This window comes from Engraulis encrasicolus, chromosome 16, assembly GCF_034702125.1.
Source record: "Engraulis encrasicolus isolate BLACKSEA-1 chromosome 16, IST_EnEncr_1.0, whole genome shotgun sequence".
Lineage (NCBI taxonomy): Eukaryota > Metazoa > Chordata > Actinopteri > Clupeiformes > Engraulidae > Engraulis > Engraulis encrasicolus.
The window spans coordinates 23,858,962-23,931,050 of record NC_085872.1 but is presented as its reverse complement, the minus strand read 5'-3'; the positions used below and the strand labels follow the sequence as shown (position 1 = coordinate 23,931,050).

General features: G+C 42.3%; 4 protein-coding genes and 1 long non-coding RNA gene across 7 annotated transcripts in view; 3 read left to right on the top strand and 2 right to left on the bottom strand.

Moving 5' to 3' along the window:
• The first annotated feature begins 703 nt into the window (after window positions 1-703).
• On the top strand, window positions 704-8,914 carry gad3 (glutamate decarboxylase 3). The gene is made up of 15 exons (XM_063219939.1): window positions 704-725; window positions 816-911; window positions 1,074-1,316; window positions 3,001-3,091; window positions 3,424-3,536; window positions 3,799-3,914; window positions 4,206-4,285; window positions 4,691-4,745; window positions 5,413-5,529; window positions 5,648-5,712; window positions 5,828-5,906; window positions 6,775-6,924; window positions 7,804-7,911; window positions 8,070-8,159; window positions 8,670-8,914. Exons 1-15 carry the CDS (start codon window positions 704-706, stop codon window positions 8,841-8,843), a joined length of 1,599 nt encoding a protein of 532 aa, XP_063076009.1. The 3' UTR covers window positions 8,844-8,914.
• Window positions 8,915-14,460: 5,546 nt separating this feature from the next.
• On the bottom strand, window positions 14,461-18,902 carry rnf152 (ring finger protein 152). Its single transcript, XM_063220312.1, has 2 exons — window positions 18,781-18,902; window positions 14,461-16,116 (listed from the first exon to the last, which is right to left on the bottom strand). Exon 2 carries the CDS (start codon window positions 15,880-15,882, stop codon window positions 15,271-15,273), a length of 612 nt encoding a protein of 203 aa, XP_063076382.1. The 5' UTR covers window positions 15,883-16,116; window positions 18,781-18,902; the 3' UTR covers window positions 14,461-15,270.
• A 1,458-nt stretch (window positions 18,903-20,360) lies between these two features.
• On the bottom strand, window positions 20,361-25,243 carry LOC134466413 (uncharacterized). Of its 2 annotated transcripts, none has more exons than XR_010038295.1 (7): window positions 25,153-25,243; window positions 23,805-23,901; window positions 23,608-23,665; window positions 23,326-23,412; window positions 23,023-23,069; window positions 22,678-22,736; window positions 20,361-21,225 (listed from the first exon to the last, which is right to left on the bottom strand). It is a non-coding gene; the product is annotated as an uncharacterized LOC134466413 (long non-coding RNA). The 2 variants fall into 2 exon arrangements; XR_010038294.1 differs by lacking the exon at window positions 25,153-25,243 and adding an exon at window positions 25,014-25,100.
• A 3,686-nt stretch (window positions 25,244-28,929) lies between these two features.
• rnf31 (ring finger protein 31) lies at window positions 28,930-54,256 on the top strand. Its single transcript, XM_063219051.1, has 23 exons — window positions 28,930-29,120; window positions 29,578-29,777; window positions 29,971-30,117; window positions 30,238-30,393; window positions 31,128-31,184; window positions 31,653-31,758; window positions 32,917-33,076; window positions 33,387-33,532; window positions 34,340-34,482; window positions 34,855-35,088; window positions 36,011-36,349; window positions 40,746-40,931; window positions 42,718-42,924; window positions 44,175-44,348; window positions 46,792-46,890; window positions 47,030-47,119; window positions 47,398-47,512; window positions 49,146-49,258; window positions 51,393-51,503; window positions 52,320-52,368; window positions 52,887-52,977; window positions 53,246-53,411; window positions 53,509-54,256. The coding sequence occupies exons 2-23, from the start codon at window positions 29,580-29,582 to the stop codon at window positions 53,557-53,559; spliced, it is 3,138 nt and encodes a 1,045-aa protein (XP_063075121.1). The 5' UTR covers window positions 28,930-29,120; window positions 29,578-29,579; the 3' UTR covers window positions 53,560-54,256.
• Window positions 54,257-62,743: 8,487 nt separating this feature from the next.
• xkr4 (XK related 4) overlaps window positions 62,744-72,089 on the top strand; it is a 52,167-nt gene continuing 42,821 nt past the window's right edge. For both annotated transcript variants that reach the window (XM_063220310.1, XM_063220311.1), the window contains exon 1: window positions 62,744-63,423. In XM_063220310.1, coding sequence (XP_063076380.1) covers window positions 62,744-63,423 — 680 coding nt within the window. The remainder of the gene's footprint in view (window positions 63,424-72,089) is intronic.

Here is a 72,089-nt window from a genome sequence, read left to right as displayed (position 1 = left end):
TTATTGCCACTGACAAATAGCAGCTAAATTAAATATAGCAACAAAAGGGCATTAACAACACTGTAATTTGATGTTAAGCGCTATATAAAAAGACTAAGCAATAAGAATATAAATGTAAAATGCCAAAAGTTTCTTAACTCCCATAATCCTGAAACAACAACCCAAATATTGCCCATCGAGAGCTCAGCTACAGTAGGCTGCTATGTTATAGCCTGAATAATTTGGCGATTTTGTTCACTCATGTCCTGTCTACTGGAGGCTAACAGATGACAGATCCAATTGAAGATATAAAGCTGCCATGGCCATTGGTTTTTGTTGTTTAAAGTCAAAATTAAGAACTGAATAATGGCACACCCCTCACCACCCCCTTTGAAGATCAAGATAATTAAGCTGAGCACTATTGTGTAAAATTACTATTAGGCCTACTGTAAATAGCAAGACATTGGTTCTGAAGGGCAACTCCCAGTTGTCAAACGTACAAATGATGCTTTAGGCTTATGTGTTGGTATGCACTCTATTATGTTAGATCAAAGAGAACTATTTACCAGGTTATGCAACCAGAGCAACCACAAAAAAAACACGTGTTCAGGACAGGTACAAATCCACGCTTGCTTGCTTGCCACCCGCCTCACTTCAAGATCTCTCTTCTATCATTCACATCACTAGCAAGAAATACTCTGACGCTACTGCAGACCAGATAAGAATGGAATCTGTTCAACCAACTGGTATGTGTTATTATGCCTTTCTGGTCATTTAATCATTGCTCTTAACATCTTCTCATCCCTTTATAACCTGAAACCTGTGTCTTCTTTTAGAGGTGAAAACATCAGCAGACAAGAACAACGAGAGTGTTTTTCATCAGACACATGATGGGCATATTAGGCAAGACTTCAGCAGTGTTTATGGCAGAGGTAGGCCTTACGCGCATGGGCATCACGCTTCTCTCCAGTAAAAAGTGAAAGCAAAATTATAATAATAATAGGCTAATCAAGCTTTAAATACTTAAATATATATATACTGTTATACTTAATTCCTTGTTATTCATGTATTATTTATTGTTCATCTTCTTTAAGATTTGTTGCCAGCAGAGAGTGGTGAGGAGGTTTCCAAGAACTTCCTGATGGAGCTGCTGGATATTCTGTTTGCCTACATCTGCAAGTCGTACAAGAGAAGCTCCAAGGTGCTTGACTTCCATCACGTGCACCAGCTGAAGGATGGTTTAGAGGGGTTCAGCCTAGAGCTGCCTGAACAGCCTGAGAACCTCGAGCAGCTGCTGGTTGACTGCCGAGACACCCTGAAGTATGGCGTTAAAACTGGTAATACAAGTGTGCTGTACATGGCTCTTTTTTTCATAGCTCATTTTGAGGTAACCATGTTCACAGTTACAGGTCTGTTTGCATTGCTTTCACATTGTTAGTGTGAATGCATTTATTTGTTTTTGTGTTCTATGGTCAAAAGCACATAGGAAATGTTAATACTGCTGGCGTTATGCATGATGCGAGCCAAATATGGAATTATATCATCCACATCCAGAGGGGTCAGATAGCATTAAACACAACTTAAATACTTACTACTAAAATGTGAAAGTTTTAAACATTCTCTGGTGAGACACATTTTTTAGTTTTTTGACAGATGGATTGACATGCAAAGACATACAAAATTTACATACATACATACATACATACATACATACATACAAGACATACAACATACATTGACAATCTGTATGGACCTTTCTTTCCAAATTGCAGAGGTGGAAAGAGTACTAAAACATTGTACTCAAGTACAAGTACTGTTACTACACTGTTGAAAATGTACTCAAGTACGAGTAAATTTACCAGTAAAAAAATCTACTCAAGTAAAAAGTAAATAATTTAAAATGTACTTTGAGTAAAAGTATAAAGTTACTTTTTCAACAATCAGCGTTTTCTGCCTCTACATAGATGTGCAAGGGTGCACTGGGTTAGAGGAAGAACAGCTAATGTTGATCTCTGAGTTAAGTGAATCTCCATCGTCAGCCTCCATGTCAGCCATCATCGTTTGAGTGAGAGACAGGTCGCACGCGCCAACTCTTTATAAACTAGGCTAGAATTCTTTTTTTTTTTTACTCAGTAACGCTTGTGCTGTAAAATGTACCGAAGTACATTACTCGAAAGAAAATGTACTTAAGTAAAAGTAAAATTACAAATTTTAAAAGGTAGTTTAAAAAGTACAAGTACAAAAAAAAGCTACTCAATTACAGTAACGCGAGTAAAGTAATTAGTTACTTTCCACCTCTGCCAAATTGCGATATCAGCCCACACACATACTGTATAAAAATGCCTTTGTATATTTCCATAAATAGCTTTGACACCTTTATAGTCAGATGTCTTTATTTCGCTTACAGTGTGGTTTAAAAAGCAATGTTTAAACAAATGTATGGCAAATTTGTAGTGTAAAATTAAACTAGGCACGTTAAAAGGTCATGCCAAGTCAGTATGTGAGGATTGATTCTGAGCTTCAATTACCAAGACACAGAAGTTTGCAAGTCTTCATATCGTCTAAAAATAATAATAATAATAATAATAATAATAAATAAATAAATACATTTTAAAAATCAGCGTAGCATGTGTTCATCCTGTAAGTGTCTGCATTGGTCTATGCTTCTTGTTACGTCCTTCTTGTGTATTTTATTGATGAGCTCTGTTTGTCCAGCTTACATGTTTTTGGTTTGACCTGCATATTTCTACTGTATATGGTTATGTCTTGCATGTTTTTATGTCTCAATCTTTTATGCTTTGCCGTCTGTGGATATGTTGTCTTTGTGAATTGTTTGTTTCTGTCTGTACTGTGAGTCCTATGGAGTGCGTTTTGCGTTTTTGCTGCTCTTTTGGCTAGGGCACACTTGAAAAAGAGGCAACTGCCTCAATGTGTTTTTACCCTTGTAAAATAAAGGAGAAATTTAAAAAATATTAGTTTTTACAAGCATCTTGAAACAGTCATGCCAACTTGTGTCCCCAGGACATCCTCGCTTCTTCAACCAGCTCTCATCCGGCCTGGACCTCATCGGCCTGGCAGGGGAATGGCTGACCTCCACTGCCAACACCAACATGTAGCCAAAGTCTTGTCCTGTCTACTGTTACAGCCTTTTTGTGATTAATATTAGCAGTCAGTTGAGTTGTAATAGTTTCTGAATAGATAACTGACATACTGATGTATAGAATGCAATAGAGTAGAATGATATAGAATAAGAATAGAACGCCTTTTATTGCCACATGTACAATATACGAGTTTGACAGCAACTCACTTCAGTGTGACCATTTAAGGGATACTAGACAGTGGGATTTTTTCAACACAGTGCATGTATGTAGCCTACCTCTAGTATTGGAGGACAGGCCGAATAGGCAATGACTCAGTGACTTGTTTGACTGTCCATCCATAAAGGTTTACCTACGAAGTGGCACCTGTGTTCATCCTCATGGAGGAGGTTCTCCTGAGGAAGATGATTAGCATGATTGGCTGGCCTACAGAGGAGGGCGATGGGTTGTTCTGTCCAGGTAGGCCTACTGAGATTTTTTTTCTAGAGCTGTATTACGTAAATCATCCTCAAGCCTGTTTTGGTCCCTTAAATTAAGATATAAATACCTGACCGGGAATTCTTTTTTGAAATGGAGGTTGAATTTTAAAACTGTTGTTATGGCCATGGTGTTACTCTGGTGTTGCCAAATATTAACATGATGTATGCAAATGAACTGAATAATGTAAAGCCACATGCTGGGCTATGCCTGAGTAATTACAACTGCGCCGTCTTGTTTTTAGGTGGCAGCGTGTCCAATCTGAACAGCATGCTGTTAGCCAGATACCATTTCTTTCCAGAAGTGAAGACAAAGGGAATGGCTGCCCTTCCTAAACTAGCAATATTAACATCGTCACACGTAAGGAGCATTCCAAAATACAATCAAGACTGTATATATCATATGACATTTACCCCTGTAACTCATAAGAACTGATTTCATGTAGGCTATACAAACACAATCACAGCCCCAGTTCAGATAAAACAATAACATCCGTTTTAATGATATCTGATTTGTGATCATTACAGTCACTCTATATCACAGTCACTCCCATCCCATTGTTTACCATCTCACACTGGGTAAAGATACTGTGTCACTGCATCTCCATCTCACTGTTAAGATTTGATAAGGATAGTGCATGTGTGTCCCCAGAGCCATTACTCCATCCAGAAGTCTGCTGCTGTGCTGGGGATTGGCATTGACAATGTGTTGCTGGTGAAGTGTGATGAGAGGTAAAGGCAGTGTGAACTGTGGAAATGAGTGCTACCCCTCCTCTGTGGCCACTATAGTCAGGGCCGGATTAAGATGGCCCGGGGCCCCTAGGCTACATGTTGCTGCGGGGGCCCCCTGGAAGGCACATTTCAAAATGAAATTAAAGACGTCGTCATAATTATGTCACCTATGGAGAGGAGAATTTATAGGATTTAAAACTGTACTCTACATTACAGATTCATTTTTCAATATTGCATTGCGTCACAATTCTGCAATTTTTGTCTTTTTGGCCAACTGGGGGCCCCTGGTAGGTGGAGGCCCCTAGGCTGCAGCCATATCTAGCCTGTGTGTTAATCCAGCCCTGACTATAGTCCAAGCCCACATAGTGACATTTTTTCTGTCTTGTGTCTCTCTCTTTCTGTCAGGGGGAAGATGATCCCGTCGGAGCTAGAGTCAAGCATCGTGGAAGCCAAAGACATGGTTGGTTTCCTTTTACATGACACACGTCATCAGTTAGATATTGTGGTGACACTTGGCACTGCTAGCTGCATTTCATGAAATCATTACATGTTGGAGACCTTTGTCGTCTTATCAAACTCTGAAACCTTGGTGCATGTACGAAACGGCAGTGTTGAAGGAGGAAAGGCCCATGAACTGAGGATGAATAAAGGGCCATTCACAATCACCTTGAAATGCATTAATGTCAGTAGGCAATAGATTATTTTTCAGTTACTTGAAGTCAGAGGTGTGCTCAGTCCCTTTTAGAAAGATTGACAAAGATGTGTTTTCATGGGTGCTCTTTGGTTCAAGGTCCCTGTTTGTCCAAAGTTATTTGAAAATAAAAAAGAAATGCGCTGAAGAAGGCCCAACTGACGTTACACTTGGGCAATTTTGAAGTCCTTAGTAGACATGTCATAATAATAAAGACATTTTAGCTATACTTTCTGGAGTGCCTTGGTGAAGAAAAGTTATTTTTCTTCTCAAATAACTTTGGACAGATTATTTTTCAGTTTGGGAATGTATTGCAGGCCCTGTTTCATTTTAACTTGTCGAATTGGATTTTTAGCAGTGACATTTCTCCACTTGTACAGTAAATATTCATTCAGTCATTTTTCAATTTTATTTGTGCTTTCGACTTTTTCTGCAGGGCCTGGTGCCGTTTTATGTCAATGCCACAGCAGGAACCACTGTCTACGGCGCATTCGACCCTCTGGATGATATTGCAGACATTTGTGAGCGGCATGGACTATGGATGCATGTTGATGTATTACCTGTTTATTAGCTTGACAATCACATATTAATTCCATCAACTATCCATAGCAGTAGTCCATACTTTAAAACAAGGCAGATAGATTATTGTTTGCTTACTGTCTTCCATGTAGGCATCTTGGGGCGGTGGCTTACTCGTGTCAAAGAGACACAGGGCAAAACTGAGTGGAATTGACAGGTTAGTTATCCACACCCATTACAAACACAAATCTTTGTACAATTTTGTCCTGTTGCAGTTTTCTTGCTCTTGGCTCTTTTTAAAAATTAATTGTTTTATTTTTTTTTTCTAAAAGAGCATCGTCTGTTACCTGGAATCCTCACAAAATGATGGGAGTCCCTCTGCAATGCTCCGCCATTTTGGTGCGCAGAAAGGTAAGAGGAATTTAGTAGCTTAAACCTTTTTTATGTTGGATAGGTAGGTATGCAGTAGGGATGGGACAATGCGCATCGAAAACCAAAACCGTACAATTCACACACATACCGAACCGTGACGTGCAGTCCGTGGCAAACCGCAATTCATGTACTGCCCAGAAAAATAGGTAAAACAGAAATTCTAGAAGTATCTTATTCAGTTTCTCTGATTACAACATTAGCATTTAAGACCAATCAGAGGATGACACAATTAAAATCACACCATTTTCACATTATAAGACTATACAAACCATATGTAGGATATTTTGTGATAAGTCCGATTCTATTAGCCAATTGAAAGAGGACATTTGTAACGCTCAGACAGCACAGATCAGCTGACGACAGTTTAAGTGCAAACACAGGTTAGCACAAGAGGCCGTTCTCAGACACATGCAAAAGGTCAAATTCAACTTGCGCATCATCACTTTATAATTGCAATTATATAAATATTGTTTAATATTCCCAGTGCACCATTTATTATGAATTAAAGAAAGAAAAAAAAACAAGAAACGTAGAGAACCAAAATCCTTGATACCGTGATATGGACCGAACCGTGAATTTTGTGAGCCGTCCCACCCCTAGTATGCAGTGTAAAAAACAACAAACTCTAACCACATGTATAATGCCTCTTGTAGGACAGCTGAGGCATGCATTTTGATGGCAAGCGTCTGGCAATGTATGATGTGTGCCTATTATTGTATGATGTGGTTTCATGAACTATTAAGCCAGTCCAACATAAATATCTCCATTATTCTGATTTGTTTTTAATGAGGGACAGAGAAAGAGGATTAATGTAATTAAGTGAGGTTTATTGTGGTTCCATTGATAGGGTATTTTGCAAGAATGCCATGAGCTACGCGCGGCTTACCTCTTCCAGCAAGACAAGCACTATGACGTCTCCTATGACACTGGAGACAAGACAATGCAGTGTGGACGTCACGTGGACGTTTTCAAGTTCTGGCTCATGTGGAAGGCAAAGGTGTGATTGATCTCTAGACCAACTAGCTTATACCTTTCATCATTAGTCATTGTATCAATGGCCTTGTAAGTGTTATGTATCAATAACCTTTTCAGCCCAATTTCCAGATATTCATTTTTTTCAGTTTTATGATGAAATATTTTTTTCCTATGGAATTCTTCAAGTCAGCCTTTAAACCAGGGATGGAGAACCTATGTCTCGAGGGCCGATTGCGGCCCTTGTGGCCGTATTCACATGTCCCCGATATCATTTTAGTGTTATGCAGTTTCACATGAAATATGACATGTTTTATAAAGAAATCTTTGCAATTTGCAATACACATATTTTCCGGGCCCTAGTGAAGGTGGGGTCTGTTATAAAGCTAGCTATACGTTCAATACATAGGGGATTTTTTTGCATTGAGCAAGGTCGGGCAATTGCCCAGGGCCTCTTCCAATCAGGGGCCTCATCATCGCATCACGGCATTCGTTTTCCTGCATTCATACATCGATTATTTGTCCAGGGCCTCAGATTTCCTAAAACCGCCACTGCTTCAATATAGACCTAAAGTGCAGGGTTAATCCTGGGGTGCATTTCTCGAAAGCGTAGTTGTTAGCCAGTTAGCAACTTCGGTAGTTGCCAATGGGAAATTGCATTGCAAACAACAAAGTAGCTAATCTAGTTAGCAACTATGGTTTCGAGAAACGCACCCCTGTTTGTTTTCATATGATGGTCCTTGGGGGACACATTTTCAAGTGGCCCTTGAATGAAAACCGTTCCCCACCCCGGCTTTAAACCCAAGCATATTTGTTTTTTTAGACATCACTGTTGAGAGTTGACCTGTCAGCTCCTAAATCATATTTATTATGATTCATGATCACAGTCCTGTGTGATTTACAGGGCTCAATGGGTTTTGAGGCACAGATCAACAGGTGTTTGGATAATGCTGAATATCTGTATGACAAACTCCAGAGCAGAGCTGACTTTCAGTTGGTCTTCAAAAGCAAGGTCAGTCTTTTTTTTCTTTGCTCCACTTACGCATTTAAATGAAACATTTCGTGCTACAGTAATGTGCACATTGAATGACAGTTATGTACGCGCTATACAAATCGTATTGCTACTGCTATTACTGCTAACATCCTCCTTTCTGTCCGTATCCTGGGCAGCCAGAGCACAGTAACATCTGCTTCTGGTATCTACCACACAGTGTGAGAAATATGCAAGCAGGGACAGAGAGGAACAACAAGCTGCACACGGTAAGAACAACCATCCAACACACAATACACTGGGAAGGGCCTTGGTGATATTCCAGAAGGATTATCTTTGATGTTGCCATGCCCTAATGGACAAGATGGATAGGGAGTTGGTCTTGGAATCAGAAGGTTGCAGCCAAATTCTGTGTCATCCATGCCCTTGTCCAAGGCCCTTAACTCCACCTTGGTGTAAGGACTGTAACCAATACCCTGTACCTTCATCAGGCCTGGACTGGAGGAGAAATGGGGCCCGGGCACTTTTGGCCGAAAGGGGCCCCTCATAATTAGTGGTGCGAACTGACTCAATGGTGGGCCTCGTGGGCTCCCATTTTCAGAAATGTAAACATTTTTTTTTCACATTTCTGAAAATAGGGGCCCTCGAGGGTGCAGGGCCCACCGGGAAATGCCCGCTATGCCAGATGGTCAGTCCAGCCCTGACCTTCATAATTGTAAATCGCGTGGCATAAAAGACTCAGTCAAGCGTTATGTAAGTATGATGTTTTGGTTCTCCAGGTGGCACCAAAGATTAAGGGGAAAATTATGATGGAAGGGCAGACCATGATTGGGTACCAGCCCCTGGGAGACGAGGTCAACTTCTTTCGGTGTGTCTTCTCAAACCCCGCCACTCAGAGAGAAGACGTGGACTTCCTTCTGGATGAAATTGCAAGGCTGGGATCTGACATCTAAACTGTGTTTTTTCCCAGTTATTTTGACAACGTAGATGTTGATTTTTCAAGGTACATATACTGTATATAACATGTATTGTATACCAAGGGAGAAAGATTGTAGAAAATAATAGAAAAGCACTCAGTCAGGTCATACAAAAGTATACTGTAGTTTCTAAGGATGATTTATTTGAGGGAAACATATGGTGTGTGTGTGTGTGTGTGTGTGTGTGTGTGTGTGTGTGTGTGTGTGTGTGTGTGTGTGTGTGTGTGTGTGTGTGTGTGTGTGTGTGTGTCTGTGTCTGTGTGTGTGTGTGTGTGTGTGTGTGTGTGTGTGTGTGTGTGTGTGTGTGTGTGTGTGTGTGTGTGTGTGTGTGTGTGAAGCATATTCATCCTTCATTGTGATTTCAAAATTGCTCTTAAGTATACATTCTTGTATTGCAATTAACTATTGGATAACACTACAAGTTATCCTAACCAAATATGTTAAACTTGAAAGTATGAGTACCAGATAGCCATTATCATGCTGGTTAGGCTATCCCAGGAGACATGGAGAGGACAGCACTACTAACATGCAGGTGGAATGTAAATTAGTTAGAATACATTAGATTAATGCAAGCACAATTATAGGCTATAGGCCTATTGTAACTTCTAATTAGGCCAATCTATGGTTAGTGTTATGTATGGTTATGGTGAGGGCCAGAATAAATGGCAGTCAATTCATCCAGTCATCCAGTTAAATGGGAAACAGCATGTATTGGAGTGCTATTAGATAGGATTATTTTTCACAATTTTATTATTGGGCTATTAGGCCTTGACGTAGACTGGTCTTACCATACCCTTTTACTAAGGAAGCGATAACTGAATGGAAGCTTACGACTAAGGACAGGCTAGGCTAGGATAAGTCTAGCTTATAGATAGAGTATTTCACTAATTTTGCAGGTATTTCTTCAGCTTTCCAAAATGAGTCCACCCACATGTGGGATCCTGGCCAAACCTCTGAATATGGTACTTCATGCATTTACTTAAAAGAATATTATGACAGACCACTTAAAAGGATTGCCCTTTTATATTCAAATACAAGGGCATAAAAGGTGGGACAAAGGAAGTCCATTGTGGTCTCTGCAATGGCTTGCTTCAATGGCAGCCATTGCATCACATGGTGCAGATGTCCTTTTGTGTTGGTATGATTGCATCACCCATCATCAAGAGGATAACAGCTGTTGATGCCCTCAAAAAAACCAAGGTCAACATGCACCCACCCACACGGCTTTCTTTGAAATGTACAGTGATTTTTTTAACCTAATAGTTACATTGTTTTTTTTTTCATTTGTTTTTTTCTAATCATCATTATTATTATTATTCCTGTTACTATAGTCACATCCTGTACACTAAGGATTGCCTGAAGTTGCAGTTAAGTCTGTGTTAATGTTGAGAAACCTGTTCATAATTTACAGTAACAATTTATTTCAATGCATATTTTGCATGTTGCCTATTATGTTCATTACAATGTGTTCATCTTCTTGTGAAATCAAGTCATTAGTTTTCTTTTTTTCACTTTACCTCACGTTTTGACAGTGTAACTTCCGTCTTCATCAGAGGGTCACATGGGACATGTGACGGTTTATAATCAACTGATGTTATGGATGTTAGGTAAAAACCTTTAACATGTCTGAAACAAAAGAAAACTGACGATTGTAGGCCTATTTATTTTTTTGTTAAAGGTTCGCTGTATGACATTTCCCTTCATATTTGGCAGGGCAGGGAAGAAGCAATATAATAGTTTTCAGCTTTATTGTGTCGTAGCGAGACAAAAAAAAACAGAATCTAGACCACACTGCTTTGATCCTGTTGTATGAACATGGAGAATGAAACCCTGTGCATATACATGTACATGTTTGAAGCCTCACAGTTACTATTTCCTTGTCCAAGAAGGTCAGTGATGTGGCATTGTGGGTTTGAGTTTGCCTGGTTTTCACCGACTTACGTTACATCACACTTATGCAGAGACGGGACCAAGTTACTGATTAGCAAGTCTCAAGTACGGTAAGTTTCAAGTCCTTCCAATCAAGTCCGAGCCAAGTCACAAGTTAAGACATAATTGATGAAGTCAAGTCCAAGTCCAAGTCGTACCAAAGCCAAGTCAAGTCTAAGTCCAAGTTTCATTCGCACAATCTTGCCAACTATTTTAGTCATAATTTCATTACCTGTCCACAATGCATATCCCCCTTTACCAGTCGCATTCTGAACATAAATAGTAGGCCTACTGGTACTCGTTAAGGGAAAATTGTTTAATTTTCTTTTTCCATGTAATATGGGTAGATGACAGATAGGCTGCAAAAAACATTTTTTTCACAAAACATTGTTTATGAGGGAAAAAAGTATATGTCTACGTAGTGCAGCAATTGATCTTTCAAAAAATCCAAGTGGTCACAATGTAGGTCTATTAATTGATTATTTATTTACGTTGATAAAGCAATTTGCTGAAAATATGTCCTTTGGTGTGACGTTAAGGAATATTGGTATTAAGTAATGTAGAAATGGCTTGATGAGTTTTTTGATCATTGGTACACTCTTCATATTTATTGCATTTTTTTAAAGTGTTAATTAAATGAGAAATTACCATTTAAGTATTTTTTTTCCCATGAGAGGTGAGCTTATTAGAAACCTTCGAGGAAATATAGGGATATCTTTCTTTTTAAATTTTCAAAATTGTCCGAATTTATACTAACTTTTCAGGGATGATATTTGTTCTTCCCTAATGCAATATTCAGTGTTTATGAAAAATATTGTTAAGCTCAAACAAATATTTGAGCATTTAAAAAATGTCACACCGTAGGACATTCATGTCACGCTAAAGGACAGAAATGCAAAACTGAGCCAGAAACAAATGTATCAACATGATTATTTTGTCTTTTGATCATAATGTAATTTTGTAGTCAATATGGACCTACACTTTGCACTTATAAGTCTTTGAGTCATAGATTATCAGCCTTCATCTTATCTTAACACTTAATGACAACCATGAGGTCATTAAATGTAACCTGCAGAGCTCATGACTCATACTGAAGTGTGACCTTGGCATGACCATCACACCTCACCCTCTTTGTAGGTATGCTATGACTGTCACACCATTGAACCTGTGTGTAGTGGCCAGTGCCTGTTTGGTATCTCAAGCTGGGAAGCACATTTATGCTATATATTGAGCTCTCCGCAGCATACTTTATTCATCTATACTTCTCTATACTCTCTCACTCATCTTTCCTTCACTGTTACCGTTATATTCTATGGTTTCAAAGCACCATTAATGACATTTTATATCCTTTGACAGTATCTAAAATCAACAGCAAATATTCATCAACAATGCATCAAAGTATTAATTCTAATGGCCAATAAAGGAATAAGTAATTTGAATACACAATATGTAGGCTATCTAGTCAAACAACAAAACAAACAAAAAATGTACTACCAGTTGTTTTAAAAGCTATTTCACAGATATCTAGTCCTTTGGTGTGACCTGTTTGTCCTTTGGTGTGATACTCCAAAGTGTCACACCATAGGACTTTTACCATCACACCATAGGACTTTTGAGCTTTTGAGTTAATTTAAAGCCATGTCGTTGCCAAATGAAATACAATTTCACCTTTAGTAAGATGCATTTGCATACATAAACATAAGAAAAAAATATAAAAATATACAGTATTGTCAAAATGTATTTTATGGCTGTCACACAACTAATGGCTGGCTGACTACAAAACTAATACATCTTGTGGTAGCAAAACGTAATTGATTGATTGAAGAACTCTGAGAGAAAAAACTAAAATCCACCCTTGCTATTGGCTTCTTAAGGGTCTGAAGTCACAATTTAAGAACAGCTGGAGCTTCAACAATAGATAATTATCCACAGAATTACCCAAAAATGTGATGCCACACCACAGGATATTGTTTTCTGTGACAAAGTTTCATAAGTCCATATGGTCTCTAAAAAATTAAACATTGCCACTTGCCAAAATAGACACCTTGAAAAATATGCCAGGATTGTTTAGAGAAATGACTGAGCTTTGATTATTTATTTAAAAATGTTATAACATGGAAACCAGGCTTGCGACAGTCACACCATAGGACAAATGTATACTTATTTAAACTCTGGTTTTATTACACATTACTTTTTCACAACATGGACACTAGTTTGATCATTTAAAACATTGACAATTTCGAAAGCATGAATTTACTTAATTTTAAGAGCCTGCGACAGCAAAATGTTCACGTCACGTCATCTACACATATACAAAAATTAAATATTCTATCAATGCCTAGTCACTGCAAGCTAAAATTGTCAAGTTTAACTCTCGCATAACAAGTCCTACTCAAGTCACAAGTCATTCCTAATATTACCAAGTCAAGTCTCAAGTTATCAATTTGTGTCTCAAGTCTGACTCCAGTCCAAATCACAAGTCACAAATCCACATCTCTGGGCGGGGTTGGCCCAAGCTAGGTCTGAGTAGACAGACCCAGAGTGCAAAAACACAAGAGGCTCTCTGTCCTCAAAAGACTGCTGTCTGTTGTGGAGGGGTGGAGAGAAGGCTCTTATCTGTAGAGCACAGATCCTGCGATGGGGTGTAGGCCACTGATGAACACTTATTGCCTCTTTTCCACTGTCGGTTTTCTGGTAGGCCTACAGCGCGACTCTGCCGCCATTTTTTTTTGCGATTGAGCTGTGTGGTTCCTATTTGAAAAGCAATAAAGTGGCGTCCGAGTTACACTTTGTCGAGCTGTAGGCCTACCAGAAAACCAGCAGTGGAAAAGAGGCATTAGGGATCTGGGCAGCATGGAGGGACTGTTGATGGCAGTGTGGATGTTGCTGGTGATACATGGCTTAACTACTGCCAGTGAGCTTGAGGGTTGGGGTGATACACTGGGCTCGCTCATGACGAAGCAGTGCTGCTTTTGCTAGGCAGTGTGCATGTGCACTTTGCCAGTTTGATGCATTGTGGTTCTAACCACAATGAATAAGATTGCATGCAGTGGTCCAGCTATGAAATATCTGAAGATATAGCAGGTTACAAGTTTCAGGGGGATTACAGGGGGAGTCCTGTGATCTGTTAATTGGGCAGAGAAGACTACTGGGGAGGGTGGAGTCCAACCCACACAGTATAATATGGGAAAATCTGACGTGGCGCAGCATCTCAAACAATTGTGTATAACTGCCACCTTGTGGTGTCAATGATGTTAGTACACCTAAACAGTGATGCATTTAACAGATTTTGACGTTTTTTTTTTTTTACAGATTTCGGTTTGTATTGTTTGCTCTACTCTTCTGATCTCTTTCATATATTGTTTTCTTAAATCAAGGCAAAACAAGATCAGTGTGACACTACTGATTGCTGAATTAAAGTAGTGTGGAGGTATGGTAGGAAGGTGTGTATACTGATCTTACAGTAGGCCTGTAATACAATAATATTTACTGGAACTACAGCCTATTAGTGGTACAAAGGTCATTCTGTATTGTTGCCTTATCAACTACCTTTTCTAGTGGACATGGACAAGTATTTGCATATTAACCGTGTAATCACACTCACTTGCCCCACTCAATGTTGAGTGAACACACATGGCCTCACCAGTACATTGTACCTTTGGCACCCAAGTTAGGCCTATATTTCATATTATCAAGATGCCCAGGTAATCCATTTATGGGCTGCTGCTTGTTCAGTGATGAGACTGAAAATAGACCACTTGTTGTTTTTTTATCATATACTCACAAACTTTAAACTCACAAAAATGTGTCAAATATTAAGATTGGTTCATAAATTGTGTTGATGGCTGGGGTAAATAATCAAGTCCAAAACAACTAAATGCAATGTTTTTTATAAATCATCATACCATCCCCTGGAATTAAATACATCTCTGTATAAAAATCATTGTGCCAGATTCTACTGTATTCCCCCAAAATGGATAGCGTATCTTAAACTCAAAACAGACAAAAACATTTCAGTGACAATTTCACTTTCACAGTTTTATGAGCATTTACACATGTATTCTTTTTCACGTTTTACTCATTGGTATATTCAACAAACAACTGCATATTTTTAAATAAAGGGTTACAAAAATACACACAGAATGATCAGGTGTTTTTCGATTAGAGAACAGAAAAAACTCTATATGACAGCTTCTTTGCTTAAAGGGTTAGACAGTTTCAAGTAAATTCTCAGGTAGATTTTTAAGACAAAGACATATGCATACATCATTGTTCATACCACCCAGTGAGTTCAATCTCTCATTGCATGAACATGAATCAGGAATGTATAGTAACTAACTACAGTACTGTAAATAAGAAAGTTCCATTGTCACCTAAATGCCCTGTGATTTGTTTCCCATCATTTATTTGACAGCATTTCTACAGTAGTACAGTATATCAGTGGAATATCAATACATTACCTTAATTTACACATTCATCCACATGATATTATAGTGAAGGGCCTGGAGACACAAGTGATATTTTGCAAAATGATCCCCAAGAGCAACAGTAGTATGACAAAAACCAGGATGGCCGTGCAAACCTTCGTCCAACACGACTGCTTCAGTGCCTGCTGATCTGTCTGATCCCGTACCCTCCCCCCACCCACCTCCAAATCCATCATCGTCCCCTCCGCCACTGTCACCACAGAAACCCTCTTCTGCCCGGGGCTCATGAGGCAAGTGGCAAGTTCCCCTGGCAACGGAGAAGAAGGAGGAGGAGGAGGAGGAGGAGGTTCATCCTCCACTGCCATGGGCAGCAGGTAGCAGCCATCGTCAGGCAAGCACATGAAAACGGGCATGCGTGGGGCTAGGAAGCCGAGGGCCTGGGGATCGTCTGGGAGCTGTGAGACCAAGAGGCCCTCGGGGAAGCTGGTGAGGGCCCGGCACCACGGGCAGGCCAGGGTGCACTGGCTCCCACACATGCGCCGTAGGCAGACAGAGCAACAGGTGTGGCCGCAGCCCAGCAGTTTGGGCCGGCGCTGCCTGCTGTAGGGATGGAAGCATATCTGGCACTCCAGGTGGGAATCGGGGCCCCGGTTGGCCATCTGGGCTGCAGGTAAGACAGAGTGCGAAATGGGAGTGTGGGGTGGTGGTGGTGGTGGTGGTCGGGTAGTTCTTGAAGCAGGTCACAGGGTGTGAACTTAGAGCTGTGGCCACATGATGATGAAGTGCATGGAGTCATGGAGTGAGACAATGGATCAGCCCAACACTGTCAAGTGGTGATCCATCACCGCGTCATGCTCGCGGTGAGACTCATTATTGATTTGGGTTCAATGGATCTGTGGAGGAAGGGTAGACGCACATGTCAGAGCAGGACATACGGTAGGGCCTAATGACCTTGTGAGAAGGAAATGGAGCAGATATTTTCATTCAGAGCCCTATGTTTGCACTGTATTTTGTCTAAGCTAAGCCAGACACAGATTACTACCGTTGGATAAAACATGGTTGATTCTGGAGTCTGAGCCCCAAGCAAGAAATTCACAACTTCTATTTTAATGTGTACAGACACTGGTGGTATTTCTATAGTGGCCTCTGGGCTGCAACCTAAAATGTTACCCAGCATGTTGACATTCTCTCTCTCTCTCTCTCTCTCTCTCTCTCTCTCTCTCTCTCTCTCTCTCTCTCTCTCTCTCTCTCTCTCTCTCTCTCTCGCTCTCTCGCTCTCTCTCGCTCTCTCTCTCTCTCGCTCTCCTTCTCGCTCTCTCCCTCCTTATCAGTCACAAATGGCAAAACAGATGATGGAAAGTGGATTACTTTGACTCTGCCCCACACACACACACACACACACACACACACACACACACACACACACACACACACACACACACACACACACACACACACACACACACACACACACACACACACACACACTGTTGCATCTCCAACTCAGGTCCTGACTTAATTAATTCCAATGAAATCTGCATGTTAACTCCAAAGTCCAATGTCTTCCTGTCACCATACAGGCAGTGTGAGATGTAGGTTTAAGCTTTAGGCCGAGGCTTTAATCATTCAATTCATCAAAACATCAATCATCAAATTCACAGAGGGGCAAAATTGAAATCTGGGATGAAGTTGCAGGTCGAGCATAATAGGCCTATATATGTATTTAAAATGAGCTAAAATTGAGCAAGCATGTACTCGATACCCAAAGGCAAATAAAAAAGTCATATTGCTATACTGTATTAACGGTGTATGTGGGCCAACTGTATAATACACACTTGAGCATTCGTTGGGGCAAATAAAATGACCCTGTAATATAGAACAGTGTTTCCCAACCTTTTGTGCCTTGGGACCAAATTTTGTATTAACTCCAAAAATACTTTATTTCATTTTAACATATGGCAACATTTCGATCCAACAGAGGGATCTTCCTCTACACAGTGTGCAGACCGCTTCATCACACTACCTACTACCTTTTGTCTGGCACCTGGACAACTACTTGTGGATGTGCGCACCCTACTTCCAAACACAAATTTTTGGGCTGCCCCCTTGCACGGGTGAGGCATTAATGCAATTTCGGAGTGTGCATTGTGTGCTGTGAAGTGACAATGGGAGTTTGAGTTTCAGTTGTGTTTTCACTTTCACTTCATATCGTCACATGCTTTTGATTATGAAACACTTTTTAGATTATCATGTCAACATGGACCACACATTGTGACAAAAACTTTCAAAAAATAACTTTCTAAAAGGGTTTTTTTTGTACAGTGGGGCAAAAGGGCAGGTACTGTAGCACCACCTCATCCCCATCAGTGCACACCCATGCAGAAAACTCAATCTTCACTGCACGTTTTACTTTCCTTGTCCTTGTAAATCTTTGTAACACTATGTATTCACATAAAAAACTGTTACAACAGGGGAAGATATTGTTTGCTGATCTCCCCACATCTTCCCTTGCCAATGTATCAAAGTTGCCCTAAATCCTCACCCCTCCCTTGCTCTGAATAAAGAACAAGGCTTCAGAACAATGTACAGATGTCACTTACTTTACTTATTATACATCTGGTATTAATTTCAATATTGGTCATATAAATGTAAAACAGGCACCAACAGAGGTAGACTATAACATAATGCAAAACCAACAGCAAACTAGATCTTATCTTATTTAGGAGCTGCTACAATGCCTCCAGGTGAGGTAAATGTGGGCGTTTGGACAGTCAAGTGTTTAGACATTAATCCATGGAAATTCTGTAACAAAAAAATGTAGGGTCCTATAGGATTTTGCACCAAAAACAATGCTTGATTACACACTGTGCTGCACATTGTCATGTGTAGGCATGTTTAGAGTGCACTGGAGTTTCCACTGCAAGAAACAAGCTACAGAGAAATGTGTAGCCTACTCGTACCTCCTTGTTCTAACACGTTGAAGATAACCTACCTAACCAGAATATCCACCCCCGTAACTTATGGTAGCCTAATCTGTCCAGAATATGCATGGACGTGAAAAACAATGTACAGAATTCCCGCACAGAAAATTAGGGAAGGGCAAAGTCCCTCTTTGTGGCAGTGTTGGGAAAAGAACACAACAATAACACTCCGTGAGATTGTTCACGTAGGCAACGGAAGATTTAAGTTAGGCAGAGCCAGGAAATAACACCATGCTTGAAGGCTACGTGCCACTTTCCAGGGTTAACAGAGGTAAATTGTGTTGGATACTTTTTGATGTAACAATGTCACACTGCACAAGATTATGTTGTGAGTGGGCTACTACAACATGGCACATGTTACAAGGGTCACCGTCTTATGAAACTAGCTCAACCACACACCTTGGTGGCTAGGCAAATTCTGAATGCTATCATAGTTCTGGTTGATTTCTTGAAAGAAAACAACACTCTTCCCAACAAAGTGATAAACAAACAATTGTCGACTTATTCCGCGAAATCAATTAAAGTTGTTTTAGCAACAAATGAGCTCTTCGGTAGCCTCATTATCCCGTGACTTACCTTTTAATTAGATGAAATACTACAATGTCAAGTTTATTCCTCATGAGTCTTCCTCCAGTGTCTGGAGAATGTTTTGACAGCTGAGTAGAGCACTGCGTCTCCTTGACACACCCCTCTCCAGAACACAAGTGCAGCCAATGGCGTAAAAGTTTGCCCAACTCCTGGTATTTCAAACCACTCCCACACCACAAGAACAGCCAAGTATGTAGTAGCCTCGGTACTGCCAGTGGATGATTCACGTGCGTTTCTTTATTTTTTATTTTATTTTTTTTAAATATCCAGACATCTTAAAGGTGCACTGAGCAATATTTTAATCAGTTTGTTTCCAGAATCCATGTTGCTCATTCACAAATGCTAGGCTACCTTTTTCATGAATAACCCTTTACCACCATCATCAAATTCTGAGTAGGCCTACTCATAATGTATGGGAAAATTGCATTTTTCATGCATGAAAAGGTGGGTCTTCTCCATGTCGGCCATTTTCAATTTCCAGAAATAACACAAAAAAACCCAAACATTTTAAACAATTGAAAGAAACATTTTTGCTGCAAAACTTGTAGGCCTACTTTGGTCATAGGCCTATGTACATTTGAATAATTTAGTTTATTATTCAGTAAATATTCATGAAAATATCAAATTTTGCTACAGCAGTTTCAAAGAGCAGCATAGTTTGCAATAGCTACTCTGGCCACCATCGTACACAGTGCACATTTACTGTATGACGCGAAGGTTTTGTTGTAGGCTATTGAGAAATTTGGTGAAAGCAACCCCAACACCTTGTCTGGCTCTCACTAGTCTCTCGTGTATTCCACTCAGCTTCAACCACCTGCCAGAAAAGGTTTATGGATTTCTGAGAGCGTTGCCTCCGGCGTGGGCTGATATGTAGGCTAGGCCTAGTGAGTGTAGCCCTAACATCACAAAAACGATACCTTAACCTGGCAAGCGACTCAGTAAGGTATAGAATCAGAGAAGGGACACTATTTACAATAACACACATTACTGTAAGATTTAGGAACATTGTGTGCATTGGGAGTGTAGTATATGTCCAGTCATATAGCCTACACCTCCCACTGACAGAGAACTGTAGACCCTAAGTGTACAAATATGATATGGGTCTGTATACTGCCTCTTTACGCTATAGACAGGTGTCCACATCCATTGAGTATGAACTTGTGTGCACATATAGATCTACTCTACTTTAAGGACAGCTGCACTCTAAAAAATGCTGGGTTAAAAATAACCCAAAAATAACCCAACGCAAGGTTGAAAATGACACTATCCCAGCATGGGTTGGAATAACCTAACATGCTGGGTTACACATTTTAACCCAACATATTGGGTCATGTTGGGTTATGAAATGTTGGGTTAAAATTGATTAAATCTACCCAATGTTTGGGTTATAAAAGTTAAGTAAAATCTTTGGTAAACCAAAACTCTTACTGCCATGGTTTCCCATCATCTGTGCTAAAGCAATGCTAAATTAATAAATTACTATTTTGTAAAAAAAACAATATAATGGGAAAACAGTGGCAGTAAAAAAATGATTTACCCAAGTTATTGTATTCATTTAATGTCTTTATGTAATGTTAATTAATAATGGCATAATGCAAATACTACACAAATACAGCTTATAAAGTAGAAAGTCAGTTTATTTAATATTCTAAAAAACAAAAATTAATCAAGCATTCAATTAACAACCACGATCCCAGTAGGTATTAAGGGCAAAAAAAAAAAACATTAACACAGAAATAAGCAAAACACTTGGCTTCTAACTGAAATGGCCATAAACATTAAGAAACCTTTCCTGCACCAAAGACTATTTGTCTTGCCTTCAGGCGTTAAATAAAATAAAATAAATAAATAAATAAATAAATAATAAAAATAAAATAAAAAACCTACGGTAGCAGCCAAAAAGATTACAATGAAATACTGGCAATAAAAAGATAATACAACACACCATACTATAATATGCAGTACGGATAACTCCTTTGAATTGGACTTACTTAAAAGTTTACTGCTTCTATGCGCAAGGGATTTTAAAAAGGTGCAGTGTGTAAGATTGTGTCCAATGTAGGTATTACAGCTACTCTATTCATTGAAACAGTGCTGCGAAATGCCAAAAATTATGTTTTCATGAATAAGTAGTAAATTAATATTTTCGAGGGGAGGGGTAGGATTCGGTGACTAGGGGGTGGGATGGATCTCATCTAATATTTTTTAACACTATAATTATTATTTTTTATTTTTTACTAAAGACACACACATAATTAATTATAACAACACTGACATCCAGAAAGACATCCAGTAGTGTGTGTGTGTGTGTGTGTGTGTGCGTGCTCGTGTGCGTGCACACGTTACTCGCGCTCTCCCTGGCTGTGTGGAGAGTCAGGGCAGGGATCATCATCCCCCTCATTCTTATGAGAGAAGACTGCAGCCAGAGGAACACTAAAACGAAGAAATTTCAGCTGTTAGTTCATTGAAATACACATGAAGATCTCTTTTCCAAAATGAGATAAAAGCCATTTAATTCCTATTTTTTGTTTTATTATTATTTTTTATTTACTTATTCATTTATTTTTAAATTAATTCTGAGATATAAATGATGATTAGAAAACAAACAAAAGCTAAAACAAGAAAGAAAGAGGCCCTGCTGTAGGCCAAGTAAGAATGCATGGCGCTAATCATCCCAGTGGGGAAAACACAAGACCAAAAAGTTGAATAATACTATATAAGGGAGATATACTGTAGGCTGTCATCATAACTAATTTTTCAAACAGCTTCGCATTCCAACGTTGGCGATGAGGCCGGTTTATGAGGCCTGCAAATGAGAACATCTCTCAACTGGTCACCCTTCACTCTTGAATTAATTTGTCTGAATTAACATGTCAGTGCCATAAGAATAGCAATTTAAAAAAAAAGTGCACTATAGGATGGTGGCCAGAGTAGGTATTGCAACTATACTGCTCATTGAAACTGCGCGCCCTATAGCATGGTGGCCAGAGTGGGTATTGCAACTGTTGGCTCTATGGGTGCATTCCAATATGCGACCTTGCTTCCTCCACTTGTGCTTGTGGCCTCGCCCCGCCTCCTGGCCCATCCTCCGTGGAGAAAACAATTTCCCAGCTGTCAGCCTAGCCACAACAACTTTTAGGGGACTGTTTTTCATTTACCATTCCAATTGCAAAGGAGACAAAGACTTTACAATTGAGCTTTTATGAGATATTTAAATATAATGCTGTTGTCAGTGATGTCATCCCAACATATTACTTCTTGGTACGAGGCCACAAGCACAAGTGGAGGAAGCAAGGTTGCATATTGGAACGGACTTTATACAGCTAGATTTAAAACAGTATGCACGGGTAATATCTCAATTCTACACAAAAGGCCCTCAATGGCAAACTGAAAGCAAGTTTGAATGACATGAGGAAAACATTAACACCTCATTGAGGAATGAATTAAATGATTAGCCAATCACCTTGAACCAAATTGAACTTCCTGTGCAGTCAAGGCTTAAGAAATCCAAGCATGTGCCTCCAATTCAGCTAGGGGCATTCATATACTTTTTAACCTACAGCACCATCTTGTGTTCATATTGTGTAATAACATTCTTTAGAACTAAGTATTTGTATTTGTCTTTGTAGTTTTGTGAAATACACAAAATACTGGAGGAAAGTATTTTGATCAAAATACAAATACATGTAATTCACTTATATGAAATAAAAATACAAAATAGTATTTTGTATTTCAAAATGTATTTCAAATAGATGTAATAGCAATACTGCCCATCCCTGCCGTGCGTACTGTACACATATTGTGCTCATATTTGCGCTGGTTTCTCCGATGGCTTGATAAATGAGGGCCAGTATGTTTTGCATACATTTACAATATCTTACTCACCTCTAGCAAATGTAGACGGTTCCCATCCAGCAGCAAGGAGTGCCCGGCTGTCTCCTCAGCTGCGGAGATAAACACACAACAACAAAAAAATCAACATCCTCCTCAGTCAGCATGTCTTTATGGGAGACGGTGGCAATCAAACTAACATTATGGAAACATATTTATATACAACAAGAATTTATAGGATAAGTATAATTGCTAGCTTGGAGCTAACATTTGCACTGCCAGACTCATATCAGAGAACAGCTGGAAATACAACAGAAAGAATTTCTAATTAACAGTGGGAGATACACGCCATTTTATGTCATTGACATGCATCTTGTGTAGATTTGATATTCAACTCACCTCTAGCAACTTAAGACAGCTCCTATCCAGCAGTAAGGCGTGCCTGGCTGCGTACACACAACAAAAAGATGACTAATATCCATCCCTGATTAACAACATGCAATTCAGACGATTTTTTTTTTGGTATTTGAAACAAGATATATCCAGTAGTGCTCAATAAAATTACAAGGACGTTTCGGGAGGCCATAGTAAAGGTATAGAAAGCCAACAGACCCAACAGGCCTGCAATGCATGGTACTCTTACACTGCTATTTTTATGAGCAATACTGTACATTTTGTGTAGATTTATCAAAATCTGCTCACCTCAGCATATTTAGGTATGTACTGAAACCAGACAGTTTCCATCCAACAGCAACTGTCTTGGGTAGAGTAGAGAGTAGAACTGGGTAGCTGTAAAACAGAATAATGCACAGCATAACATGACTATGCTGATTACCCATGTGAGAAATATGTACTGCTAGATCTTTGACAACAAATGTGTGTAGATTCATAAAACTTCACTCAACTCAAGCATCTCTATGCAGTTTAGCAACAAGGACTCCTTTGACACATTCATGTTGTGTAGATTTGTAACATTTTACTCACCTCTACCAACTCTATCTGGCTCCCATCTATCAGCAAGGAGTCCTGGCCATCTTCTTTGCTGCGAAAGAGAGAATAACACACAACATAAACACTATGGGTCTCAGGATAAAATATGAAACTTAAACAAATAGATTTTTGACATTTAAAAATACATAAGCTACATTTTGTGTAAATTCATTCAATTCAAGTTTGCTCACCTTCAGAAACCGACTAGTTCCACTTATTTTCAGACATGGTCGCGTACAGTAACAAGACAGCTCCACCCAGCAACAGGCTCCCTGGCTATCTTCTCAACTGCAAAGCAAAATATAACACAACATAAACATTAGGCTATTCATCTTTGATAAACAGTGTGAAACAGACTGACATTTGAAACACACATACAACTCTTAAACTTAAATCCACCCAGTAGCCTACCTCATTTCTATCTTTTGATTTATCTTAGAGATGTACACACAATAATGGGAGCGTACCTATGTTCCCCGGGTCCTATGTTCACCGGGTCTTATGTTCCCCTGTCTTTGTATGGTAATGGGGAACATAGGACCCTTTTTTCTAAAAAAGGGTTCTATGTTCCCCGCATTATATGTTTCCGAGTTTTGAAATTGTGCCCTTACAAAAACCATCCCTAAACCTAACCTGTCAGAAATGCAATGTTTCTGAGTTGTAAATTTGTGCCCTGACCTTACTAACTGAGACTAACTGTATCATTGGCCCTGACCATCCCTAAACCTAACCTGTCAGGTGCAATAACAACCTGTGCTTTGCCAGTCTACTTGGAAGCAGCAGGGAACATAGGACAAAAGCTAAAACAGCACACACACACACACACACACACACACACACACACAAGTTCAAAACATGCTTCCTTGACAACCCCCTTTTACATGAACGTGAAAAGGGCAACATGGGTGTATCATTAATGTATATCTAAACAACTCTAGCCTCAACAAAGTAACATTTGTTGCTAGCACGTTAGCATGTATGCTAGCGGCATTTTAAAGCAGAGAAAAGTAGCTAGTTTTTTCCCTCTGGTGTTAGATGCCATACAGTGTGATATTAACTGTAAAGGTTATGGCTAAACTTACATCAAAACGAATTCATAATGAAACAGAGTTCGTTTCTACAGTAAACCAAGCACCCAATGAAGCAGACATTTTGCACCAAACTTGCAAACAAACCATGATTCTTGTTGTTAACCCGTTAGCATAACGCTAACCGTTAGCATAATGCTAACGGCATTAGTAAACCAGACTGCTGGTGTTAACTTCAGATGCCACTGATGTAACTCGAACGGGACATGTTATACACTTAAAAACGAAGTTACATTTATAATAGTCAATTTCTAACAAGAAACTAAGCTCCCAACGAACTGAACATAGCTGTGAAGTGGCAGTGGGACCTACCATAACTGTGTGTAGTATGCGAAGTCATTTCAAATCACTATAGCAACCATAAACAATACAACGGTTTTGCTCTCCCCTGTCAATTACGTATTGAAATTGTGAAAAAAATGACATGATGGGACTGAAACAATCAACTTACCTTACATAGGAATTTAATTTCACCGACTTCTTGAGCATTTTCTGCAGCGTGGCCCATATTGTCAGTTGAAATTTGAAACAATCATTCACTGACATCAGAGCAGTCTCGTAACCCAATGAAATGGGTTACTGGTTGGGTTAACATTATGGGTTAAAACTACCCAACCCGTACCTAACCCAGCGTTTGGGTTACAAAAATAACCCAGCATTTTCAAGAGTGTGGGACAAATGCATTACACTAGCTCTACATATTCTAAAAACACTCTTCTTGTTGCCATCTTACCAGTTTTGGTCGCCGCTCCTCATGACAGATGAGGCAAGGCACAGTTTTTCCCTGACGGACCAGGGCTCAGTGGGCCCAAGGGCCATCATCTTGTGCTCTACCGGGCAAAAAACAATAGCATGCAATAGCATCGTTACGATGGTAATTTTGGATTGATGTTGGTGGAAAGAAAAGGAACAGGGTTGTCGCAGAGTGCAGTTTGTGGTTGACGCCCGTTGATCATGTTTTCTGGTGTCAGTATGCAGCATGTGTCTGGTCATGGGTGTTGCCGGGTTAGGACAATTCTTGGCCTACACTGACATAGGGGACAGGCAGCTATTAAGTAGGCACATCTTTCACAACCTTCAAGAAGCAAGTAATCTAAAGATTCTCCTCTTTCATAACTATCAACTACACTAATGCTTAAACTGCCCCAGTCTTGGGCCAGACTCTATGGCATGACCTGCAGGTGTGTAGGCGACTTCACTTAACCCTTTAAGCCTAATGTAGGCTATTTAACCCCTTGGCACAGAGCTTATCTAATAACCTTACTGTCACCAAAAGTGTAATGGCCATGTCTTAATCTGTTACTTAAGGCTCTCTGTGTCATAGCAATGTTGTCATGATGTAGTTGAGTATTTTCGGCAAATAGTGCATAGGCACACCATCTGCACTACAAAAATGAACCCCACTTAGCATCTGCACTTGTTCTGTATCCTGTGCACTTTGTGCTAGTGATGCTAGTGGGCTATGATTATGTCCTCAATCGTAAGTCGCTTTGGTTAAAAAGTGTCTGCCAAATGCATTGTAATGTATATTGTAATAAAAGTAGGTCTAAGCCCATCATAAGACCTTTCAGGGCCCATCACGTTTAGTAGGCTAGTGCCATGCCTGGTTACTGTCATCCCTGATACTCTCCATTTTATGAAAAGTTTAATTTGTTACGTGTGAGTTGTGAATTTACACTGGTGATTTGAGCAACAGTTTTGCCATTTTATGGCAATCATTTCACAATCATAATGGACAGTTTTGGATGCAGATATGAAATAACACCAGCACCTTTTAACCAGCAGGGGTCAGTGTTGGTCTGATTCACTGTGACATCCAGCTGGAAAAAAACATTGGAACCTATATTTAGGCCTAAAATAAACATTTAGGCCTATTTTAAAAAGGATACATTTAGCATGATGCAACACACAGTCTTATCAACACAAGATAGACCTACAGCCATTCTATTCGGTTATCTTCATTTAATTTCCTTTACTTTCGGAACCCTAAAAGGAGAAATGAGAAATTAAAAACACTTTCACATTTCTGTCATAAAATTGCATAAAATAAAAATACATTAGGGTCTTTTTGGATGAAAACAGTTATTCTAAGTTATTCCAAGAAACCCAAAATTAAAAAAAAAAAACATATAAACCTGTGAATATGAAATAAATGCTTCAAAAGGCCCCCTTTTAAAAGGAAAAGGCAGGGATGCATTAGCCAGGCCGCACCCTCCTAGTGACGCAACAACTTCAGCATTGCAACTAGTCAGGTCTAGAGCAATGCAAGTAAGCTTACTTCCTGAGTTCCCTGAAAATACTGGACCTCCTTTCACTTTGCTGGGAAGCAAACAACCATAAGCAAACCAAGGGAGGCAGGTCAACCATACCATTTTGGAAATGTTAATTGTTATGCTCTTGGTCAGACCAAGTCTCGAAGAGATTTGAACCTCGATGATAATCAGGCGAGGGGTGCATGACAGTTGACCCCAAGCTCTCTACCTCCAGGCACAGCCACCTTCGATCCAGTGTTTTACAAATAGAAAAGATCTATTGAGACACTAGGCTCTATGCCAATGAAAAGCAAACAAATCAGCTGCTTACCAGGACAGGTGACAAAGGGAGCAAACCACATTTTCCATCGAAGCCTGTGAAGCAAAGCGTAGCATGCTTAGGCTATAGCCCACCAAGTTGGGGAATTTGAGGATCTATGTAAATATAAATAAGTGGTGTATAATGTATTTACCCAGTTTGGGACAACACAAATCATATTGCAGATGAAAGGATAAGGAAAATGGGTCAGGGCGCTCATTTAGATAGATGTTGATTGAGTCTCATCTCAAAATGGATGGCAACTGACTATTTTACAGTCACTTACAGTCCTCATGTTTGATTAAGAGATACAAAGCATACATGATAGCCCAAAGCACTTCATACAAAATGTTACCTTTTAATCGATCCAGAGTGCATACTAGCCTACGGTACTGTATATATCTAGACATATTTACTTTGTGATATTATCATTGTATTTTGCTCATTGCATTGAGACAGGAGAGATGTTTACTATCACATTGAAGCCAAGATCTGAAATATCCCATTGCCAATTACACTACTCAGGCATATGTAACGGAGGCTAACTAGCACAGTGTTGGCGTGGAACGTTGGTAAACCTCCCTCCGATAGCTTCATACAGTCTCGTGCCCTTGGGCCGAGAGACTAGTCTCTTGGCCCAGCGGTATCGTACTGTGTCTCCCATTGCCGAACCGTTGTAGTTGACGAGGTCGCACGTTCGATCCCCGAGGGGAGTGAAAAGGTGCAAGATGACCTCCCCGAGGGGGGTGAACAGGTGCAAGATGACCTCCGTCACAGTGGTGCCGTGACCCGGATGGGAGTGAGGTTTAAGGGGGAGAGTGTAACGGAGGCTAACTAGCACAGAGTTGGCGTGGAACGTTGGTAAACCTCCCTCCGATAGCTTCATACAGTCTCGTGCCGTTGGGCCGAGAGACTAGTCTCTTGGCCCAGCGGTATCATACTGTGTCTCCCATTGCCGAACCGTTGTAGATGACGAGGTCGCACGTTCGATCCCCGAGGGGGGTGAACAGGTGCAAGATGACCTCCGTCACACATATTTAATCACAATTATGTTTAAGCAAAGATGAAGAATATTTAAACCAAAGCACACTAATCTGTCCTCCTACATCCCAAGGTTGCCAGTGGGGCTACACACTGTTACCATCGATTGCTTTTGCAACGACCTGCTGAGAAAAATCAGAGAAAACTTAGTAACAAGTAAACAGTGTGTGTGTGTGTGTGTGTGTGTGTGTGTGTGTGTGTGTGTGTGTGTGTGTGTGTGTGTGTGTGTTTTGCAGGCCTACAGGATAGCTCTTCTTTTTCATCTATTATCACCACCTGCAATTCATCAACACTTGGCTGTGGGATTGTGTATCTTTCGACAATATTATCCTTTTTTTATAGGATTGAATGTTAGGCTATTAGGCTAGTTAGGCTATTACAGAGATAAATTAGGCCTACATTTGACAGTGACACTTATTTTGTAGCCTAATAAATCTCAAAGAGCTTTCAAACGTATAAAATAGAATATAATGTAATAGAATAGGCCTACATTTTATGGTACCACCACTGACTTCTAGTAGAAGTCTGTGGGTACCACGGTCTACTTTATTTTCAGTGGGAACTTTTATTTTGAAACAATAACAGCACGCTCAGCTGTTTAGGCTCTCGTCACAGCCATGTTGGTTGAGTCGAGTGTAGCTGCTACACCGTTAGATGAACATCTTGAAACCGGTGTTGAATCCCAATGTTTTGCGACGCATACCGCTAGCGACTGAATAGAGCGTGGCGGAACATGGCGGAGTTTGGCTTATGACGAATTGCCAGCCTGGTTTTAGCATGTTCTTCAGAAACATAAGATCGCCATAGGTAAGTAAACAAGATAGGAATTGTGTGGTGCAGGGGCCACTGACTGACAGCGCTAGCTTGTAGTCCGAGTCCCATAGAGAAGAACTGAGTTAACAGCTTGCCTGCCTAGCTAATGTCATTTTTGTAACGCTGTCGGGTTATCTTGCAAATAAAACAGTTCCGAGTGAGACAGTCAGTTCGGACAATCTGTGCACTAGGGCCTTCTCCTGCGCCTTGCCATAGCCTACTCGCCACCACCGCTGATAAACGGAATGTCAGTGTCATTCAGTCAGTCAAGCTGGCAGGCAACACATTTCCCATTGCAATCACTGTTATGTACTCCTGGTAGGTAGAAATAAATGATCAAATTAAACTGCGTGCTGCATTACACTGTGGATCTGCACTTGATCACAAACACAAGTGGGTCTGGCAACCAGCTGTCTGTGAACTAATGCCATTGTATTTGACAACCGTGTAGTTATGGACAGTCTATCAGAGCATCTTGAAGAGGTGCGAAGTCGGGCAGAGGCGTGTCTGTCGTCACCATGCTCAGCCCACGAGGTTCGAGCCGGAGTGTCTGCCATGGCCAACCTTCCCCTGCCACCATCTGCCAAGTATCAGCACATTGCAGCAGAAGCTTTGGTTGAAGAAAACAGTGTGGGCAACAACAGGAAAGAGGTAAGTGCACATTTTAAAATAAAATTGAGATGATCAGTCAGTGCATCAAACTACATTTGGCACTTGCTGTAGGAGTTACTTACTGACATCTACTATCAGGTGTTCTCTACTAGGAATTTGTCAGCTGTCAAATTCTCTGCAACCTTCCATCCTCTCTTTTAAAAAGTGACTCAATTGTTGTTCCCACAACAAGATCATAGGTTCTTTGCAGAGACTCTCCACGGCACTTAACATCTTAGAGAAGTATGGCTCAAATCTCACCAGCTCCAGCAGGCCAAAATATTGGCGGACTGTGAAGCACAATAATCCTGTTTTCAGAGCAACTGTGGATGCTATTAAGGTACGTGCCATTATTCTCAATTGTTGTTTCCATACTATAATATTCTGGTTCCTATATGGTTGAACGAGCAAGAACTCCACTCCACGACTCAGTTGCTTTCTTCTTACTGCTTTATATTAGGGAGGAAGGGCAGTTCTCTGTCTCTACGGCTACACAAACCAACAGCCAGATGGCTTGAGCTTTCCAGATGAGGTCCAAGAGCCAGATCTTCAGAAGGTGCCCTCGGTCACCCTGGAGGTCATGAGCCTGAGGATGGAGTTGGACATGCTTATCCAGGTCTGGGCTCTTCTGAAGCTGGGTAATCATTGTTATTAGAAAGCAGTAGGGCTGTAACGATACACTCAACTCACAAATCGATTCGTATCACAGTTTTTAACCTACGGTTCGATACACCCCACGATTTTTAAGATGTGTAAAAAAAAATGTAAAAATAACCAGGATATTGATTTGAAGCTTGGAAGCACCGTCACATAATGTCATGTGGTTGTTTACTAGACTGAAGGGTAACAGAACTTTGAAAAGGTGTATGACGATAATGCCTTCTTGCATCACGATACAGTCTCGTGACACTGTGTATCACGATTTCTCGATTCGATACAATATCATTACAGCCCTAGAAAGCAGGTGTAACTGGGGTGATCCTGCGCTAATTTGTCACTTGCGGCTCGAACCCACTACCTACCAGTTAATACTTATGTTCAGGCATGTGAGGCATTAAGGTGTCTCGGTAATTCTTCACATGGGCACACTAATGCAGTCAAAAAAGAGAACTGTTAGTGTGCAAAAATTTAATTTGAGACCCCACTACCTACCAGTTAATACTTATGTTCAGGCATGTGAGGCATTAAGATGTCTCGGTAATTCTTCACATGAGCACACTAATGCAGTCAAAAAATAGAACTGTTAAGTGTGCAAAAATTTAATTTGAGACCAAAAGTTGTGGTTACCAGAGTTTTTGCCAGTGTAGCAGGTCTTCATTCGTAATATATCTTTTTTTTTTAAACCCAAAGGCATCACATCCCAACCCGGAGTTCTTTGAGACACTGGTTCCATCAGTCTTCCAACAGGTATGTACTGTATATATTATAACCATGTATCATATAAATCGCACCCCATACAGAGAAATTGTATGATCCTTGTGTGTTGCCTGTAGATCATTTACTGCAGTGGTTCTTAACTGGGGTGCAGGCACCCCCTGGGGGTGCGCCAGAGATTTTAGGAGGTGCACAGCATTTAGTTTGTGTTGATTTTGTGAGCAAAATTCTGCAAGCGAACATTATAATCAGACCAAATCAAAGCATGTTTTGGTCCTTAGGGTATTGATTAGGGTATTGATTAGGGTATTGATTAATGTCTCAAGCGAGAATCATTGTAATTAAACACGTAAAAAAATTTTTTGAGCGTATACACGTGTATTAGTTTGGTTTGGGGGTGCGCGGCTTGTCTTGGGCATAGGTAAGGGGGTGCGTTAAAAGGTGAAGAACCACTGATTTACTGTATGGTCTATGATGTTTTTCTATGATGTTTTTCTGCAGGAGGAAAAAGTGTTGGCCTTCCCATCTGCTGCCCCTTTGAAAAAAGAGGATACGCCCCCTGTAGCAGCCACTCCATCCAAAGCATCCTCCTCTACTAAGCCCACTGGTGAGTGTCCCTTGCACAGCACCCCGTTGTTCCCTCCCAAGTTCATTCTCTGCTGTAATGAAGTCTAGTCTTTGTTGTCTCCCTTGGTACCCGGTATGGAACTTAATAGGACCAGTCTCAAATAATTCAGCCCCAGACATTGCTGGTGGCTTGTGGATGGCCTTCCATTGCCTCCCTGGCCCAGACACCAATTGGCCTGAGCTCATCCTGGCCAAAAGACACACTGAGCACTCGTACACCATTTTTTTAGACTTCTCCTGCTGTTAATTTCCTCCGCCCACTGTTGCTTCAGTGCAAATCTCAAGGCCGTAGAAGGTCTGTTTAATAATGATTACACAAGGCTATGGATTTACTCTCAGTTCATGCTGTTCCTTTATATTGTAACTTTCAGTAACACTTTACTTGACACAGGTGTCATATGCATGTCATTACAGTGTCATAATAGTGTCATGACACAGTCATAGATAAGTCATAAACATTGTGTCCATGTCATGAACATTTTAGGGTTGTCTTTGCCATAACCTAATTTCACTTAAGGTCAACAGTCATAAAATGTTAAAGGGACACTGTGTGAGATTTTTAGTTGTTTATTTCCAGAATTCATGCTGCCCATTAAATAATGTTACCTTTTTCATGAATACTTACCACCACCATCAAATTCTAAGTATTCATTGTGACTGGAAAAATTGCACTTTTCATACATGAAAAGGGGGATCTTCTCCATGGTCCGCCATTTTGAATTTCCAAAAATAGCCATTTTTTGCTGCAAAAATGACTGTACTTGGACCATACTAGAAAATATTTGTTTATTACTTAGTAAACTTCCATGTAAAGATCAAATTTGGCAATAGGCAGCCCAGTTTCAATGAGCAGCATAGTTGCAGTACCTTTTTTGACCATTTCCTGCACAGTGTCCCTTTAATGACATGGACATAATGTTTATGACACGTGCATAACTGTGCCATGACACTGTTGTGACACTGTAATGACAAGCATATGACACCAGCATCAAGTAAAGTGTTACCTAACTTTCTTTGATTGTGGCAAAGTGTTGAAGTAGAATGAGCAATAGTTAAACCCCATTTCATTGAGTGCATCTTTCTGTCAGTTATGAGACATGTTTGCCCTCTCTCTCTCCACCTTTTTGTCCCTGTTCAGATAACTGTACTATTTGTGGGATATTCCCTGTATCGGCCCAGTGCCCAGTGTGTGTTCAGAGGCTTTGCTCGGAGTGTGATCGCCTGTACCACTCGCATCCGGCACGCTCCAGTCATAGTAGGATCTCAGTGGCGCACAACAAACCCTCAAAGTCAATAAGGTGAGCCTGGGATGCGAAGACATTTTGCCCTAAATGCCAATAAGTGTCATGCTTTTGAGTCAGAGATAAATATCCACCTCATTGTCAGAGGGTTTCAGAACATTGCCATCCCCCTTGCATTGCTAACCATATAAACACATTTTTTTCTTGTTCAGTTAGCAGGGCACAGTTAGCAACAGCTGAATCTAGTGCATTTGTTTCTGTTGCAAGTGTGCCATGCTGTCGTTAAATTAAGTCTAGATTTCATTCTAACAAATCTTGTGTGTGTCCTCTCTTGCCCTGTGTTGTGTTGTGTTGTGGGCTTTGTCAGTGCGTCGTTGTCCTCTTGGCAGTGTGTCCACTGCACAACCCATAACATTATGCAGGAGGTGCTGTGTAACACGTGTGAGCGCCCTCGTCTGGCCTCTACTGCACCTACACCATCCCCTGCTCCTGCTCCTGCTCCTGCTGCTACAAGCAACACAGACGAAGAGCTGTCCCAGTCTTCTACCATTGCAGGTTAGATTTTTTTATGTCTTATATGTCACTGTTTTTTGTCATCTTTTACCTTTCATGTATGCACTGCAAGTAGCATGCTTCACATGTGTAGGTGTATTATTATTTTGCAACTTTTTGCCCCATGTCTAAGTAATATTCAGGGACATTATAGGCCACTATATGTTGCAAAAGAGTTTAAGTAAATATATGCTGTAATTTTGTAAGTTGACGGTGAGAGCGTTTCTATGCAGTTCAATATCTTGGCCGTTATAGAACTTCTGTCCAAATACCCCTCCTAGCATATCCCGATTTCTCAAAGTCCTGAATAAGGGCTTATCCGGGATACTGAAGTCGGGAAAAGGTGTTTATATGTTCAAACACAAATTCAGGATACTTAATATCCTGATCATATTCGGGATACTGAACTGCATATAAACTCACTCCGTGTCTGTAGTTTTTAGTGTTCTATCCTCTGAGGTTGAAAGGAGTAGGCCACTTACCTTTGTACATTTTGTTGTATCAATTGTGTGCAAGATATTAGATACTGTATGTAGTTCTTTTCGCTCTCTCTCTCTCTCTCTCTCTCTCTCTCTCTCTCTCTCTCTCTCTCTCTCTCTCTCTCTCTCTCTCTCTCTCTCTCTCTCTCTCTCTCATACAGTACTGTACCCTGTAGCTTGTGCTTTTTTACTTTTTTAAATGATTATTTTCACTTTATAATCATTCAGCCTATCCTGCAGTTGTATCAAGAACAACAGTGTTGTGTCTGTGCATATCCCAACCTATCAGAGTGGCAGTGTAAGAGCTGTACGATGGTGAACGCGGGCAGCAGTGTTCTTTGCGAGGTTTGTGAGCGCCCCCGTCTGGCCACGCGTCCCCCGGCAGCACCCTCGCGCCCAGCCGCACCCACCCTCCACCTACAAGACAGTCAGGTAAACTAGCCGCACCCACCCTCCACCTACGAGACAGTCGGGTAAATACAATGACATAAGAAGGCACTTATTTGTCAATAAACAATAAATAATACCAATAAAATAAATAATAAATTATAAAATAAAGTGCCATCTGACAAAGGAAGTAAGTAGGTGTTTATACATGTACTGGAGCAGAGGATGAGTAGCATAAACATTGCCTACCCCATTACCACTAAATTGCACATATGAAATGCATTTTAAGTCACAGTTTTATATAATAATTCAATTCTACATTTATTTTAGGAGGTGCATAGAAACATACAAATGTTAGAGAATAACCTCGTCCTAATTAAATTCAGCTTTCTGTCCACGGCTGTCTTTTGCTATCAGTGGGTTTGTCAGTTCTGCACCTATGCCAACCACACTCCGTCCTCCATCTGTGAGATGTGTGACCTCCCTCGGCCTGAGCCCGCCCCCTTACCACCCAAGCTCAGAACACCTTCCCCTGTCAGAGAGTTCCTACAGCTGTCAATCAAGCCCAAAGCCTCGCTGACCGAGGACCCCGATGTGAAGCGACAGCGGCTGATGAGAGAGGAGGGACTAAAACTCATCCAGTTGATACGGGTGAGTTGAACCTGACATCTACGCTTGATTTGCACAGTGTCCAGTGCGGTAACATGCCATATCTTTGCGCAGTGCCGTAGCATTGTTGTTGTTTTTATTATAAATTAAGTTATTTTCCGAACAGTCCGCTCGCCCCTGGTGCGTCTCTGAAAGAAAAAAAGAAGAATCTGAGCGCAATCTATTTCCTTCATTGTGTGTTTTTGTATCCCCATGCAAATATGGGTAGGTTAAAAAAGAAAATGATAGTATGTAGAAGAATACATGGGCTTGAGACTAGGTTCCTGAAACACTAAAATGAAGGAATTGAAAGCGAGTGCTCAAAGTAATCTGGCAAAAGCAACTATTAGTGGCAGTGGTAGTGGCAGTTTCTGATCGTGTTGTTGCTATGAGTCAAATTTGACCTCTTCCTTTTCTGGGTCAAAATTTGCTCTGATTGTTTCCCTATACCCATGTGATTACTGACAACACAATCATGAGAAGGCTGAGTTGGCATGGATTCATTTAAGCAATGCATAATGAGGACTGAACACTCTTTCCAGGCTGATAAACATGGAACAACAAGACATGATAAACGTATTTTGAATAGAATTTCACACAGCTCTATACTGAACATTAAGCTACAGTATATCTCCGTGCTTTGCATTTCGAAGCCATTCCTGACTGTGTGTGAGAGTGTGATGGGTGTGTGAATGCACCAGTATAGGTGGGTGTTCATTAGGCATTAAAACACACAAATAAAGGCCAAACTTTTTTGCCAAAGGCAAACTTAATTGATATTATTTCAGATTTTCCAAAAGAGTGGAAAAGCTTTTTCTATTCTATTTTCTGTTCTATTCTTTATGTTTTATTTTTCTTTCTTTGTAATTAATTTCCCCTTTTTCCTACCTCTCTTTCCTCCGGCTGTTTCCTTTTCCCACCACAGGAGGGCGAGCGGAAGGGAGTGAGCCCAGAGGAGGTGTATGCAAGTGTGCGTGTCTCTGGCCACACCAGCGTCACGCCCAGCAATTGGTTGAAGGCTGAGCTGCCCAGGCTGTTGGACGAGATCTGTGCCCGCGCCTCCTCCGCCTTGCCTCCACCGACATCGACATCGGAGGCCCGATCCCTACAGTCTGAGCTCTCCGGGTCCAGCAGCGGTGGCTCTCAGGAGGAGTCCAGCAGAGGGGTGCAGCTGTCTAGAGGAGAGGCGAAACGCGCCTGGCTGGCAGCAGGGGGCGACATTGAGAGAGCCACTAAACAGGCACTGTGGGACAGGAAGGCCAAGGTCAGACGCACAACAAACCATGACGAGAGAAAACTGTGACTGTGTTTTCTCAATGTTTCAGTAAACAAATTGAGTACACAAATGCAAATGCAAACCCTCAAAAAAGTCATAAATTAGACAAATATAGAGATGGTTTTGGAAAATGAACTGTGATGGAGTGACCATCACTAGGGTTGTGGATGTGTTCTGACTGACACGCCAAAGAGCCTGGCTCTTTGTTGTAGCGGTCAGAGCCCCGGTTTACTGCCCCAGAAGGTCTGGGTTCGAGTCCCAGCTGGGCAACTCTACTCCCTTCTCTACAAATGGTGTCAAAAGTGGAATGGTACTGTGAGGCCATCGGAAGCGTACCGATTGTGTTTGAGCTGTAATTCCATGTGAGGGACCCCCAGGATTGGTGACCCCGGTGTGAGGGACCCCAGTGATGGGTGAAGCATTGATGATGGGGCACACTGGATGGGAGAAGCATGATGGGCAGTTGCGTGAGGGACACCATGAGTGTGTGAAGCGCACGGGTGCGCTTCCTGAAGGGGAAGGCAGTGTGATGGAGTGACCATCACTAGGGTTGTGGGTGTGTTCTGACTAACTTGCCAGCGAGCCTGGCTCTTTGGTGTAGCGGTCAGAGCCCCAGTTTACTACCCCAGAAGGTCTGGGTTCGAGTCCCAGCTGGGCAACTCTACTCCCCTTCGCTACAGGAACAATAAAGAACGCCTGACTTGGAGGCCCTTACAGTACAACCCAGTGAAACAGCATAGTGATGTAAACCATATCTCATTGAAGCGACGCCCACACTTGGGTGCATGATCCCCCACTTTTGAAAATCCTGCTCTGCTTCTGCAGTATTGTTCCTTTGTATTAGCATAATTTCATTGCAAAATATTAAAATATTTTATCATCCTTAAAGGGTACAGTAGGCATGAAATTTTGAATGGCAGTGAATTGGCATTTTTTGCAAAAAATAGTGAAAAGTGTGCTTTTTGACAAATTTGATCAGAACTACTTGAGAATCATTTGGAAGAATGCTCTGGTTATCTTTTTTCACTTTCCCAGATTTGAAAACCCTTATGCATGTTTTTTTTTGCAGCCTTACTTTAGCAGGGTTTTAAGCCCTATGCACTTATCATTTTACCCATGTTCAAACACCCATGTACCCATCGTTTAGCCATGGTTTTGGGTGCTTGATGTCCTAGGGAGGTTGAAAGGGAACTGGAGCATTCCTCCATAATAGTTTGTACTGATTTCACACACAAAAAAAACATTCACTGCCATTCAAAACTACAAGTCTTTGGTGCCACCATTTGACATGGATTGAATTTGCTAAAAAATTGAAAGGAATTTACAGTATGTTAATTCAAAGGAGCAATAGTAGTAGTAGTAGTAGTAGTAGCCTTTATTTGTCCCAGTATGGGCAATTGTTTTGCAGTGGTGGTACACCTCTCACACCCGCACACACACCCACATAAAACATTTAACAGACATAAATAACCGTTAAAACGCATAAAAAGGTGGAGGGGTTAAGATAAATGAGTAATCTAAAAGAAAGATCTACAGAGTAGGGCTTAAAATAGCTAAACATACAACTCATGGCTATCTATGCTTCCTAGTGGAATTTAGCAGCTGAATAGCAGAGGGTAAAAATGAATTTTTATATCTACCTGTCCTAGATAATGGGCATTTAAAGCGGGAACCAGAAGGTAAAAACTGGAATTCCTTATGCAGGGGATGGGAGTAATTTTCTAAAATACATTCGGCCTTCCTTATCACCTGTTCCTCGTACAGCGCAGTCATGCTTTTCTGTTGAACACCAGTAATATTGCTACAAACCTTAATAATCTTTGATATGGCATTCTTGCTCTTAACATTAAGGAAGGCATACCAACAGATCGCAGAGAATGTAAGAATTGATTCTATAAAAGACCTATAAAACAAAGTCATTAGGGTCTTGTCCACGTGGAACCTTGCCAATTTCCTAAGGCAGTATAGTCGCTGCTGCCCTTTTTTGCACAGCGTATCAATGTTGCTATGAAAAGTTAGTTTATCATTGATGATGGACCCCAAGTATTTGTACTGGTTTACTATTTCTATGTTGCTTCCATTTATCCTGGTAGGGGTAGGGTTTGGAGCTTTTTGTCTAACGTCAATGCACATGTCCTTCGTCTTGGACACGTTGAGCTCCAGCATAGCTTCTTGACACCAATTCACAAAATAGTCTATAATGGGACCATGTGCAGATACCTTGTCCTCAAGCAGACTCACAATGACAGTGTCATCTGCAAATTTGATGATGTGGCGACTGTCCATTCCAGAGTGACAGTCGTCGGTGTAGAGGATATAGAGGAGCGGTGATCAAACGCAACCCTGCGGAGAGCCTGTAGATGTAGACAATAGTTCTGAGTGGTGACCATTTATTCTTACTCTCTGGGAGCGGTTGATAAGAAAGTCTAGGATCCAACCAGATAGGCAGGGGTCCAGTTGGAAGCGATGTAGAAGCTTCTGCACTAGTAGATGGGGCTGAATCGTGTTGAAAGCTGATGAAAAGGCTACAGTGTTCTGACATGGGTCTTGGTGCCCTCCAGGTGTTTGATGATGAGGTTGAGAGGGGTTATGGTTGCATCTTGGACACCCCTGTTGGTTCTGTATGCACATTGTAGGGGGTCAAGCAGGTGGTTTGTCTTCAGGATAATGCTTTTTTTGACCAGTTTCTCAAATGACTTCATAACACGTGATGTGAGTGCGATGGACCTGAAGTCATTTAGGGTCTTGGGGTGATAATGTTTTGCTATAGGCACTATCATTGATTGCTTCCATATATCAGGAACCATCTGAAGTTCCAAGGATAAATTAAAAATATATCTAAAAATAGGGCCAAGTTGCTCTGCACAACAGGACAACAGATAACCACAGATATTATCTGGTCCAGGGCTTGTTTTCGCTTTACAATGTTTAAAAGTCTTAATCACACTGGGATTGGAAAAACATGCTACTGGCTGGGTGGAAGTTAACAGTTCATGTTTGAGATCTAAAATTTCATTTTTAAAATTATATTTTGTGTCAAATCTTGTGTAAAAAGTGTTCAGCTCTTGGGCTAGGGTGGAGTCTGTTGGATAACCATCCAAAGTCATTTTCTTCTTTGTTTTATCATTCAGTCCGACCATAGTTTTAACTGAGTCCCATGCTGAGCCTAGGCTGTTTGTGCTCAATATTGCAAGGGTCGTTTGATGCACCCTAGCCCAGGGGTTCCCGAACTTTGCCATTACAAGGCCCCCCATGGGGTAGATTACAGTCATTGCCCCCCTTACATGGCTCTGCCCTCACTTTTTTTCTTCTGCACCCCCTTTCACAACCATAGTCTAGGCCTGTGAGTCAGTGCCCCTATAAGATATATAAAATGAACTAACTTTGAAAACCACTGCCCTAGCCCACACATTGCTACCAGTACTCATTTATTTTTCGCTTGCATAAACGTTAAAATAATTTTAAACTTGGACCCTGCACCACTACATCGTTTGTAGGCTTGCTTGCATCACCGAAACACATACCCATTCTATTGACAATTCTATCGATGCTCAGATATTCCATTGACTGGTGTTTTTACATATATGCCTACTTTAGGCCACACCAATTTAATTTGTTGGTTCTCGGATTCGCCTCTTGTATTTTGTATCTAAATGGAAAAAAAAAAAAAAATCAGTTTCAATACCCCAAAAAATGAAATCGCTAAAAAAAAACGAAGACTGCATGTTTTCATGAACGGGGAGGTGTCTCTTTAGTAGTTGGAGGTCATGTGACGTAGAGAACCAATAAAACCACTCCTTTCAACATGCCGATTACGACTAGCGAATCAGGAAACGTGTTACATTCAAACATTTACAGACAAACATGCAATGGAAAGTTGAAGCCCCTGTGGGTTAGCAGTAGCAGCGGTGAAACACAGTATTGCTCTTAGTGGAATTAGTGGAGTGGGATAGCAGTTTTAAAAAAGAAAAACAACAACTATTCAACTGTTGAATCATCTCAGTTTATTCAAACCAGATTAATATAATAATTGCCCTGTGAGCTAATTTTGTGCCTGGTCTATTTGGCTGCCTTAATTCCCTTCTACACTGTCCTTCTCCATGTCCAGGTGTTTGCCTGTCTTGAACCTTCCTTTGGAGGTCCATGTGAGGCTGATATACAGGTGGTATAACCACACGACTAATTTTTTTTTTTTTTTTTTTTCGCCCTCTCGCTTCAACTTTTTCCTGAAAAAATCCGAGAACCAACAAATTAAATTGGTGTGGCCTTAAAAAAATAAAATAAAATTGGTCTCAATGCAGCACAGTGTTGATATCCATACTGTCTTGGGATGGACTTGGTTAACGTTTGCATTGTTTTCTGCTGTGTGTGGCGGCTTTGGCAGATGAAGGAGCTGAGTGCGCTGGGTTTCAGCGACGCGGCCCGCTGTGGCGAGGCCCTGCGGCAGAGCGGCGGCCAGGTGCGCGGAGCCCTGGTCATGCTGCAGCGCCCCCTGCTGGAGCCCTTCCACCAGCGCATGTGGAGCAGCCAGCCCGAGCCCTCCATCAACATCGACCTCCCAGACAAGCAGGTAAACTGGAACCTGATTTTACGCCATCTAGCTGCATTTCGCCAATCTGCACGCAAGATCATGGATATGTTCCAATATGCAACCTTGCTTCCTCCACTTGTGCTTGTGGCCTCGCCCCGCCTCCTGGCCCCTCCTCCGTGGAGAAAACAATAAAGTTTCCCAGCAGTCAGCCTAGCCACAACAACTTTTGGGGAACTGCTTTTCATTGACCATCCCAACTGCAAATGAGAAAAAGTTGACCTTTTGCAAGATATTGAAATATAATGCTGTTGTCTGTGATGTCATCATGACATACAGTCCACAAGCACAAGTGGAGGAAGCAAGGTCGCATATTGGAACGCACCCCATGTCTGAACGAATGAGCCAATCAGGATTGCCGGGTGGGAACTTCCATAGATTCACCCAGTCGGCTCCTCTGGCACGCCCATTAAACTGCATTGTTTTCCGCTCTGAATGCTTGTGCGGTCCAATCACTGCCAGTCATTTGGCATATTGATTAGCCAACGTGGGGGAAAACAAGCAGTTTAATGGGCGGGCGCCCTGAGTTGCCGACCAGGTCCATTGGCGACGTTATGGCCCTCTTCCACCTCTTGTTCTCAGCTGCGTCACAGATCGAGTTCAATGTCTGTGGCTGAAGTGGTATGTCAGCAAAGACGAGAACAAGTTGTTAATCCAATGGCAAAGATTTCTGATAAGGATAATCATTCAAAAATGGGTCGTTTGTGCTGGGTTCTCAGGTGTTACTGTGAAGACGAAGGTCAAGCATACCAGCTGCCGAGTCAGGTTAGGTAATCTCCACAAGATGTACTGTACATGTATTTATCCACTAAAACTGTTTTCTATCTTGGCTTTATTTCTGTCTTTTATCTCTCTCTATGGTTTCTTTTTTTGCAGCACAAAGGTTCATATAGAAACGTAGTAGGCACGTGGTGATGTTTCAATGGGTGACTCAGTTCTTCTTTTTGAATGGAGGGAAAAAAGGAGACATTGAGAAAGAGAGACCTGGCACGACTGATAACAGTGACCTTCTATCTGCCATGTGAACTGTTTTTTTTTTTCTTTAAACATGAGCTTAAACGACAAAGAAATGTGTCCAACAAATAAGAGAGTGGAAAAATAACAATGGAGACCCCTAGCATTGCCCTCAACTGTATAAATTGTAAAAAAACGGTCAAGCTCTTTTCAAAGATGCTTGTAGCGTATTGGTGTGTGATTGAAACATCCATGCGGGTCTCTGGTTGAAGATGTCTGCCATGTCGTACCATGACGGTGGTCTTTCGTCATCAGCGGTGTCTGCTCTGCTCTGCTGGCAGGCTGTGTGGATGTCCTCCTTTGACAGGGGTCCACAGCACTCTCCAGAGGCCTTGGGATCTATCTGGAAACAGTGGCACTTGCTGCATTACTTGAGCAGAAAGAGAATCTTGCTGTCTGCTTTCGTGTTACTTTTGCCCCCTTATCTCTCCCTTATTGTGTCTTGCCATCTTCCTCTTGCTTGCCCCCCCTCTCTCTCTCTCTCTTTCTTTCTTTCTTTCTTTCTTTCTTTCTTTCTTTCTTTCTTTCTTTCTTTCTTTCTTTCTTTCTCTCTCACAACATATTACCACCCTACACCCCCCCCCCAACACGCACGCTCTCTCTCTCTCTCTCTCTCTCTCTCTCTCTCTCTCTCTCTCTCTCTCTCTCTCTCTCTCTCTCTCTCTCTCTCTCTCTCTCTCTCTTTCTTTCTCTCTCTCTCTCTCTCTCTCTCTCTCTCTCTCTCTCTCTCCTTATTCCCTCTCCCTGCCTCCAGCGGGTGTGCCGGAGGCTCCTGGCTGTCTATGACTTGCCCAGCTGGGGCCGCAGTGAGCTGGCCCTGTCGCTGCTGCAGGACCCCACCGCCCCCTACACCCTGGAGGACGTGGTGCAGGCCGTGCGGGAGTCACATGACCGCGACTTCATCCGCCGCGTGCTCGCCAAAGAATGCCCCATCTGCCTCTCTGTCTTTCCCCACAGCAAGGTATTGCTGAGAGAGAGAGAGAGAGAGAGAGAGAGAGAGAGAGAGAGAGAGAGAGAGAGAGAGAGAGAGAGAGAGAGAGAGAGAGAGAGAGAGAGAGAGAGAGAGAGAGAGAGGACAAAAAAATTGGAGAGAAAGGATAGAGAGAGAGAGAGAGAGAGAGAGAGAGAGAGAGAGAGAGAGAGATTATGCCAGTGTATGTTTACCAACATACAGTAGGTTTGTTGTCAACTATGTTTATTGACACACAAGGAACTTGGGTTTCATTTCAAAATCCTGTATATCCATCTTGGGAAATTTACATTTTTGTATAGGGCATTCCATTGCATTGCTTTGCAAATTGCATTTTATATGGGTTGAAAAAGTATGTTCCTCAAAATATTAGATTGGCATAGACGATAGGAGTTCTGAACAGTCATTTCCAATAATTAAATGCAAAAGTTAAAAATGGCGGATACACCATTTTGCAACTTAACTCTTCACATAGTCTTCAATTAACAAACCTCAACTGGTATTAGCTACTTGTATTTTGGCTATGAATGTATTACTTATTCTAACATTGTTTATACTACTGTGGTGGCTATAGTTAGCAGACATGCAGGCAGCATATGCAGCAATACAGAGGGTGATGTTTGGTATGGAGAGCAAAGTGAAGTGAGAATGTGCAGAGAAAGAGAATATTGTGCTAGGACTGTCTGTAACAATGGGCTGCACCACCATCAGCTAACTATGCCTCAGTGGTCACAAGGGAAAAACACACACACACACACACGCACACACGCACGCGCGCGCGCGCGCGCGCGCGCGCGCGCGCGCGCACACACACACACACACACACACACACACACACACACACACACACACACACACACACACACACACACACACACACACACACACACACACACACACACACACACAGGAACGGAATATGGCCTATTGTGGTATTTTCTGCAAGAGACCCACAGCCATTGTATACAGTAGTCCATCGAGAACACACTTCACCCTCACGTCACTTAGAATTCTGTTTTATTTTCATGAGCCATGCTCCACGGTGACAAGCGTCAATTAATTCAGCGTGGAACAATGAATAGGTACTAGTTATTTGTTTGTTTTCTTTGTTCTGTGTTTTCTTTGTGTTTTTTGTTTTTTTGTTTTGTTTCTGCAGTCTTGCAGAACTTATACATCTGCCGCTGTCATAGTGTAGTGTCTCAATTCAGTCTCCCTGTCCTGTCCTCTCCCTCTCTCTACAGATGCAGTCCCTGACGTCCTGCCAGTGTTCGGTGTGCTGTGATTGCTTCAAACAGCACTTTACCATAGCGGTGAGAGACAAGCACATCAGAGACATGGTGTGTCCCGTGTGCTGGGAGCCGGACATCAACGACCCAGAGCACCTCAACAGCTACTTCTCCACACTTGATATTCAGGTGTGATATTACACTTGCCTGCAAAAGTCATGTTTGTGTGTGTGTGTGTGTGTGTGTGTGTGTGTGTGTGTGTGTGTGTGTGTGTGTGTGTGTGTGTGTGTGTGTGTGTGTGTGTGTGTTAGGGCTGTAAATATATTGTATCTAACCGAGAAATCGTGATACACAGAGTCACGATACTGTATCGCGATACAAGGAGCCAGTATCGTGATATGCCCTTTCAAACTTTCGTTACCCACATGATATGAAGTGATAGTGCTTTCAAGCTTCAAATCATCATGATTATTATACAGTATTAAAACTTTTTAAAATTGTTATCAGCCTCTTGTACAGGGTTCGTACGGTCATGAAAAAACTGGAAAAGTTATGGAATTTGAAAATTCAAATTTCCAGGCCTGGAAAAGTTATGGAAAACGTATTTTTGGTCAAAAGTTTTGGAAAAGTCATGGAAATCCATCCAGTGTTTAATCAATTATCTTTATGAAGTTGATGCCACGGCGTAATAAAATCTAAATGTCCGAGTTCTCGTGGAAATGTTGTCTAGTGCAGCTGCGTCTGCCTAACCATGTGTTGCCAAATTGAGTGGGTTTCAAATAACGCATGTTGTAATGGCTCCAGGCGGGTTTCAAGCGTTTTTGGCGCTAGAAATCAGTCACACCTGGCAACCCGCCTCGTAACGCGCGAGCTAGATGTAGTGTGTGCGTGGTGGTGAGAGGTGAGCTCTAATCCTAGAAAAGAAATGTGGTTCTGTACGATATTACAGCATGTCGCGAAGTGTTACTTCAACAATGCGCGGCTTAACTTTCTGAAAAGATGATCAACAATGGCTGGAGAGGACGAAAGTTGTGATGTGTCCGTCCGATATGGGCGAAGCAGCGGCACTTGTTAGCCGCCTGAAGGGCAAGATACAGCAGGCGGTTACCTCCTCAGCTACTAACAGGTTAGCAGTTAAACGCGTTTTAAAATATTTAGCGGTTCCACTGAAACGTAGCTAATGCCAAAAGGAAACAATCCTAAGACCTGTTTGGTCTTGGTTTAATTTGCCAGATAGGGCACCAAGCGAACCTTTATGCTTTCGGTAAGCCCCGAGATTTTGATATTGATAAGCAATGCACCTGCTGCCTGCGAGTGAACTTGTCCAGTGTGCTGAAAGATTACATGAAATCCGTACAGTAGTCTATGTGCAGCTGACCGCGAGCCAAACGATTAGGCTACCAATGTCTGCATGACGCGCCTGTTTTGAAATACGGTATAAACGGCAGCGTGACTAGAGTTTGAAAAAGTCATCTGTGGCTTTGTTTTCAAATCGGTCAGATCGTTGTAACACAAAATGAAACTCACCCAAGCATCTCCTTGAGTGGGCGTCAGACTAGAACTATGCCACGAACAGTGCAGTCTCTCTTTTTTTTTTTTTGCTCCAGCAACGACCACAACAAATGACAACATTATCATTCTTACAGGAGCTTTGGACTGTTGTGCTTAGGCAGGTGTAGTAGGCAGGCCTATGATTTCCTACTTGGGCAGGATGAGCATTTATCCATCTCCATAGAGAGCATGTTGATACAAATGTGTCTTCATGATGATTTCACGACCTAATTTGCTATAGGCTGGCCTAGGCCTATTCATTTTCATTTCTGACTGTACATTAGACAAGCGAATTATATAACAATGGTGAATAATAGCAGAATTAATGTAATACAACATGAAGTATAATGGTTGCTTATAGCTTGTAGTAAAAGATAACCTGTAGTATGAATACGTTTATTTTTTACATATTTGTAATATAGGCTATGTAATATATATAATATAATATGCCATAGTCTATAGTGTAAATATATACAGAGTAATTACATATTTATAATATAGGCTACGTAATATAGCCTGTAATATAGGCCTAGCCTAATACGCCCCCACCCCCCGCGCGCGATTGGTCATTGGTTTTTCGGTCCTGGAAATTCAGAAAAAGGTTTTGGAAAAGTCATGGAAAAGTCATGGAAAAAAATTGGTGAAAAAGTGTATGAACCCTGCTTGTAACATATTCTACCCATAAACATTCATATTTGTTATTCAGAATTTTATTTTATAATGTTGGCAAAATCGTAATACGAACCGAATTGTGAGTTGAGTGTATCGTTAAGCCCTACCATGTGTTTGTGTGTGTGACTGTGACTGGTGTGTGTGACAGTAGTTTTCAGACAGCACAAAATGACTTTGACACATTTACATTTCACCTTTTTTAAACAGGTATCAAATGAAAATGCAACAATTTATTATATTGCATTTTGGATGGGTTGTTGCAGGGACACACTCTGTCTGATGTGATGTGCTCATCGAAAGGTCATTATAAAAAAATGACCTTTCAAAATACAATCCAAGAAAGGGGGGGGGGGGGCACACAAAAATGTGTAAAATTTGTAACGTGTCTGTGTCTGTGTCTGTGTTGTAGCTCAGGGAATGTTTAGAGGCAGAGGTGTACGAGCTTTTCCATCAGAAGCTGACTGAACAGGCCCTCATCAAAGACCCCAAGTTCCTCTGGTGTAGCCATGTGAGTACAGAGATGTGCAGTATTTCATCACTACACTACACAAGTTGTGTCAGGTACACTGCTCTCTCATTGATCTGTTTGTCGCCATCATTCACTCTCTCTCCCTCACGATGTTTTACTGGCCCTGGTTCCTTTGCAGTGCTCCTATGGCTTCATCTATGATGGCGATCAGCCCAAGGTCACCTGTTTCCACTGCCGGAACAGTTTCTGTGCCCAGTGCAAGAAGCCTGTAAGTGCATCACACCACACCACAGCACACCACATCACACCACATCACACCACTGTTTATCCCCGCTTTGAAAGCGGAATTTCTCTGATGTTGTTCCGTTCGAAAGAGTTGTATCAGTTAATGGCCATAATGTAACAATTCACATCCACATTTTTGTGTTGCTGTTTTTTTTTTAATAATAAGTTGTAATAGTAATAGTAGTAATAATAATAGATCGGTTTGATATAGTGTTTTTTTGCCGCTAACTTGTCTCTCGTTTGCTCTTTCCCCTATTCCAGTGGGAGTCGCAGCACACCGGCCTCTCCTGTGAGCAGTTTCAGTCCTGGAAGCGGGAGAATGACCCGGAGTACCAGAGGCAAGGGCTGGCTGGTTACCTACGCGACAACGGCATCAGTGAGTCAGCCTGGCCTGGCCTGGCCTGGCCCTGCCAAACCCACACTCATTTGGCCTTGCCTGCCGCTGGGATCTGGCGCTGATCCACTCCACACCTTTACCCACAAAATATTCAAAGTCTTTTGAGGCTGTTTTGTCAGGTGCAAGGCATGGCCACGTTTCCAGAACAGGGACTGTTTTTGCTCAGAGCTTTGCTGTTGGGTATAGTACGCTATGCATATGTGTAGAGTCATTTATTGAGACTATTGCACCTTCATGTCTCTTCCTATTGAGAGGAGATGCATATAGTATGCTGTATTGGTAACAATAAATAAACAATGTAGGAATTTAGGAAAATGAAGGACATTCAAGCGGAGTGTTGGCATCAAGTGAAAAGCGGTGTGAATTTAAAACCGAATGAAAGTTGGCTCGAGGTGCAGCAGTGTTTGCATCCCTTCGTGTTCTGTAAATAATACAATACAATACAACATGCATTTCTATAGCACAGTCTCACACCTATGAAGTTGACTTAAAGAGCTTTCAAAATGCACATACCGGTACACACATACACTTTCCCACATTCACACACCAGCTCTGGAGGCTTCTGTACGGCACCAATTGTCTGGGGTTCATGTAAGAGGTTGCGCACACACACAGTAAAAACAATCCTTTAAAAAAGATTAGTATGGAAACGATCATATCATAGTCTAGGTTTTGATGTTATGAAATAAGACTACTGTATGTGTAGTAGCGTAAAGGGGGAGCTGCAGGGGTGGTGCTGTGGGTCAACACGCTACAACTCCTGTGCCATATACAGTACATCACCCATGGCGACGCAGGTTCGAGTCCGGCCTGTGTCATTTCACAACTCTCCCTACCCCACGTCGCTCTACCAATACTTTATTGTCCCTCCTCACGGTCCTATAATAATAAAGGCAAAAGCCCAAAAATGTACTTAAAGGGACACTGTGTGAGATTTTTAGTTGTTTATTTCCAGAATTCATGCTGCCCATTCACTAATGTTACCTTTTTTATGAATACTTACCACCACAATCAAATTCTAAGTATTCATTATGACTGGAAAAATTGCACTTTTCATACATGAAAAGGGAGATCTTCTCCATGGTCCGCCATTTTGAATTTCCAAAAATAGCCATTTTTAGCTGCAAAAATGACTCTACTTGGACCATACTAGAAAATATTTGTTTATTACTCAGTAAACGTTCATGTAAAGGTCAAATTTGGCAATAGGCAACTCAGCAAGATATTGGGGTGGCATCAGAGTAACAGGTTTTCCAAGAGGTCTAAGGTATGAGCAGTTTTAATTTCTCATCTCAGACTATACTCAGAGATACTGTATCTAACTAGCAACAGTACCTCTGCTATACTGCACCGAGCATACTGTCAGTGTGGCTATATGTGTCCTCCTGTACTTGTTTCATGTGCTATTCTCACTTCTCACGCCCAGTTTAGCACCCAGTTTCAGTGTTTTCCAGCCATTTAATGAATTTCCTGCATCTCTCTCTCTCTCTCTCTCTCTCTCTCTCTCTCTCTCTCTCTCTCTCTCTCTCTCTCTCTCTCTCTCGCACGTGCTCTCTCTCTCTCTCTCTCTCTCGCTCTCTCGCTCTCTCGCTCTCTCTCTCTCTCTCTGCAGCGTGCCCAAACTGCAGGTTTCAGTATGCTCTGGCCAGAGGCGGATGTATGCACTTCTGCTGTTCGCAGTGCCGGTATCAGTTCTGCAGTGGCTGCAATAACCCCTTTCATACGGTGAGTCTGTGCACATCTTGGTTCATTTGTGTACATGTCTTTGTACATTTGCTGGTGTCTTCATACAGACACGTATTGTCTCTAGCCTTCTCTGTTACGTGTTGAAAGACAGACATTATTTGGATTGCAGGGTGAGGAACGGACAGTGGGTATACAGTGAGTCCAATATATATTTGATCCCTTGCTGATTTTGTTGGTTTGCCTACTAACAAAGACATGATCAGTCAATAAATGTTATGATAATATGTATTCTAATATGGAGAGACAGAATATCAAAAATAAAATCCAGAAATGAACTGAAAAGAATATATATTAATTTATTTCCATTTCATCGAGCAAAATAAGTATTTGATCCCCTGCCAACTGATTACAGTTCCGGGCCCACAGACCAGATGGGCACTTCCGATCAACTTGTCATCTGAATTAAAGACACCTGTACATACGAACATGCATAAAAGACACATTGAATCAGCAGAATCAGTCCATAGTATGAGTGAATCAGTCACACTCCAACCTCACCAGCATGGGAAAGACCAAAGAGTGGTCAAATGATATCAGGGACACGATTTTAGACCTGAACAAAGATTAAATGGGCTGCAAAGCCACAAGAAAGAGACTGGGTATTAATGACCCAGCTGTTGATGCATTTCTTCCAAAATGTGAGGAATACAAAATGACTATCCATCAGCCTGTCTGGGGTTCTATACAAGATTTGACCTTTTGTAGGGATTTGATAATCATGAGAACAGAAAGAAATCACCCTAGAGCTATACGGTATGAACTAGGCAATGATATCAAAGCTACTGACCAAAATCACTGAGAAAACAACTGGTAGCACTTAATGCCACAGAGGTTTAAATTCCTGTAGTGCACACATGGTACCTTTACTTCAGAAGGAACCTGTGCAGTCCCACTTGAGGTTTGCCAACGGACATCAGACTGATTTAGGATATGATAAGGAGGTGCTGTAGTCAGATGAAACCAAAATCAAGATGTTTGGCATTATCACAATTCAATGTGTTTTGAGAAAGAGTACTACTGTCTATGATCCCAAGAACACCCTCCTCACCATCATGCATGAAAGTGGTATCATTACGGTTTGAGGGTGTGTGTGTGGCCAAGGCACAGGACAACTTCACATCGTCAACGAATGGATGGAGGGAGACATGTAATGTGCAATCCTGAGTGCAAACGTCCTTCCCTCCACCACTACACTGAAGGGTGGGTCATTTTTGGATCTCCCAACATCACAATAATACACAACATACAGTCAAAGCAACGAAGGAGTGGCTCAATAAGAAGCATATTAAAGTCGTGAAGTGGCCTAGACAGTCTCCAAATATTAACCCTATAGTAATTCTATGGAGAGAACTGAACCTCCCATTTGCCAAGCTACAGCCACAAACAATTAATGTTTTAGAGATAATGTGCAAAGAAAAATGGGCAAAAATATGTTCTACTATATGCACAAACATTGTCATCAACTAAAAGAAGCATCTGACCTCAGTGCTAGACAACTAGGGCTTTGCCACAAAGCACTTTATCTTCTTTAGCTAGAGGGATCAAATACTTATTTGCCTAAATTAAATACAAATAAATTAAAATATATTATTTTAAGTTATTTTCTGGAATTTATTTTTTATATTCTGTCTCTCCATGTTTGAATACATATTATCATAAATTAATAGACTGATCATGTCTTTATTAGTGGGCTAACCGGCAAAATCAGAAAGGGATCAAATACATATTGGACTCACTGTATAAGACAGTGATGGCTGGGAAGCACATAAGTGTGTGCATCAGGGCTGTGTGTTTGTGAAGTCCTGTCTCAGAGAGAGAGAGACAGACAGACAGACAGACAGACAGACAGACAGACAGACAGACAGACAGACAGACAGACAGACAGACAGACAGACAGACAGACTTCTTGTCATGTGTGGGTGTGGAGTCGGTTGATGTGTGTTTATTTGTTTACTCTGGCCTGATTGACTGACACCTCCATCTCCCCTCTCCTCCTCCTCCTCCATCTCCCCTCTCCTCTCCCATTTCCTCCTCCTCCTCCTTCCCCATCTCCTCCTCCTCCTCCTCCTCCTGCTCTCCTCTCGACCTGCTGCATGGCTGTGCTGTGGCGTAGACGTGCCCAGTGATCCAGTGCAGTGTGACGGGGCTGCATGCCCATCACCCCAGAGACTGCCTCTTCTACCTGCGAGACTGGGAGCCTGCCAGACTGCAGGCTCTGCTGCAGGTATATACTGTACAGTGCAGTGCGTAGACACATGCGCACACGCACACACACACACACGTACGCACACACGCACACACACACACACACACACACACACACACACGCACGTACGCACACACACACACACACACACACACACGCGCGCGCGCACGTACGCAAACACACACACACATGCAGTGCTAGTGCTCTACCGCACACACACCGCTAACACACATGAGTGAATATGCACACACACACACACACACACACACACACACACACACACACACACACACACACACACACACACACACACACACACACACAAACATATATATATATACACACACACACACACACACACACATATACAGTATATACTCACACACACAAAAGAAGAGGACCAAATGCACAGGAACATATCAGACACACACACACACACACACACACACACACACACACACACACACACACACACACACACACACACACACACACACACACACACACACACACACACACACACACACACATGTGGATGCTTGTGCACACACATACTGGAATACTGTAACAAACTCCACTGCAGATAGAAAAGATCTGCAGACACAGGCACACCCTTCCACCCAATTATGCTGTCGTCATAGTACACCCAGTTTAACACCCAGTGTCATTGTTTTCCAGTCATTTAAGGAATTTCCTGCATCTCTCTCTCTCTCTCTCTCGCTCGCTCTCTCTCTCTCTCTCTCTCTCTCTCTCTCTCTCTCTCTCTCTCTCTCTCTCTCTCTCTCTCTCTCTCTCTCTCTCTCTCTCTCTCTCTCTCTCTCTCTCTCTCTCCAGAAAGAAGAGGTGGCATTCAACACAGACACCCCTCCAGGAACACAGGCAGGTGAGCTTCTCTCTCTCTCTCTCTCTCTCTCTCTGTCTCTCTCTCTCTCTCTTCCATTTAACTCCCCGTCGAGCTCTATGTATGTGTATCAGCAGCATAACATAACAATAAGAAGTTCAGTGCTGAACATAATGAGAGGCGTTAGCAGAAGAACATGGATATCGTTGTTGTGTTTTGCAGTTACTTGTCATTTCTACCACGTTCTGCAGATCGCACTCCCACCTACACATAGACTCGCTCACTTCACACCCTCCTTGCACCCCATTGTGTTGTATCCTTTTCTGTCTTTTCTTCCCATAGTCACAGGGTTGTTATTGTTTCAGATACGTACTCTGGCACAAATGCACTGACAGATACTGTATATACACACACACGCACACACACACACACACACACACATGTGCGTGCGCACTTGCACACGCGCATATCAACTGTGTGCACATGTCAACTGTCACATGTTTTACTCAAGTGTGTGTGTGTGTGTGTGTGTGTGTGTGTGTGTGTGTGTGTGTGGCCAGGTTTGTGTGGGGTGATCGAACAGAAGGTGGGGCAGCAGACAGACTCCGCCTGCGGAGCTCAGACTCAACCTGGCCAGGCCGGCCTCTGCGAGTGAGTGGTCTCTTCGGGCTAGCATTACACACACACACACACACACACACACACACACACACACACACACACACACACACACACACACACACACACACACACGCACACGCACACGCACACGCACACAAACACCTCACCTACACACGACACACCCCTAATGTTTTCTAACCTTTCTGTAAGAACTCACGTACAGGGTTCATATGATATGACAGTAAATCCGACTGGCGTGTGTGTTCCCACCTGACCAGTGTTTCCTTGTGTAATGTAGGAAGCACTACACAGAGTATCTGGTCAGCCTGATCAATGGGCACTCTATAGACCCCGCCCCGCTCTACAACGCCAACGAGCTGCTGCTAGCCTGCCGCAGGTACCAGGCCGAGGAGCCTCGCCGGGAGGCAGAGGACGACAGGACCTACTACTCTCGACTACTGAAAGTGAGTTGTATCAGTATGATTAGGGAAATAATGTCGACTTTGTAGTTGGTAGTCTGTTGTTGTGCTTAAAATGAGTTGTTCCGTTTGCTTCTCACAGATTCTGATGGATAATGTTCCACTTGGTGATAAAGTCCCAAGGAAGAAGTGATGATGGGAAGAAGTGATGACACACACGCACACACACACACACACACACACACACACACACACACACACACACACACACACACACACACACACACACACACACACACACACACACACACACAGAAACACACACATATTTTCTGTACTGTACTGTAAGTGTACAGCCTTTGTTGTATCCATCCTGTTGAAGTAATTGCCTCTGACAATTGCATCATTACACTACAGCACTAACCGTGGAAATGGCTCAGGATGGTGTCCATGGGCATCATTTCTTCATGTGTGGTGGCCATTCAATAAGAGTGCGCTCTTATTAAATAACCCTGGAAGATTGTGTCTTATATGCTATTGTATATGTGAAGTGGGACTGGACTGAAGCCAGAGGGCCTCGTACACTGTAATTTAAGACACTCTATGCCCTGAGAAATATGTTGTGGTTGTAAAATGCATGATGTGTTGATTTTATTTTATTTATATTTGTTTGTATGAGTGCAGAGTTATGAAGGAAGGAACAATTAAGTGTGCAATGTTTTGATGAGCCTCTTGTCTTGGTGCTCAGATCAGATCATGGTGTGCATTTTGCTGTACCCCCATTGAGTGAACAAATAAATTGTTGTTTTACCTCCGCAAATGGTCTAGTTTGTGTAAAAAAAAAAAAAAAAAAAAACGAAAGAATGTGTGTTCAGGGCCATAGCAGTGAACGTTGCAGCAGTTAGGCTTTGTTTCAATTTGTTGTGTTTCAGTTTGCCATGAATACAAATACAGTATATTCACATTAAAACGACGTGTCATGGCTATTGGGTGGTGCCGAATTTACTGTTTGTGTGGTGGAGAAGGGTTTGTTTTTATTGCTGAAGAGCAGAGGCGGTACCAATGATGAAGACATCAATGGATTTGCGAGAGACGGGTATTTTCTTCAATGGGAATTATACGCCCTGTAAGGTTTTATGATGCTGCTTAATCATTCCCCTACTGCCTACACTGATGCTTGGGAGCATCATCATGATTAACTTATTGTTTACTCTAAATGGTTTTTCAAAGTGTGGTTGTCATGGTGCAGTCACAGCTTGCCTCGGCTGTGTCGCTGTCATCTGGATGTGGAGAAGTGTGCAATTAATCTAAACAACGTCCTGAACTTGTTTTTTCCCCCACATCGCCATAAAACAACAGGGTTGGCAGCATGTGAGCTTGCTGTGCTGTATTTAATGGTGGGTTGAAATCAGTTAGTACTGGACTTGCTTTCAGCCTTTGAACACAGTAACAGTTTTACAGGTTACCACTGTAAGATTAAATGACAGCTGCAGAACGAGATCTTGCCTGTATTCCACTTGAATCCATAGCATTAACAATTTTCTTTGTGAGTTTTTTTTTTTCGTGATCTGCATTGAAGTGCAGAGCTTGGGACTGAATTAACATTTTAAAACGGCAATTGATGTCTCTGTGCAAAGCTGCTGTTATACTATCAAAAGAATGCGGGGCGTTAAAAAGGAGCATTTGAAAGGAATATCCAACAGAGAGCAGAGGCGAGTGGGAGAGAGAGGGAGATGCCGGCAGCACCCTGAGCTGAGCTCTCCTCAGTAGGGTTGGGTTCATGTCTGATGGAGCATCCAGATTAGGCTACAGGACAGGAAATTTCACAGCGGAGGGAAATTATGGATCGCTATCTGACTTGTGGTGTGGCGCGGTGGGTGGGGCAGTGTGTTGAAGTTGATCACGTGTTTTAAGCATCATCCCCACCTTTCTCCACTGCTCTGCTGTAAGGCAATACATTCAGATTTCCACTTTTTCTTAGGGTTGTACACAGGAGTGGAACTTATTTTTTTTCCCCACCAGTCACTATGGCAGGTAGATTTTAAAATCTACCAGTCACTAGCTATTTTACCACTCAAAGTGACTGGTGGGTTGAAAAATTTACCCGTCAGCCTTGAAATTAACCCATCCTTGGCGGGTGGACGGGTGCTTATTTCCAACCCTGGTTGTACATGAAGGCAGCGCAGTTCATTATTGTGTGAGGAATAATGTTTGATATGAGCATGAGAACACCTTTGACATGATCATGGGCATTTTCCAAAAATGTTGGGTGTAGAAAGAGCTCTTATTAAGGTTGACGTTTATAGTTATCTGCCCTTGAACGTCATCTCGGGTATGTGGGTCTAGTTATGTGGACCATCCCTCAGAGTGTGTTTGTGTTTGTGTTTGTGTTTACTCATTTTAATAGATGTAAGATTTCCACAGTTGCCTTCATAAAAGTCATTTGCTGGTCTAACAACAATATTTAAGACAGTACAAAGTGATGATGAACGCAGTGATGGATGAGCCAATGAACTTGAAATGTTTTCACATTGATTGAAGAGAAACAACTTACCATTCAGTGTCCCATGTAGTCTGCTTTGCCAGATGGACAATGATCAGTGTAATAATTAAGTAATGATATCAGTGGCAATGTCAATAAAAATGTCCTATCATTACAAGAGATATTCAAAGAAAATGCGATGTTCTTATTTGTCCCATCTGATTATTTTACTCGCTGATATAACCATAAAACTTCAATATTCATTTGTATGTGTACACCATAGACCAGTGGTCTCCAAATGTTGGCCTCTGGGCCTGGGCCAGATCTGGCCTGGGCATGGCAAACATTTGGTCCGCCATACTGAGGACGGAATGAAAACGTATATGTGTGCTATCTACAGCAGTGTTTCTCAACTGGTGGGTCGTGACCCAAAAGTGGGTCGCGGAGGGGTCATGGGTGGGTCGCGGAGCCTTGGTGTAAAAAAAAACGTAATTCTAAAAAAAAAAAAATCCAACTTTTCCTGCAACAATTTACAACTTTTATTTTGACAGGCTAGTGAACTTCGTGTCATCTGTCGTCATAGATACAATCTGAATGTTTATGCGAGATAGACAGCGTGCAACCAGTCATTCGAGTCTTGGTTACATTTTGAGAATTATATTGAATTGACTTGATTGCTAAAAAAATTGGATCTCGACCGAATGAGAATGGAAAATGGTGGGTCCCAAGACTGTTCCAGTTGAGAACCACTGATCTACAGTATGGCCATACGGGAGGACAATTTGTTTGGCCCTCAGCCTCATTTGCGCTATATCATTTGGCCCTTAGGGGAAAAATTACTGAAGACCACTGCCATAGACTATATGGTGCATACCAAACCTATTACAATCACTATGGTGCAGACCGTTTACAAAATAATGCTATATTGTTATATTTTGCTTTTATAGTAGAATATTGTGAAATGAAAGAACGGTTAATTATGACAAACCAATATTCTTGTCTTTGTTTAATAATAAAAAAAATAGTCCGACCATCATGCAGCACAGCAATAATGTTTCTAGTATTCATGTCAAGATGATTTGTCAATAAGTTCAGGAATGGTGCTTGAGATGATTAGACCAGAGAGATCTGTGTTACGAGTCTACTGATTACTGAAACATATTACCCCCCAACACGCACGCATGCACGATCTCTCTCTCTCTCTCTCTCTCTCTCTCTCTCTCTCTCTCTTTCTCTGTATGTAGCCTATGTATGTGCTGGGTGCTGCAGTGGTGTGGTGTCTGAGAGTGGCTTGAGGGGTAGCTGAGGAGAACTGTGGCGAGTGGCTGCTGATGCGTGAGTGTCTCCAGAAATCAGGGGCTGGGATGTCTGCAGCATGGCCTGCCTGCCTCTCTCCATTTCCCAACATGAACTCTCCGAGAGCCCCTGGGGGCCTGGCCAGCCAGGCGTGTCAATCCCTGTCCCTCAATCTCCCCCAACTGTCGCCGCAGGGGGGGTGGGGGTGGGGATTGCAGAGAGAGAAAGAGCAAGAGACACAGCATAAAGAGGAGGGGAAGTCGTCATGTTCAAAAGTGTTGTTTTTCACCACTTGTGAATTAATATGTTATTTTATATAATATTTGGTGGTGGTGGTGGTGGTGGTTGTGATGATGATGATGATGATGATGATGATGATGATGAGTACTACTGTATAATCATTGTAATTATCATTATTTCAAATAATAAGAAATCTATATTGCTTGATATGGTTATTTTTAGGTTTAGTCACATTTTAATTCTTAACCATACCCAGGAGCTTTGTGTGAGATGAAACACAGCAAAGTAAATGAACTCCACGACACTAGGAAGAATTATTTTGCATGTGAAATGCTTCCAGAATACAGGACTTCACACTTAATATATCATTCAATTTAGTCCTTGTGGACACCACTTCCACTGCATGTATCTGATGAAGATGTTTCATTTAGCGAAATGCCACTGCAATTACACTCAGGCTAATGGATTGCAAAGCTCCCTCTTGGTCCTCCTTGCAGGCTGACATATTCAACCCTGAACAGTGGCCATGGGTCATGCCAGCTCCTGCGACAATATGTGGATCTAGAGCAGTGTGACGAGTATGGTTCTCTCTCTCTGTCTCTGTCTCTGTCTCTCTCTCTCTCTCTCTCTCTCTCTCTCTCTCTGTCTCTGTCTCTCTCTCTCTCTCTCTCTCTCTCTCTCTCTCTCTCTCTCTCTCTCTCTCTCTCTCTCTCTCTCTGACTTGCTAGCAATGCACAGCCCCACAGGGGGCATGCAACGGCAGAGGGTTTCCATGCCAACGGGGGTTAGACAAGCAGAAAAAGTGACAGATTGACAGTAGAGATTTTTTTCTTTCTTTCTTAAACAAAAAAATAAAGAAACACGATGGAAATCTCAGCCCAGTGGCACTTGTCATTTAGCTTTTCTCCTTTAACAACACTTTGTATATCTCACGTTTTTGCTGTGTTCTGTCATACAGCATCGATGGAGGCGTGCTCATTGTCTTGGGTAAAGATTTTCCAAGTCAACCGAGTCCCAAATAAAACTAGATACAGTACACTGTGAGGGGTGAAGGATGAAGCGTTGAACCAAACAATTATGCAGTATGCGCTATGTGAAATGTTTTACATACATTTTATGATATGAACATAATTAGGATCAAATAGAAGCAGTAGCCTACATTTATTAGTCATTTAGCGTAAACATTTCACAAAGCTAACGTCCAAATATTTCAACTTAAGTGTACACTTTTTCTCAAATAGCTCTGCTAGGCCTAATGGTGCTTTATGAACTCATTATAATCAGTGAAAGCTGTAAAGTGCAGGGCATCTTCGCTACACAGGGTGCTTGGCTCTAAATGCATCCCAGCATGCCTGGGGATGTGTAACCCAGTTGGGAGGGAGTTTCATCATGGCGTTCTCCTCATGACAGGGCACATTTGGATCATTGGACAAGCCTAAATATGTCACTGTATCCATTTTATAGTGACTGTGTGGCTATTTTAACTCATGGAACATGGAACTAGCAGAGGCCACTGGCCCAGTTTTCAGCTTGACAACGCTCTGTGTAGGAATCACCTCCGGTGTCTGTCACGGTGGCCTGCTGCCTTCACTCGAGGCCCCCAATGCGCCAGGCCGTTGAGAACCACATTGCTTTTGTTGCTCAGCAACTATGGAATGTCAATTGCCAAGCTGTACGGGCAATTCTTGCTCAGAATCCCGATCTCAGTGGATAGAAATGCAAACATTTTGCTTTACATGGCACATGATTTCATCATTCTCTTCAGTGAAAAGCATTTTGCATTTTGCATGATGTTTGTTTTATCAAAACATACCAGGCTGTATTCTGCCATTGTGTGTCTATAATTTTCATGTTATAGTTAGTAACATCAAAGTAGAGCATGATCAAAACCACAAAGTGTGGCCAAATGAAGGCATGTAGGTAGGCGGTATAAAACTGTAACAAATAGAGAATGTCCTTTTCATTTGATTTTTAATTTTCTGTCTCTGAATTTCATTACAGGAAAATGTATGAAGATGCATGCAGTCTATGTTTTTTTTTAAACTGAAATGCGGATTCACTCGAACAGCAGTTATGGAAAATATGCATGCTTGAATGAATGTGGGCTGAACCACCACCGCAGACAGAATTATGATTGTTTTAAAAGCATTTATTTCCTTAAAGTGAATATAACAACAAAAACAATAATTTTACTCGTCTTGCATCATACAATTATATTCACAATGATTCCATGCACAAAGGCATTTTGTGTGTGTGTGCGTGTGTGTGTGTGTGTGTGTGCGTGCGTGTACACATAGCATATCCATATAAAACATTACGGGATTGCAGTAGACAGTGGCGCTGAGCTGATTAACTTCAGTATTGAAAGAGTGAAATGTCAAGGGAAGACAAACAAGTAAGTTGCCCAGGCTGAGGGTAAAGAAGGGCCCAAAATTGGGTCGCCATTACGGTTAATTGGGTCCCCATTACAGTGAGGCTCTGGGCATGGAGGTGGTAGGTCATAGTAGGTCGAGTTCCAGTAGGGATATATGACTCCTTAGGTGCATCTCTCAGGTTTCCTTTCTGTTCTCTCTGCACGCTCCATAGCTCAGTCATATTGTCCTCATTAAAGGTACACTGTGTGAGATTTTTAGTTGTTTATTTCCAGAATTCATGCTACCCATTCACTAATGTTACCTTTTTCATGAATAATTACCACCACCATCAAATTCAAAGTATTCATTATGACTGGAAAAATTGCAGTTTTCATACATAAAAAGGGGGTTCTTCTCCATGGTCCGCCATTTTGAATCTCCAGAAATAGCCATTTTTAGCTGCAAAAATGACTGTACTTGGGCCATACTACAAAATATTAGTTTGTTACTTAGTTAACTTTCATGAAAAGATCAAATTTGGCAATAGGCAGCCCAGTTTCAATGAGCAGCATAGTTGCAGTACCTTTTTTGACCATTTCCTGCACAGTGTCCCTTTAAAAGTGTTCCTCTTCTTGTAAGCAGTTTGATCACTGGTGACCCAGGACTGGTTATTGGGATTGCAGTCCACAGCCGTAGTGGGTACTACAATGTTTAGACAGAAGTTGAGATAGTCAGTTGCGCATACTGTGACCTCCTGCAACTACTTCCTGTCTTTGCACTAATGAAAAATGTTGCATTCAAATATACAGTAGATATTGTGGCCAAACGGTAATCACTATATGATACTATAACGCGTATACATGGGTTCGCCGTGTTTGTAAACACAATGTTGTGAGGAGGGGCAAGACACTGGCAGCAGCCAATCACGATTAAAACAAACATTTAGAACCCATGTATTATGATGGATGCAAATTTCCTGCCCATCTTCATGGAGCCACATTGAGTTAATTCAGTTTGTTTTGCAGCCTTAATATGTAGAACTACACAGTCTTCCTGCACTGGTAGGCAAGGTCTTGATGTAATGAAATTAGACTATGCTATGATCACTTCCAGAGTAATCTTTTTCAGGACCATTATTACTGTTTGTGTGTGTGTGTGCATGTGTGTGTGTGTGTGTGTGTGTGCACTTTCTCGCATGAACTCCGGACAAATGGCGCCATGTGGCAGCCTCCATAGCTGATGTGAATGTGGGAATGTGTATGTGTGTGTGTATTTTGAAAGTGCTTTGAGTCAACTTCATATTTGTGATACTGCGCAATACAAATACATATTGTATAGTATTGGGTTGTTTCTTTCTTTTTAAGATCAGTGTTAACACAACAAAAGCATATCCCAGTTGCAGTTTGTTTGATTCATTTATTTATCAGTCTGTGCTTTGATTTGTGCCAGTTTCTGCCATTGACCTTTGACCCTCTCCACCGATGGGCTGCCAAGAGAAGAAGGCAAACGGATACACTTGGAACGGACTCCTCCGGGCACCTCTACTGTATGTTGAGATCTGGGTTCTCTGGGGCGGAGGCTGTCCACCTGTCAGACCTGTGGTCTGTAGGCCTAACAAAGCTGGCAAGGCCTGCCCGAATCACGCGAATCACGCCAAGGCCGCCTTTACCCCTGTGCCTACTCTGCGGATGATGACAGATGGTGTGATCTGACTCTGGGGCAGTATGCAAAAGACCACTGGAAGAGCTGATGAATGCACAGCCGCGGCAGCATCCTTATATATATATCCAGCATATTTTTCCTCTGTCATTCTGATGTAATGAAGATGAGAGCCACTAGTTTACAGACCAACACAATAGGAGGGTGGTAAACGTTTGCCACAAGGTATGTCTTGGCATGATACACACCTCCTGGTAAATGGTTTGTGTGTCACAATCAATATCGCTCTCTCCCCTAGTTCTTAACAATTGGTCTTTTTGGTGTGTTATAGGCTAAGATCAATATTATTACTCATTATTATTCACCCGGCATCAGCGTCGTTCTGTTTCAACGAGTCACAGCCTATTCGTGTAGTGCTGAAGCGGGGATGGGCGTGTCGTCAACACGGCGCCGCACTCAATGGTGCCAATAAATTAAATAATGACGCAAGTTAGCCCACCCAACACAATGCGAGGGCAGCAACATATCCGTAGTGATATATGAACCTATGATGAGTCTTGATTATGTCGGTCTCCCGTGCATTATGTTAAACTGCTGTATGCGCTCCCAGGGAGTGCTATCCGCGGTGCTGAAAACGCGCACCAGAGATACTCTCTACAGAGGAATTTCTATTTTCTCTAAGCGCTCTGGGTTTTCCATATTGTTCGAAGCAAGACATATCATAGCCTACCTATAGATGACCGTGGCCAGTTCAGTGTAGTTTTGCTCCATATATGGTCACTCTTTTGCGTGACTGCTTTAGTTTTGGATATTACCCAATATAGCCAATATCAATTGCGTGTCCTATCGCTAAACATTAACAGGACAGGAGTGCGCGCGACTAAATATGTAACACGAGGCTTGCAGCATAAAATTGACTAGCTTAGCCCGATTAACTCGAAGTGTTTGGTGCATTTCGTAGTAAAACCTTGTAATTGGCCACGTCTAGGCTTGTATTTAGTCTGTAACTACACATTCATATTCGGAAAATGCCGTTATCCATCAATATTGATGAACACTAGAAATTCTAGAGTGGCTTAGCTCACAAGAATCTTTGATGAACGCTGAGGTGAGCCGCTGAGGAAGAGTTGCAAAGCAATGATGTCATACTGAGCCATAGGGAGCATATGGTTCGTACCCGCTACCAAAAGGAAGTGTTGCTTTGTTATGAACAGGCGGCGCTGTAGCAGGCGGAAGAGGAGGTCGCCCAACCCAGTGTCTCTTCGCCTGGAACACAAGAGCAAGGGAGAGAACGAGAAAGAGGAAGATTGCAAAGACGGTGTCGGTAAGCAGAATAGGCTGCTATAATGGCCGCTAAATCGGACGGGGTGCTCAAAATGAAAAAGAGCGATGTAGCGTTTACGCCTTTGCAGAATTCGGACCACTCGGGCTCAGTTCAAGGGCTTGCTCCAGGATTGCAGCCGGATTCGGGTACCGGAGAGACGGACTTCGTCAATGGGGAGTCACGCTGCTGTGGCTCAAATTCGACATGTCTTCGTCTTGGCAGGGAGCAACAAAAATATACCATTTGGGACTGTCTATGGATCCTGGCTGCAGTGGCGGTGTATTTTGCCGACGTGGGCACAGACGTTTGGCTATCCGTCGACTATTACCTCCGTCGCGATTACTGGTGGTTTGGCCTTACGTTATTTTTTGTGGTGCTAGGCTCGTTCTCTGTACAGGTTTTCAGTTTCCGATGGTTCGTCCATGATTTCAGCACCGAGGAGAGCTCTACCGGCGGTGCGCCAAGCTGCTCACACATGGATGGGAAGCTACTCAGCTCTTCCGCCTCACATGGAGACGTGGGAGCCCACCCGTCCACACCTCAGAGGCAGGCATCGACAGCCAGCAAGAGCAACACCACTACCAACAGCAGTAACAGCAGCACCGCAACCCGGACTAATAAGAAACGCTCGACATCCTGCTCTTTCTGCATTTGGCTTGTGCAGTCCATCATTCACATCTTGCAGCTTGGGCAGATCTGGAGGTACGTCTTTCTTGGATTGTATTTGCTCTTCTGTAGGCTATAATGCTCCCTCCGTTATTTAATATTTTGCAAAGGTAATCCATACCCCATTCAGAGGCTATGGCACAATTGTACCGTTAATAATTGTTGCTTCTAATTAGCCTATAACTTGTGTGCCTTTTCATTCGAAGAGCATCTCAGAATTACACATCCCGCCCCAATGTAGCCTACGGTTCACCGGCTCTTAAAATATGCAAGCAGCCAGAATTCCCTGTAAAACACTTGCTACTATATCAGGATATACTTCACATCACGTGGCTTTAGGTTTCAGAAACGCGTTTGAAAAGAGGGTGCATCCTTAGATGCAGCATCATAATTTGCACAGCAAATTGTCAGCCACGCGAGTGCATACTGTAAGTCAACGAGAAAGCATGTGGTTCCTTGTATTTTAGTAAGTCTCGTTGAGTCGACAGGGGAAAAGGGACTTTCCTCAAGTAGCATACTAAGTGCTTTGGTCTCATGGCAGACTTACAGACAGTGATTGCTTAAGACGGTGTCAGTCCAGATACTCTGCTCTCTCTCTTGTCTGTTCCTCTCTTCCTCTGGCTCATCATCAGTATAGCAATTCATTTCACATAACATTAACATTGGCCTGCTGTTAAATGTGTAGACAGCCTGAATGACTGCTGTCCATAAGAGTGATGACGGTTCCCAACACTACAGGATGTAGCTGACGCTGATTTGCACGGCTCCTATACTCATTATTTACAACTCTGTGTTATCTTTAAAAAGCTCTGTATAAAGCGTGGAGCACAAGGTCTATTAATGGGCCGCTGACAGATGATACCAGGCAAATGCTTCCCAGGTGGCATCTGAGGGAACGTGACATGACTTAACCAGACATGTGCATGGTACTTTAAGCAAACACCCATGTTCAGAGTTGAAAGCAAAGCACACAGCTTAAACACTTCCCATTTTTAACCAAGTCAGCAAGAGCGTTTAGGTCTTCTGGGAGGAGACGTTGGCCTTTGTAAAGCACTTTTATTATCAGCCGGTTTTAAGAACCACATGGTGTAGACGCTCTAATTTAAATGTATGGGTTGGCTGTCCTCTCAGCGTGAGGTAAACAAACAGACGTTTTGAGGTGGAAGCACAGTCCTCTCCTCTGAATGACTCGAGGTGCCTTGAGTCCAGCCAGGAGTAGTGCAGGGCATACTTATGAAGTCCCTTACCTTGTCTCCAAACATTTCATCCACCTGTCATGGTAGAGGCATGTCTGAGACTGCATTTGCATGTGCTGGTGTTTGGAGGCAGGTCCACTTCTTATCTCCACCACTGGGCATCGCTGGGGATTCACAAGACAAACAAAAAGCAAAAAAAAGTATCAAAAGTATAGAACCAGAAAACAAAAAAAAGAGGGCATGGGCGGGCGTAATGCCTTAAAACCAGACCTGATGTGTTTTCTATTTAAATGTTGTTGTTTTTTTGCGGGGGGGCTTTTTGCCTTTATTGTGAAGCAATGACAGGAAGCGAGTGCTGAGCGAGCGAGCGAGAGAGAGAGAGACGGGGAAGGGTCGGCAAAGGACCCAGGCCGGAATCCAACCCGGGTCTGCCGCGTAGCAGGCAGTGCCACGGTAGGGCTAGACCTGATGTGGTTTAAAGTGATACTGTCCCATTTTTGGAAATAAGCTTATTTTACACCTCCCCTTGAGATAAATAATAGGGTTATGCCATTCTCCTGTACTTTCAACGGTTCTCTGGGAATGGCAGTGCAAATTTTACCTCCATGGTAGCAGTTAACATTGAGTCCTATGAGACCAGCTCGCGACTAACTGGTCTCATAGGACTCAATGTTAACTGTTAGCTTGGAGGTAAAATGTGCACTGCCATAACTAGAAAACGGTTGGAAGTACAGGAGAACGGTAAAAGCCTATTGTTTAACTCAAGGGGAGGTGTAAAATAAGCTTATTTCCAAAAATGGGACTGTATCACTTTAAGGCCTTGGCATGATCATGTCACACACTGACTGCTGTCATAGAGGGCCGTGCTGACTATAGAGCACACTCCAAGGGAAACACAAGGGTGTATTACAGACATGCCACTCACAGTTCCCAGGGGAGTGTTCGCCCTGTGTGTGTGTGTGTGTGTGTGTGTGTGTGTGTGTGTGTGTGTGTGTGTGTGTGTGTGTGTGTGTGTGTGTGTGTGTGTGTGTGTGTGTGTGTGTGTGTAAATCTCAGAACCAACGTCCCCTCAAAAATTGCAGTGGTCACTTATGAAGATGGCCACTTCCCACAATGATGGCATCTAGAGTCGATTGCATCACACGCACAGTAAATGGTCAATGCGGTGTTGTTTCAACGATTAGAGAGTCACATTCAACACTCACGGTGTTGGTGCTGCTCTCTACTGTACGTGTTGAGTTAACGTTGCACAACTGTGAGGGACTGATAATGGCTGAAAAGGATAGGGGCATGTGTAATCGAGGTGTTCCCACACAGTCCATCTCCCCCTCAGGGGCTCAAACATACCACCTCCTGGTCACCCGCAACAGTTCGGGTATGGGAGGCACAGCACGATAGCGCTGAGCTAAAGGACCAGTCCGATAGCCCAGCGCTACCAATACTGTATGAGGCTTCGGGAGGGAGGTTTACTAACATTCCACGCCACACTCTGCTAGTTGGCCTCCGATACATGCTGTTGTGCTGGCCCACCCAAAGTACCATGGAAGCCCTACACTTCTGCCCGACTCTGGGAATACCACTTGAGTTTTTTCGTACAGCAGGTGTGTGCTTCAGCCGGCTCCTCTGAAGCCTTGGATGGTACCGATAAATAATGCATTTCAAATCCCTGAGAACACACGCCGTGTAATGCATGTGCAATAATGCAAACCACACACACACACACACACGCATGCTGCTGAACCACTCTGGATTTTTTTTTTCCCTTTCTCAACTCCTTCCTTCAGCTTCGCTTTCTATCTGTTCAAGTCTGCCAGAGCTGGCTTGGCAGCTATTCCTGAACAAGCCATGGGTGTGACAAGTATCCTTGTGTGACACATCCCTCGTGTAGGAGAAGGATTTTTTTTCTTCTTCCTTAGGGCCAGTGCTTCTCTTTCAAGGCTGGGAGAACAGGTCTTGTCTAGTTTGGATCGCGTGCCCCCTTCGCCTGAAGCTGTCCATGCCTTCTGACCTTCCCTTAAACAATACACTCTGGCAAGAGGGCCTCCGTAAAGCTTCGCATCTCTCAAGTTCACATCTTTTCCCTGCCAACTTTGAAGAGGCTGTAAAAAAAAAATGACAGCATCCGCCTACATTTTATTTCCTTTTGTTGTCAAGGTGCAGAAAGGCAGAGTGCACCTTTGCGTTTCTCAGTGCCCAAACAACCAGCACTCCTTAAAAGATATACAGTACATCCACCAGTGCTGTAGTGTAGTGTTTAACCGTATGACTTGCTGATCGTAAAAACCAGGCTGCTTGCTTGCTGCTTAGTCTGGTAAGATTTGCACAGGGTCTTGTTTGTGGATGTGGATTGCGAGGTGATGATTTTTTCACCGCTCGGGCCTACATGATTTCACTGCAAATGAGCTTATGCCGAGGCTTGGATCTTTAACCTCTCCATGTGGACCATGTGTTGCCTGCTCTGCACACACCTAGCTAACCAAGCACATGGATCTAAAATGAAGCATGAAGTATTTATGGAATCGCGGGGGGTAGGATGCGAAGAACATGCCAGAGCTGGCTTAATTGGTGTGTGAGGCCTCCTTTTTTTTGAACACTCTCACTGCAGCCACGGAATAGGGCATGGTCTGGTAGAGGCCGCAGTAGCCGCCGCAGCCTCTCCTACGTGAGCTCACCAAGACAAGGCCTATTCAGGCAAGCATAATGCTAAGTGTATGTCAAATTGATATTTATTGAATATATGAGTGGCTTCAGTGGCTGTGTGGGGAATCGTTTAATCAATCATCATCTACTTGACAGAGAGAGGTATGATAGGGCTGATATATGGATGAAGAAAAGGGAGGGAAAAAGCAGACTATTTTTTTCTTGGAGGAAATAAAAACAGCATGCTCCCTGCTTCTGTAATGCAGGGACACGTCAACTTGCATCACACAGCCTATATTACATAGTTACTCATACACATGTATGCTAGCGAGGGTTGACCTCATGCATATAAATGCATGCAGAGATGTTCGGAATAAACCACACAGCTACATTACATGCCAGCCAAGCTGCTAACCCAACACTTATGCAGCCGCAGCTGCGAGTTTACATCATCATGTGAAGCTAATGTGAGTTTTAGAGCTTATTTGAAATGAATTGACTGGTCTTGTTACATTTACAGCATTACCAGCGCAGTACACACAACACATACATGTTTTTCATTTATTTAAAGGGACACTGTGTGAGATTTTTAGTTGTTTATTTCCAGAATTCATGCTACCCATTCACTAATGTTACCTTTTTCACGAATACTTACCACCACCATCAAATTCTAAGTATTCATTATGACTGCAAAAATTGCACTGTTCATACATGAAAAGGGGGATCTTCTCCATGGTCGATATTGAATTTCCAAAAATAGTCATTTTTAGCTGCAAAAATGACTGTACTTGGACCATACTAGAAAATATTTCTTTATTACTGAGTAAACTTTCATGTAAAGATCAAATTTGGCAATAGGCAGCCCAGTTTCAATGTAGCCTGAGTATCATCCTCCGTAGTGACCGCGCTGGCTCAATACTTTCGCTTGCTGACCACGGAGTCTGACCCTGCAGCCACCCCCGGCAGTTGGAATTCAGATATTCGTTCAGTATCTGAATAGCCAATAGGCTCGCTGATAGTCTAAGCCCCTCCCCAAGCCCTCTTACATATTCAACCGAAATACAACAACTTGATGATGGCGATGTGATGTCTGTAACCAGGACATTTGATAGTGCTTGGTGTAAACTGGGACATTGCCGTCCGCCAAGACCTTTGACGGGCTTTCGGCACTGACACTGCGCAGCTCTTGGGCAGTCACACTGGGCGTTTCTCTTCTGTTCACTTTAATGGTTTTAGTTGACAGTTAATATCTTCATAACAAGGTTGGAACAAGCGCAGCCCCATTTCAGTGTTACTTTTTTTGCTGTCACACTCGACGCATATACACAGACACAAACCGGGAAGGAGAGAGGGTGGGGGCTGCTCCGTGGGCTGTGCATTTGGCGCATATTAAACAACGCAACTAGTAGTTTCCCAATAAAATTTGAATCATAATGCCGTGGATCCAATACTATAATATCATATAATATTGTCCCTAAGTCTGAGCGATGCATTGATTATTTGTTTAGGGTACGTTTTCTGCCAGCTAAATGCAAGGGGGAAGGGGGCTATATTAGCAAACAAGACGATTGCACAGTTAGCCTGCTAATTTTAAATATGATCACCTGGAGCTAATAGCCTTCACATGGCTTAATCCATCCCTGTTATCAGTCCGCTTGAGGTTTTTGCTTCGGGAAAGTGAAAAAATGAGGTCCTAATTAATCTTCAGATGGTGTCGGACCCTGACGGTGCCATAGGCACACGTTGTATGTCTCCCTGAAATCGTAGGTTTTTGACGGACCTCGACAAGTTTTACACTCCTTAGTTACCGTTGCTGAGCTCGGATTGGTTGGCGGCCGTTTGTGGGAGGGGTTTTGCGAAAGGCTAATTCCCTCATTAAGTGAGATAATTTCCAACTGCCGGGGGTGGCTGCAGGGTCAGACTCCGTGGTCAGCAAGCGAAAGTATTGAGCCAGCGCGGTCACTACGGAGGATGATACTTAGGCTAGTTTCAATGAGCAGCATAGTTGCAGTACCTTTTTTGACCACTTCCTGCACAGTGTACCTTTAATGTGTGTATTCATGTTGACATTTTTAGTCTAATGATTTGTACACGGTGTGGAGTATTACCAGAACCGTCATTTCACAACAAGCTGTAACCTTGGCTATGGCTTTGTATGTGACAAATAAACTACCCAAACTCAAACTCAAACTCAAACATTAAACTGGAGTGTCTTTGATATGTTTTCAGTGTAAACTATCCTGTTGTTGAGGATGAGTAGTAGCCAATAAAGGTGATGAAGCATGGCTTTGAACATGGCCTACCACTGCCTGTGTACAAATCAGATTTAAAGAGCCGTAATCTGGAGTTTAAGCTCTTTCCTGCTCACATAGGCAGAGATCTGCTCATGATTAGCATAGGCATTAGAGAGCTTGTTGTGCTACAATTGCAGCTGTGTGTTGTGTGTATGGGTGTGTGATTGAGGACATATGTGTGTAACTGTGTGCCAATATGCGTACAGGGTTGCCAGATGAGGCTGATGATTTCCAGCCCAAAAATGGCTCAAAACCCGCCTAGAAGCACCAAATCCCGCCCAATTCTATTGATTTCTATGGCAAAAATTGGGCTGGTTTTTCTGCTAAATGCCATTTTTACCCGCACAAGGCCATCCTAAGCAGCCCAATTGGGCGGGAAACAGCCCAATCTGGCAACACTGTAATACGTACAGTAATCAGCTGGGGGAGATCACATGGTAATGACGCCATACTCCTAATCCATATTTACTATGCAACTTGGATATTCATGAACTATTTAAAACCAGCATGTATGTGTATCCGTATGTGTCAACATGTGCTGATAATGGCATCACCAAAAACGATTTCAGTTAAACGAAACATCTGTAGTGTACTAGTCCAATGCAAGGCTCCAGTGCCATTTGTTAAATAAGCGGTTAGTGTTAAGAATGTTTAGCATGCGAGCCCGTTTGCCTGGCTGGCATCTGCACATACTGTAGGACCGTCAAGCCGTTAGGGGGAGAGAGGGGAAGTGTGGAAGCGCTCTCTCTCTCCAGATGTTCGCCCACCGCGACGAGTCTCTCAACTGGTGTTGCTCTCTTCCTCCACAATCTCTCTATCCAGACGCCACTGTTTCCTCTCCCCTCTCAGTTCACTTCACGCAAGCGTCCCTCCGTCTCCCTCTGTTAATTAATGTCAGGAACACAATTAAGAACCGTGAATATGGCTCATTTCACAAACAAACACATTCAGGGTGAATTAGTCAGTAGGTGCGATGTTGGCATCCGGGTTGCCTCTTCTCATTCAGTGCCATTACTCCCTAAGGTGGCATTCATGGGGACCTCCAGATGCCCCTTGATTCAACATCCCTCTTTTGTTTGTTTTTGGAGTGACGTCCCTCCAGCCACATACCAGCACTTGTAGGCCTTATTGCCTTCTAGATTGAATTGGCTGTCTTTTACATTGTATGAATGACTTGGATGACTGAATAGGCTGCTCGTTAAAATAAAAAACAGTTTTTAATATTTTATTTTAAAAGCTCTTCTAGGGAGTGGCATCGGAAATTAGCCAAGGCTATACATGCTATGATGCTATTCTGTTGGGCTTGTATAACCTACAGATTAACCCTACCAAATAAACCGAACCGATTGCCTTGTCCGTGGAACATTTGTCCAGTGAGTGCCGTTCCTCCGTGAAGAAGGATTTTTTTTTCTTTTTTTTTAGCCCACCTACCTCGACTTCCTCGCACAAAGAGAATTGATACCCTGAGGAGTGGTGTGACGTATGATCAGTGCGGTGAAGCTGTCATTAGACTTTAATGCACTCTAATGTTCCATTTTGTGCTGAACTTCATTAGATCTCTCCGTGGGTGATAAGATGTCTGCGCGTCGGTTATAAAACCTGTGGTTTTCACGCCATACTTCACAGTAATTAAGAGCTGAGTGATGTTACATTTGAATACCCCCGTTGCCTGCCAAGTCCCTGTAAAATACACCGGATCTAAACATCAGCAGAACACCTGTCCCCGCTGTTGTTTTATTTTAATAGATGAAAATACCTAAGTGGGAATCAAGAGGAAAGTCTATCATCTGAGGCAAGCCCAGGGCTGAAGTTCATACAGACTAGGAATTGAAAACAGCAATGACTTAGCTTTTTCCCACAGAGGAAGAGAGTGACAGAGGGAGAGAGAGAGAGAGAGAGAGATTAAGAGAGAGAGGGAGAGAGAGAGAGAGATTAAGAGAGAGAGGGAGAGAGAAAGAGAGAGTAAAAAGAGAGCATGTGAGAGAAAAGCGCTAAACGAAGAGGAGGGAGGTAGTCTGTGGGTGCCCTTCTGGTGAGTGGTACTCCAGAGTAGAGCTCTGGGGTTAGAAGCGCGGCAGGTGGCCTCTGTTGAACTCCACTGTAATGGAAAATGCAGTTTTGGGTCCTGTGTTGTGTGTGAGCGGCCACAGCCTGTCTCCTCAATTAAAGAAAAGAACAGTCCCGCACAAAGCTGGAGTCCCTCCAACCACTGATAGTCAATATATGCTGGAGTCATAGCGGGTCTCGCACTTAGCCAACTGCAGTCAGCGTGAAATATACATTTGTACCACTGGGGGCAGGTTCCAGTTGTAGCATCCTAATGGGCATGGAGCTTGTGTTCAGTTTAAAAGCATTGGAAAAGTGTCTAACCAATTGACGGTGGCCACTATCGGAATAATATACTTCCTAAAGGAGAAGGTGATGTATTATTCCTATATTCACAAAACTCTGTGGACACAGCAAAGAAACAATGTCTTTGCAGTTGATTAATACATTTTGTACTCGCTTTCCTCTCAAGCCTCAGTTGTTTGTTGTTCAGTGCCAATTATCCTGCAATGCTTTTGCACCACCT

Coding starts and splice junctions, on each gene's coding strand:
- rnf152 (XM_063220312.1), bottom strand. CDS start 15,882: ATGGCCAACCGGGGCCCCGATTCCCACCTGGAGTGCCAGATATGCTTC.
- gad3 (XM_063219939.1), top strand. CDS start 704: ATGGAATCTGTTCAACCAACTG. Junction 4,746..5,412: donor TCGTGGAAGCCAAAGACATG/GTTGGTTTCCTT, acceptor CTTTTTCTGCAG/GGCCTGGTGCCGTTTTATGT. Junction 5,713..5,827: donor AAACTGAGTGGAATTGACAG/GTTAGTTATCCA, acceptor TTTTTCTAAAAG/AGCATCGTCTGTTACCTGGA.
- rnf31 (XM_063219051.1), top strand. CDS start 29,580: ATGGACAGTCTATCAGAGCATCTTGAAGAGGTGCGAAGTCGGGCAGAG. Junction 31,759..32,916: donor CTCCTCTACTAAGCCCACTG/GTGAGTGTCCCT, acceptor GTCCCTGTTCAG/ATAACTGTACTATTTGTGGG. Junction 40,932..42,717: donor TCGACCTCCCAGACAAGCAG/GTAAACTGGAAC, acceptor CCCTGCCTCCAG/CGGGTGTGCCGGAGGCTCCT.